Source organism: Motacilla alba, chromosome 5 (genome assembly GCF_015832195.1).
Source record: "Motacilla alba alba isolate MOTALB_02 chromosome 5, Motacilla_alba_V1.0_pri, whole genome shotgun sequence".
Lineage (NCBI taxonomy): Eukaryota > Metazoa > Chordata > Aves > Passeriformes > Motacillidae > Motacilla > Motacilla alba.
The window spans coordinates 18,017,415-18,089,353 of record NC_052020.1 but is presented as its reverse complement, the minus strand read 5'-3'; the positions used below and the strand labels follow the sequence as shown (position 1 = coordinate 18,089,353).

At 42.0% G+C, this 71,939-nt stretch overlaps 1 protein-coding gene across 10 annotated transcripts; it reads left to right on the top strand.

Moving 5' to 3' along the window:
* Positions 1-42,036: 42,036 nt before the first annotated feature.
* On the top strand, positions 42,037-69,396 carry KMT5B (lysine methyltransferase 5B). Of its 10 annotated transcripts, none has more exons than XM_038138346.1 (10): positions 42,037-42,174; positions 48,928-49,164; positions 49,800-49,947; positions 59,115-59,280; positions 60,489-60,598; positions 62,335-62,501; positions 63,154-63,173; positions 63,332-63,468; positions 65,210-65,397; positions 66,713-69,396. In XM_038138346.1, exons 2-10 carry the CDS (start codon positions 49,011-49,013, stop codon positions 68,176-68,178), a joined length of 2,556 nt encoding a protein of 851 aa, XP_037994274.1. In that variant the 5' UTR covers positions 42,037-42,174; positions 48,928-49,010; the 3' UTR covers positions 68,179-69,396. The 10 variants fall into 10 exon arrangements, with proteins under 10 accessions (XP_037994274.1, XP_037994267.1, XP_037994268.1 ...); XM_038138339.1 differs by having other exon boundaries at positions 65,210-65,406; XM_038138340.1 differs by having other exon boundaries at positions 42,038-42,174; positions 48,925-49,164; positions 65,210-65,406.
* Positions 69,397-71,939: the final 2,543 nt, after the last annotated feature.

The following is a 71,939-nucleotide window of genomic DNA, read 5'->3' as shown; positions in this document are numbered from 1 at the left end:
TCTGTGACTGAGATACCTTGCTCCTCACTGCAAGGCAGAAGCTGTCCCCTCAGAGATGGGCAGAGCAGTTTTTCAGAAGAGGCTTCATAAAGGGCCTCACCTCCCCCAAAAGAGGCAGTGCTATCAAGACAGGACCCTCATGGATTAGGAATGAGAGGAGAGGCACATCTTCCACATTCACCTTACATGTGGAAGCTCAGCTCCTCCATGTGCCCTGTTTCCCTGTGCATCACCTCAGCAGGGTCTGAGAGGGTTCCTGCCACCTCAGGAAGAACAAACTGAATGGCAAAGAGCAAAACTTACTTTGTTTTCCACAGCTCAGGCAAGACACAGAAGCATGACTACACTTGTATAGCCAGACACCTTGTGTTAGTGAGCCCACGAGGGGAAATGTGGACACAGGATCCACGGGTCAGACACACCCTGCATGGAGTCTGGCTTGGTTTCCCTCCAGGTGCAGGGTATGCAGAGGGACATGTGCTTGTCACATTGCTGCTCTGGAACAACTGACTGCAGCACTGAGCATTTCCAAGGGAAAGGATAGAAAAGCGGTGTCTGGGTGCTGTGCAGACATTCAGGCACAAGCTGAGAAAAGGGGTGATACCACTAACACCAAGTGGCACATACTTGAAGATGTTGGAGTCATTTGATCTCCAACAACTCCCTCCTCCTCTCAGTCAGCTCTCTATAACAAGTGTAGCAGCCATAGATACCTCCTTTGTAATAGCCTCCAGGGCACCACGAGCTCTCTTCTTTTACCTACACCACCTTTGCAACTTGCCTTGCTTCTGCCAGTAGAAGTAATCACAGCCTTCCTTTTGACATGGAGAAGGTCTCAGAGGTAGGATGATTTTTCAAATGTATGTTTTCCCTCTTTTTCTCTCCAGGTTTCCAAACATTCAGGACCCAAACTTGGAGCCTTTACCTAGTACAGCCATCAAATCCTGACGGTAATCAGTTTTGCTAACCAAACAAGTGAATGCAATTCTGCTAAGCAAATTGATTAAATTCCAGTATCTCTACAAATATACAGGGTCAGGATTACTTCTGGCCTATCACAAAACCACCAGCTACTCATTGGCCAGATGCTACAATCCCATATTATACTCATACCATGATAAAAACAGGAGGTTGTTCACTAGGTAGCATTGGTTAGATTCAGCTGATTCTTGTAGAGGAAGAATTATAAAGTTTAGGCATTTTTAGTTGCAAGATTCTTTTATCTTGGTTTAACCAATGAGCAGATTACTTTTTCCCCTTTTTTTTTGGCATATGAACCAAAACATGAGTTAATGTTAGGGTCTAGATCTGGGCCAGTTTTAACACTGCTGCTAAGAAAACTCCATGCAGAAAATGATATGCACAGCAGTTGCAAAAATCACAATGCAATTCAAAAAGCAGGAGTAGGTGATTTTGCTTAGGTCTGGGTTATTTCTTTAGCTTTTAATTCTTCCTCATTGATAAAAACTGTCAATATTTAATTCAAAGTTTTTAACTGAAAGAACAAAATATGGAGGGGCTTCTAAAGACCAGGTTCTGCACAAAGTTCATAAACCTGAGAGTACTGGTGAGTACATGATAGAAAGAACCCCCAATTTCCTAATGATATTCTTGCTAGCATTAAAATGCCAAACTTAGAGACAGAAAGAAATAAAGGTCTCTTAGGCATTGATTTGCCTTATCTTCTTGGAAGTGTCATAGGTGAAGAAGAGCAGCACAGTGGATGGGATCTGGCTGGAGTTTAATAAAGACTGCTTCAGTGCCAACAGGTGTTTCCTTTTCTAAATCCCATTGAGGGGCTACCTGGCTCTCTTCCCTGAGGAGACACTGGTTATCTGAGCTGATTGACCTTTGCAATTCAGATTCTTCGAAACTCTGCAGACAAGAAGAAAAAAAAAAAAAAAAGAAAAGCAAAAGACATGTACTCTGATGAATGCATTTGGGTGTTATTTTGAAAATGCTTATTCAGCATAAATGCTTATTCAGCTCTGTTGGCATGGAAGTGGATGGGCAGCAGGGTCTCAAGACAAAACCCCATCAGCACAGCTTTTAAAGCCACAATGTATTATCTATATTCTGCCAGGATTTTTTGTCATAAAACTTATATCAGTATGTATTTGTTGCTTTGATTTGCTTGATTTTCTCTAAAATAATTATTGTTGTCATCATACTGGTTGAAAAACTTTGCCACAGATAGAAGTTTTGAGAAATGGTGACAAAACTGAAGTAAATTGCAGTATGTCTGTAATGAGCAACTGTGGCTGTAGCATTTGCAAACAGCGATGGCTATATTATGGGAGGAACTATCATGATACTGAGTTGATATGAATTTATTTTTAAATTATTAATTGAATACCTGCCAGGTTTGTGGCCATCATTAGGTTTCGGGATGGGTGGCTGCACCAAGGTGATGGAGTGGAGGTTGGGGTGTGAGGTGGAATGCAGATCCCCTGGCTGTGTGCAGCAGTGTCTTGCCTGCTGCTGGAGCCAGCAGCGGGCTCAGCACAGCAAACAGCTCAGCTGCACAGCAGACAGGGACGAGATGGGAGCTGCAGATGGTCTTGTCACCCTGTGATGGGTACAGAAGGTAGGAGACACTTCTGCCCTAGGGACACTGAGTGATGAGATGTCCCTTTTCTGTGCAGAGCTGCACTGTGCCTCACCTGGGCCGAGGAGCCCCAGGTCCAGCGCTCCCATGGTCACAACATGATCCCAGAGGATGCAGTGCCAACAGTGCCTGTGAGACGGGGGAGAAGTAAGTCTGCAAGGCAATTTATAGATGTGTAAGAGCCCTGCCTGAGTCTTCCCATGGAGTAAAGGCAGAGGAGGTTTTGTGTGAGCTTGTCTCCTCTGCAGGGCCAGGAAGTCAGTAGTTCATTTTTCTCTCTCAGCTCTTTTTTTTTTTTAATATATATGTATTTGTTTAATAATGCTTGAGAATTAAAGGCAGGAGAAACCACAGTGCATTTTCTGCTGCCAATGAGCCAGTGACTTACCTGTAATTAAAGAGGAGGTAAACTCATTTATTTGTTGATTCAGGTTGGGCAGGGAGGAGTACATTGACTCTTCCTTGCCCAAAGTAGAATTGGGTAAACCTCATTCACTCCTGTGGATAGAAAAATCACTCTTTTATCTTCACTTAAATTGTAAAAACACAACCAGTCCCACAAAACAGATGACATTTAGGAAAGCTCTGAGTAAATAAATTCTACTCTTTGCAGCATTAAGTCACAATGTGTTGTTTCTCCCACCCTCAGCAGGGGGGGAAGTCTGCCCTACAAATCAAAATTCTTACAGGCTTAATCCTTAATACCACAAGGCAGTCTCCATCACGTGAATCTGTGGTCCAAGGAATATGCACTACTGCAGATAAAGACAGAGAGATCCTATTAAAAGTTAAATCCCCTACTGTTCCCTGCTGTGCTCTGGGTAGAGGACATGCAAAGTGGCAGTAGTGTAAGTGGACAAGGCTGAAGCAGAATATGTGGTCTTGAGAGTTCATTTAAGACAGGGTTAGCAAACAGCCTTTGGGACTCAGAAGCTCATTTGTTCCCTTTTTTCCCTTATAAGCTGTCAGAATCAATCCATGATTCTTCCTTCCAGAGAACTTGACTATAAGAGGTCTTGGAAAGTATAGTCAGAAGGCTCAGGTCACATCACTGCAACCTACCCATTTCACTGGAAATATGTCCACCACTGAAAAAGGTTGGAGAAGGCTGGTGTTGACCAGTTATGTTAGTTTTGGTTTAGAGAAGAAAAAAAAAATAAAGGCTTGTGTATAAATGCTACTGCATTGTATACCTCTCCCATTCCTGATAATGCTTCTCCCAGCTTTGAATGGAGCACACCTTTCTCCTCAACAGTACCCACACATTCCTGTGAGGAAGGGCACACTGCAGGACCGAACCAAAGAACATGCAGCAGGTGGGTGTGACAGATGGGGGACAGCAAGGTAACAGCGAGATAATTAGGATTAGAACCATAAACAGCAGTGGTGGCAGACACGATGAGAGACGCTTGAAAATTAAAATTGGATGTTTGCTTATGAAGAGTTCATTGCTTCCTGCCTGTTTTCACCAAAAAAAACCAAGTTGCTTTGACATCACAGTTAGTTGCTATGGAAATGCTGATGCTACCAAAGATAGGACTGCACTGGAGGGCTATAAAAAGTCCTGGAGACCCAGCTGAGTCTGTACATATTTAGGAAAAGCCAGCACAGCATTTATTTTTGGCAGGGGCACAACAGCCCATTCATGTGACACAATGTGACACCAGAAGTGGATAAGGGGAACATCACAATACAACAGAGTGCCATGATGCTGAGGTGGGGAGGGAGGGGTCAGAGTTAGGACTACGGTGAAAGTAGAGTACTTAAACCAGTACCACCCTGGCAGCAAAGAATAAAGGTCCCAAAAAAATACAAAGTAAATTTTAGCAAGAGGAACTGCTAGAAATGGAACTTCTCTGTTCCCACAAACGGCTGTCATAGGCTTTAACAACCTTGTGAGAGACATCTCCTAGTTAATTTTAAACCTCAGTAAACACAGAATCATAGATTCATGTAGGTTTGAAAAGACTCTTAACATTGAGTTCAAAGCTATGCTGCCAAATCCACCACTAAACCATGTCCCTAAGTGCCACAAGTACATGTCTTTTAAATACTACCAGGAATGGTGATTCCACAACTTCCCTTGGCAGCCTGTTCCAATGCTTGATAACCCTTCCAGTGAAGTATTTTTTCCTGATATCCAATCTAAACCACCCTTGGTGCAGCTTGAGGCTGGATTTACATTGTGTTATCACTTGTTACCAGGGGGAAGAGACACGCCCCTACCCAGATACACCCTCCTTTCAGGCAGCTGTAGAGAGTGATGAGCTCCCCTCCAGCCTCCTTTTCTTCAGGCTAAAGAACTTCAGCTCCCTCAGCTGCTCCTCTTAAGATTTGACTTTGCTAACAAATACTATAGCTGTTTACAGCTGGAATGTCAGCAGGTCATCATCATCATCATCATCATCATCATCATCATCATCATCGAGTACTTTTAGACCTGGTTAAAAAAAATTCCCTTTCAACCCTCCTTTTTCTAACTCACCTTTTTTTAAAAAACAATAGCTGAGCTTTTCTGCCTCTCAGCTGTTGAAAAAGAAGGAATGATAGCCTGAGCAAAATTTATCTGACATCATTGTCATCTCTCTGAAGGAGATGAATACAGAAGCTTTGTCCCTATGAGAGAAGGACTTCACCACAAACCAGCTGCTCACCAAGTTTGTTAGGACACTGAGTCACATCACAGGCAGAATGGACAGGTCCACCAGAGACATTTCTGTGCCCAGGAGTCTGCTCCCTGTCTGCCACACTGCTGAGGTCTGTCTGTGGATGACAGCTGGAAGCATGCAGGAAGTCTCTGGGGCACTGCTCTGGCAGGGCAGGTGGGCTGTACAGTAGGTCAGCTCAGGCTTCAATTAATGTTTTTTGAAATCTATGTCATGATTGTGGCTTTCAGGGTAAAACATTTTTCAGAGGAGCTTTGACTCCTGGGCAAATGCGCCTTTACCCATGTGAGGCTTCATTTGGGCTCCTATTCCTGTTCCAGAGACCAAATGGAAGATTTGCCTCCACAAAGCCTAATGCCAGCAGCATTTTCAACCTCCATTAAAATACCCCTAGGCTATGGATAGCAGCCAGTAGTAATGACTGCTCCTTCCCCTCCCAGCACAGCTCCAACACTTCAGCAGCCACAGAGTCTTTACTCATGTTCTGCTGTTCAAAAAGCAGGACAGCACTTTCTTCAGACACCACTTTGTCCAGCACTGAATGAAAAGGGGCATAAGAACAGATAACACTACTTGGGCTTGCAAGCACTGTCCCCAGTTTCACAGGCAAATCCATCACATCCATCCATACTCCTTGTAGGCTTCCTTTAAACTAGGCAAAATCAGGGAGAAATGCTACACTCACAAAGGATGTTTCTGTCATCCATAAAACCACATTGTCTGTGATATGACTGAGCAGTTATGATAGGGATGCTGCAGAAAGGCTCCTCTGGTCTTCCCTCTGCTTTGTTTGATGCCACAGCAATTTAGCAAGGGCAGAAATTACTCTCCACCCCTGCAAGCTCAAGAGAGACCTGTAGCACTTGTATAGAAATGGAGAGTCTGGGGAGAAAAAGGCAAGAACAAAACAAACCAGATTAAAACCAAGTTTCTTCATTTAAGAAATTGTTGCATCAGTCTAAGATGAAACCTTGTAGAAACAGAAGTCAGAGAACACAAATTGCTCCAGTACATGTCTTTGCTGGAAATGTTTTAGGACATGTGCTCTCACTTCTAAGGGAAAGACAAATACTGCCTTTGTTGTAGACTCTGGAAAGAAAAGCAAAGGCTTTTATTCCAAAGCTGCTCAGCAGCTGAGACATCCTGAAACAGCTAAAAGCCTTCTAACTTCTTGCTTAAATTTAGACATACTCCTATATATCCCAAATAAATGTGTTAGATTTTGTGCCAACACGTGCCATTATTTTCTGTCTTCTCAGTTAACGCATACAAAGATGCAGGATTTACAGACAGGAATCATCTCTCCTCCTCCATTCCTGATTACCTGGCTGAACAGCCACAGCCTTTCTGATTTATTCATGCAAGATAGGATCTTCACTCCTTGATCATCTCAGTAACCTTTTTGTGTGCATACTCATTACAGCCTGAATTAATCCTTCTTGGAAGGGAGAGGGGAGTGGGGGGGCCGTGCCTTCACAGAACTGTGTCTATTTCTTTGCTTCCTGCACCCTTAGAAATAACTGCCCAGGGATCAAGAATCACTCTCCTCACCTTATGCTAAGGACTGGAATGTTTCCAAGAGAGTCACGCCACTTCCTACAGAGGCAGGTAAAGATTCTTGGTTGGGCAAAAGGCAAATGCTGCTGGCAATCATTAGCCACTGATGTGCTGTCATAATGATTTGGATGGCATAGACCAACCTTACTTTATTGTTTCTGTTTCAGAATTGCAGTAAATCATTCAGAATGAAAAATGGGAGGGTCCTGATTTAAGCAGGAACCTGTATCACTGAAGCAGAGAGAGAAATGGATCTGAAATGAAGCTGTGAGTTGCTGTGGTTTTTTTCTCCTCCACTTTCTCTCCTTTCCCTGAACTGTTGACCTACGAATTACAGAATCATAGGATATGATATGCAGAGTTGGAAGAAACCCACAAGGATCACCAAGTCCAGCTCCTCCCGTCCCTGTACAGCACCATCCCCAGGAGTCACAACCTGTGCCTGAGAGCATTGTCCAAAAGCTTCTTGAGCTCTGTCAGGCTGGGTGCTGTGACCGCTTCCCTGGGGAGCCTGTTCCAGTGCCCAAACACCCACTGGGTAAGGAACCTTTTTCTAATATCCAAACCAAACCTCCCCTGACACTTCAGGCCATTCCCTTTGGTCCTGTCACTGGTCTCCATGAAGCCACACAGTACAAGTGTGGCAGTCCATTTATTGCTTGGTCCCATTTGCTGTCAAGCCTGCTTGCCTTTGAGGTGATGCACAAGCCAGGTAACAGCATTGCAATTTCTAAAGTCTGCTTGTTTTAACAGCAGCAGTAGGAACTGTCAGTTCAAGAGCAGCTCAGCCAAGTGTGTAGCACCTTGTCTACCCTTGATCTGGCTGGCCATAGTCTCCTCACCACCAGGCCAGGCCCAGAGGCTCCAGGGAAAGCTGCAGGACCCCCTGCCAGCTGTTAGCAGACAATTCATCTCCCTAACACAGTCCTGAGCAACTCTGCTCATCCTGGCAGAACCAAACCATACACTCATTTTTGCTAAGTCCACACAAAGAAATCCCTAAAACACCCAGCAAAGACAACATGGGCTCCTCTTTGAGGTAAAACTCCCTGCAGAAGCACCACACAGAGGACTGCTCTCTCCTGCAGTGGCAGCCCTCTCGTGTCCCCACGCTGCTGGGTACCGAGGGCAGGAGGAAGGGTGTGTTGGAGATACAACCAGATGCTGTTCCCAGCAGAGGAAGGGCTTGCAACTCCACCCATGCATCTCTCATGCCAGAGTTTTTTCTGTAACAAAGCACTAAACAAGATGCTTCTCGTGTCCAGTGTGGATTCCTACCCTCCAAATCTCTCTCAACTCCCCCTTGTAGCTCCTTCTGCCTTTAGACAGAGAAGTGACCCATGTCTGGTGCTGCTAATTGAAAGGAGCCCCAAGCTTTGGCCAGACCTTTTTGTCTCAGAGGCATACAGGGAGGCACAGAGCAGCAGAGGAAGACACTGTTCAGCAGACTTATGGCTCACTGATCTGAGATAGGCCTAAAGGATCCTAGTTTAGGGATGTACAACAATTTTCTTCCAGCAATTTTCACAGAAATCCAAACACAGACACACACATACCCCATTTACATGATCAAGTCTTTATCTTTTAATATTTACAACTGGTACCTCATAATTAGGTTCTCTCATTTCATACAGAAGCCCCCTGTTTCTTTTTTCTGAACAATGCAAATGTTTCTTCTGTGTGTAATGGTCATGTTGCTATTGCTTCTGCAATTCTTTTTATGAAAAAATCTGTGCAAGTTTTACCAGCATTAGTGAAGTGTGCCTTACACCCTGGCTCCCCTGAGAACCAGAAAGCTTGTTAACTTCATCCTGTTAACTTCCACTCTGCTGTTCACAAGGTATAAAGATATAACCAAAAATAATTCAGCTTCACAAGTTCAAGGACCTTTAATTCAGCTCCTTGAATGTGAAGCATTCTTTTTCTGCAGCTTGGTGTGTCACACCATAACAACATAAAGCTTTAGAAAAGTAAAGTCCTAGACAGGAAATCTGACATCATGCAACTGCTCAGCGGGCCAGTGTGCCAAGCAGAGCACATAAAAATGCAGAGAATTTCACCAGAGAGAGCCAAGTGAGTCCTGACAGGCTCTTTTAAAGTCATTATCACTGTATTTCATGGTGCACAAACCCCCATACTCTGATGTTGAAATGTCACAAGTGATGTTTGATTAACAGACAAGACTGATCTTAGGTGAACCTTTAACTAAAAAGTAGAAATTACATACAAAATAAACTAACAAAACCTTCCACCAATTTTGTACTTAAAACTTGAAATGTGTTCTGTACCTCCCCAATCTTCCCTTGCCAGCAACCAGGTTTTACCAGATTTTCAATCCCACGCTGTCCTGTCAGCATGCAAAACTTCCCCCCTCAAATCAGATTCCCCACCCACCCCTTAAGTGTATAACAAAATACTTGAGGTTCTTGGGACAAGCACTTGCCATTGTGCTCATGTGTCATTGGTTTTTGTCACTGTGCCAGGTCATATGAAAACAAAGCAATTTTAAATACAGTGGGTGCAATTGTTACAAAAATAGTTGAATGGGCTATTATAGGCACAGTGCTTTCTTTTAAAATACATGCATTCTTGAGATATACTGTAGGATGTTTCTAAATTCGAGGTGATTTTCCCGGTCTGAATACGTGGGAATATGTTGCGTGGGTTTTAAAGAAAATAAACTGATAATGCTTTGCAGCCTACCACCTGATGTCTCATAGACAACAGATGAAAAACTACTGTTCTATATCAAACCATACCACTTTTTAGAACCCATTTGAAATTTCCTTTCTTGCTTCAAAACCTGTAAAGATAGCAACCTGTAAAAGACAAAATACCATAAGCCTTCAGGTTTCTCAAAAATCATGGTAAGTATGGCACTTTCTGGAATTTCAGTCAATCTTACTAATCTGCTGTTATGTAACTTTTTTTTAGATAAATCCATACTAGAAACAGATTGTTCAGCTTTGGAACTAACAAGGAAATAATTCAGTGAATAATTTCCAACCTCTGAATCTGATTGCAATTTCCTTGTCCTGGGCATGCACTCACATTGTGTAGAGTTCATTTTTTCACCTTTTTTTATGACTCTGAGCAAGATGCAAGGGGCCACATGAGCAAGCTGACATCCATATGTCTGTTGGCAGTATCTGTCATTTCCAATATTGGATGTGACTGCCAGGGATAGGCTGGGCACGTTTGTTGTCTCAGGAAGACAGGCTCTTACACACCCACTCCTGGCTGACCTGCTGATATCTGTCTCAACATCTCCTACATCTCCCCCATCAGTCAAGTGTCATCCACCCCAGTCCCATCCCATGGTCTCTCACAAGATACAGCCACAGGCTGGTCACATCCTCACAAAATTCTTTCTCCCTGAAATTGAAAATTGTTCACTGAGCAATCTCAGTCCTTTCTCCTAACAATCTCCACTCTTCTGGGCTGGTCCATGCTTGACGCCTTTCTTACATTTGTGTTGTGCCTTCATTGACCCATGTACAAAACAGAATTTCTCTGCCTCTTTCTTTTGGATATAGTAATTGCTCTTCTGCTGCTCAGTCCAGTAATTTCTCATCACATGACCAGAGCAATCAGGGCTATCACAGGATATTTTGGCTGCCAGTTTAGGGTTGTGCTCTTTCCCAACAATTAGGCACAGGAACTATCTCTAAACATAAATGGGGAAAGAAGGGTCAATGCCCCCTTGGCCTCCCTTCAGGGTTTGTGGACCTGCCTCTCAGTGAGACCTCATTTTTACAGTAGAAAAATGAAAGGTTAAGGGGTGAAGCTTTGTCTCCTTCCTTAACCTGTAGCAAGCCTGGAGCCTTTTTTTTCTACCTGATTCACACTGGAGACCCAATGACCAGAGGAACAGAGATACAGTGGCCTCATCATGGGTGTGAAATGTCTGATGCAGACACTGTGATTGTATATTGACAGATGGAGCGTGAACTGTCACGCAGAGTTAGGTGACTTACATCACCACACTAGATGACTTACATCTTAATTTTCTAACCTTTTCCCTTTCTCAGGGCATGCTCTGCCAGCTCAGACACAGTTCTTCCCAACAGCAGTTCATTGCAGCTTTCTTTGTAACCTTTCCATTTTGGCATACACCTCACACTGACCGTGATATTGCCAGTAATGGCATGTTTGTGACTCCTAACTGAAAAATCCTTTTCAGTTTGATGCACTGCATTACAATCCAAAGAACATCTCTCATGATGTAGGAATCTCTTTCCTTGCTCTCTATGCACAGTTTTCCTGTGTTTTGTAAATGTTTTAACAGTGACCTGGGTCTGTTATAAGTTCTACATATTTCTTGCATCATTTGCACTGATTACCAGTGATATTGTTTTCTGCTTCTCATATTTCTGCCCTCCATCAACTTTCATTCTGTTAACTTTTTCCTAATACAGACAGATATGAGCACCAAGTGATCTTTTCATCACCTTTATCTTTAGGGAAGACAGAGCATCCAGCATCTCTTCGGTCAGTAAACTTTTTAATATCCCTTAATGATAGAAATAACCTCTTAGTCCTAAACAACTCACTGTATTGTTTTCCCTTTGCTGTCACCTTGAGTCCTTCCAAGGTAAATTATTTTTTTTTTCTTTTGGCAAGAATACTTTAGCACTTCCAGACTTTTCACAAAATGTCCCGCCTTGCTCCCACACTCCATCACACTGTGTGACAGTCTCATGTCACACATCTGGGTCTGCACTGTTGAGCAGTCTTTCCTGCTCCTCCAGATCATTGTTCCAGAAACATTTAATTTCCATTTTCCACAAGCACACATCATTTGTGTGTCCCGTGATTCTCAAGGCTGCTCAGGCTCAAGAGAACCTTTTAATATTACCTCTTTCCAGGACTCTCACATTTTATACTGCTGTTTTCTTGATGAGCAAGACAGGTTTCTGATAAATCCTTCATGACAAATGAAAACAATGAATAGAATAAGATTTTTTTAAATATCTGCTCTTTCCTCAATGTAGACTGTCACCATACCCTGTCCCTGTGCTCTTTTGTTTGACATTTAGCAGCCTGGTGTGCTGAGAGATGCACTTGAAGCCTACCCATATGCCACAGCTGGATCTCTGCAGAACTTGTCATCAAATATGTGCATCTCATTAAGTTTCAGGTTTCAGTGCAAACACACTGTTTCACTGGATTATCTGAAACCTGCTCACTTTCAGAAGCTTTTGGCTTGATTGGAGTGGTAACTTCAGGTGGAAGTAATGAGAAATTTGAAAGTTTTGCTTGGATTCACCCCAATTTGACCCCAAAAGCTCAATTCTAAGCTGAATCTTAAAGCATTTAAGATAAAGCACAGTCATCTGGACTCATGTGACATTAGAGATTTCCAGTAATGGAACAGCACTTGAAGCTTCATCATGTATATGTCACTGTAATTCTGCTCTCCTCGTGTAGCTGCAGATTGCTTTATAACCAAATATAAGCATATACATTTTCCAGCAGTACTTGATAATGAAATTCTGAACTGATAGTTCACACTTGAAGAAACTGTTATCATCAAATAACTGCAATTCTACCTTTTCAGATTGACTATGGGGACTGGCCCTTGCAATATTGTGCTCAGCCAGTTCATCTTGTTGATATAAATCTGATTTCACTCAGTGACACATCCATTGACTATGCACCCCTTATACACAAGGGAGAAGAAAAAAAATCTTCCAGCTTTGAGACTTTTCCCTACCTTTGTTGTATCAAATAGGTCTGTGTGTCAGAGTGTTCCATGAATAAAACCTTCACCCAGCCCCACCCTGTCTCTGTTTAAAGTCAATACCTACATGCTCATAGCTAAGGGCTCCGGGAAGAGGTGCTGCCATTCTGAACACAGTTTGCAACATCAGAAGATTTCTGCATGGTTGAAAATTTTCTCTGCTCCAGGAATTTCATTGTAACACAAGTGTGGATCTGTCAAACCAGCTCTGCCTCTCCTTTAGCATATCAGTGTCCAAACACCAATCTTGGTAAAATACAAGCCAGTGTCAACAAAGCTCCGAGCTGAAGAGCTAGCCTTCCTCCCCTCTCTCCTGGGCTGCAGCCATGCTACTGCTGGCTGTGCTCTGGTCACACAGAATTCTGTGTCCTCAAGGAGAGGCAGCAGGGATGCTAACTTACACAAAACTCAGCTGCTGGGGGGCCACAGGGGTTTTGTGGAAACAGGGGTTTTTTTTAGGCTCAGCCTATGTTTCCATTCCCTGTGAATTTCAGTCTCCATGTAATTTCCATGTCACTCTTCAATTGGAATGACAGCAAGTTAAACAACAATGAGGGCAATCTTTTAGTCATACTGAACTGGATGAACTGTGGGGTTACTAGAGATCTCATGCCACCCTTACCAACGGAGAGAATCGTCCCTGGGCTGTGATCAGTTTCCCCCTAGATGCTGGCTTCTGTTTCCTACTGTCTCTCCTGCTCTGGTATCTTCTTTTCCACATTTACAAATCCGTGTGTAACACTGAGGGTCCAAAGAACACCAGTGCCAGGGCATTATAAATCTGTGCAGGAGGAAGGAGGGTGGAGCACTTCCAATTTCCAGAGTGATTCCAGATCAGTCTGTGGCAAGTAAGATCTACATTTAATGCTGCTTATATATGCACAGATCTGCTTATATATGCACAGATATGAATGTGGGCAATCCTGGACGATGCACAGACAGGCTGGGGAATGAGAGGCTGCAAAGCAGCACTGTGGAAAGGGCCCCGGGGGCCCTGTTATGGGAAGCTGGATCTGAGCCAGCAGGGCCCTGGCAGCCAGGAGGGCCAGCCCTGTCTTGGGGGACATCAGGGACAGCATCACCAGCCAGGCAAGGGAGGGGATTGTGCCCTCTGCTCTGCACTGGGGCGGCCTCACCTCAAGTGCTGGGGGCAGTTTTGGGTGCCACAGTATAAAAATGACATGAAGATATTAGAGAGTGTCCAAAGGAGGGCGATTAGGATGGTGAAGGGCCTTGAGGGGAAGCCGTGTGAGGAGCAGCTGAGGTCACTTGGTCTGTTCAGCCTGGAGAAGACTGAGGGGAGACCTCACTGCAGTTACAACTTCCTCCTGAGGGGAAGAGGAGGGGCAGACACTGATCTATCCTCTCTGGTAACAGTGACAGGATGTCACATCAGAGGAGGTTTAGGTTGGATATTAGAAAAAGATTTTTCACCCAGAGGGTGGCTGGGCAGTGGAACAGGCTCCCTAGGGAAATGGTCACAGCACCAAACCTGACAGAGCTCAAGAAGTGTCTGGACAATGCTCTCAAGGCCCATGATGGGATTCTTTGGGTGTCCCATGCAGGGCCAGGAGCTGGACTTGACGATCCTTGGGGTCCCTTCCAACTTGATATATTCTGTGATTCTGTGATGTATATGCACATACATGAATGCAAGGTCCTTACCCTCTCATTTATGTAGCTACTCTCATCTTCAGACTATCTCACAGTAATAAAAACATCCTTCTGAGTTAGGATAAAGGGGCATCTTCCCTTTCTAATATGCTACAGAACACAGAGGTATGAACTTTATCTACAAGAATAAGCCTCCCCAGCCTAATTTGTAAGTATTGAATGAAACTGAACGATTAAAACCACTGTAGCAATTTTATAGAGGCAAATTTATGGACTCAGGTGAGCAAAATTCATTAATTCTTCCTGGGGCAGCCTAATATACCACCATCCTTAGGTTTCTGCTAGCCCTGCTGCAGCAGGAGCACACCTTGCAGCACAGTTGGCAGCATGGGAGAAGCTGCCAGGTACTGCAGTTCATGGACTCATGTCTGAGTTCAAAGTCCCCTTTAGCCATAGCTGAAGCTGAAATGTTTGTCTGTGAACAAGGGGCAGATACACACTCCCTCGCCTGCATTTTGGGCAACGGACAGACCCATCCAGCAGCCACACATTCAGAGTTAGTGCTCTCTGAATCCTGTGTGGGCAAACATGGGTCAGGACCTCATGTGGGATTTCCATGATGATTAGACTCTGGAGCTATGCTAGAAGCAGGGTGTTCCTGGATACCAGATTGTACTGCGATCCATGAGGACCCCCCATGGCTGTCCTTCAGGGCAGGGCATTTTCACCAGGCAGCATTATGAACCTCTCTAGCTTCAGAAAACTAGACAGCTGGACTTCTGCACTGACCAGCTCTGTAGCTTAAGTTATTTTGCACTCCATGCCATGGTTTCCTTACCTCTGAAGGTAAGTGCCTGTCATGGTAGGTGCTGCCAGGCAGACAAATACATAAATACCCTCCTCATTCACAGCTCAATGCAAAAAGTCAGCAGCATTCTGGTGGCTGCGTCCAGATGAAGACATTAACAAAAGCAACAGAGGAGCAGCCCCACCTTCCTTCTCTCCCTTCCTCCCATCTAACTGTGCTCAGTAATAAAATTTACAGCCTTAGTGTTTGGAAATGCCCCAAATGCCTTTCCCTTGGATACCACGTGCAAAATGAATTAGGTCTTAGTTTAAGAATGTTGTTAAGAAATTTAACAGCTCTGCAGAAACAAGTGCAAATCACCCAGTCCTCTACCTTCTTTCCCCAGTCATTGGGACAGTCATAAAAGTGCAATGAAGAACCAAATCTGCTGGAGTTCCTCTGGATGGAATTCAAAGTTTCGAGACAACATTTCAGAAATTTAAAGTTCATTAACCAAGGAAGACTCAACAGGCAGGGATGAGCAACAACAAGATCCCCATAGTTAATGATAAGGTTTGTGTTACTGGTGGAGATCATTGGTGTAAAATGGAACCCAAAGCACACATCAATTTTTGCATAGCCTGCACAAGAGAGCAATAAGGGATCAAACTGTGTCAATCTGGTTTTTTACCTTGGCTTCTCACTTGTGTGCTAGAAATTCTCTGTGGCCAACAAGAGCTATGATTCAGGTTGTCCCCTGTTCCCTGAGAACTTTCTTTGGAAGCCTTTTGGGCTAGGGAAAATGAGTCCTTGATTCTTCTGTCTTCCTGTTAATAATGAGAAGTGACAGAGCCAATCCCTGGATTCAAATTCTAAGATTTTCAAGGCAAGATTTTAAGGCTTGAGTGGAAATCTGAGCATGCCTTAAACTGCCATGGAAACCTAACAACTTGTCAGCTCAGGAAGGATCACTGCTACTGTGTGGAGGCTGAGCTCGTGCCTGATGACATTTATGCTGCCTGTCCATGGGTAGCTCACTTTCCAGAGACCCAGTCCCCTACGAATCCTTGAAGGTACAGGGATGGGCTGAGTTTCAATGAGTGCTGAAGTAAGCACACACTTCCCAGCTCACCCCAAGGGTCATTGAACTGAGATTTGGCACAAACCATTCATTCCCACAGGTAAGAGGAATTTACATTATCAACTTCACCTTATCAACTTCTTAATGAGGAACACCTCTTTGCAAAGGGCGTTACAATATAAGATTAATATTTTGTGTCTGAGGGCCCTGAAAAAGGGAGTGAGTCACACATCCTTTTTTCTATCATGCTTTGCAAGATGATGCAATATGACTTCAAGCATCACAAAAAAAATACTCTTCTTTCTCTTCTTAAAGCAAAATGTTTATTTTTCTTTCATAAAGAAGACTGAAGCTCTGGGTCATGGCAAGTTGAGCTCCTTGTGAAAAGCAAGAGGCCAGCATGGCTGATTTTCAAAGGATAAAACTAAACCCAGTATTAATAAAGTTTATTGCTAGTCCTAAAATTAAAATCATGTTAGTCAATGCTTTGATTTTGTCAATGAATAGACTATTTTCCTAGAATGGTTTTCCAGATTAGATTGATTCTGTAATTGAAAATAAAATGATGCAGAGAAAAGTCAATAGCTCCTCTACAGTGTTCTGGTACTATCACCACCCTGTGATAGTCAGTCAGTCAACACCTCTTTGGTTTTACAGCTCAGTTAAAACTGGGATCCTATTGGCAGAGCTTGTGCTGTCTAGGAGTGTTCTAGGAACAGGGCTATGTGATTATATTTCTGATTCTGTGCAAGGGAAGAAGAAGGCTGGTATACGCCCCTGGGCCAAATTCAGTTCAGTAATTCTCCCCGCAGGCACAGCAGATATCCCTCATGCCAAGTGAGACCGCACATGCTGGTACTTGGGAAGATTTTGAACTTGTGTACACCTCTGAAATGAACTCCAAAAGACTACATTGCAATCAAGATATGTCATAAAATCCTAAGTAGAGTGTAGAATTGCTGACATTCAGAGATTCTTGAAAGAATAACGCTTTTCCAGTTAAAATATTAAAATAAAAACTCAGACCTTGTCACCAACACAGGGCCAAGTGGTGAGGAGGTGACTTTATTACATGAAAAGCACGGTGCAGGCTGCTGTGTGCACCCACAGTCATACTGCAAAACCGGGAGTTCCAGGTGCAGCACGTGCTAGATGTGAAAATGGACAAAAACATCCTACCTGCACCTTTAAAGGGAGTGAGGGGTTATTGCTTAGGTCAGATGTTGTGGGTAAGCCTGCACAAAGTAAGGATAGATCATAATGTGTACACTGGCATGATGGACTTCAGCAACTTCCAAAATTTTATACTGAGATCTTTATGGAGTACCATTCCTGTTTCTTGTCAGGAAATAGCTCATGTCAAAATTCAAAAGTATTACGATAAACACCCTATCTACAATTTTGCAAGTAAAATGTTATATCATTTGCCTTTGAAGTGTTAATTACTTTAGCACCTAAGAAAATATGATTCTAGGGAAAACACACTGCTAATCTGATCCAGAATTTGCTCTGCTATCCTCTCTTGGTGGAGACAGGTATCTCGGCAATTCTATTCTTCAGCCAAAAGTTAAAAGATCCAACTCAAGGCTTCCAGCAAGAAGCATTGTGCCCTCTGTTAGATGGGCAGGGTGGAGCTGGCAATAACAGTGATCCTTTCTGATTTAAGTTTGTAACTGTGCGTTTCTGCAGTAGCCCCATGGGAACAATCACACAGATCTCTGAAAGCAGCAGAGCTTATAAAAGAAGTAGTGGGAAGGCAGGATGATCCTAATGGCAGAGCTGACAGTGGTGGTGGCTGTTGCTTAGGAATGCACAGAAGCAGCAGAATTACAGAGTGGCTGAGAATGCTTTCGAGAAAGCAATGGCTGAGGCTTTGCCACAGAGGCTTAAAAAGCTGAATCCTTAGGGAAGAGGAAAGCAAACTGCTAGCATACACTAAATAAACTCTTTTATAAGTGGTTTTGGTTTAGAGGGGTTTTTATTTGTTTTGGGGTTTTTTGTTGGGTGTGAGTTTTTGTTGTTGTTGTTTCGGTGGGGTTTTTTGGTTTTGTTTGTTTGTTTGTTTTTGTTTGGTGGGGTTTTTTGGGGGGTGGTTTGGTTTGGTTTTTTTGTTTGTTTTTGTTTTTGTTTTTGTTTTTGTTTTTGTAATTTAAAAAGTAAATCGCCCGAGTTTTGGAGCAGGTGGTGTTCGTGCCTGGGCAGTGCAATCAGGGAGCTGCTCCATCGGCAGCTCAGCCCGAGCACTACAGTGCGGCAACAACAGAGGAGTGGAGGAGAAAATAGCGGGGAGGAGGCACAGTCTGACTGCACAGAGATTAACTCCTTCCCTCCGCTTCCAATCTCTCCGCAAAATTCTGCCGGAGGGGGAAGAGAAAACTCCATTTATGTCGCCTCCCCTCCTGTAACTGGCCAGAAGCACGCTATGCTGCGACTGATAGGGGACCTTCTGCGGAGGGACCTGTTGGTCCCCTCACCTCCTGGCATCCTGCGATGAAACCGGTCACTAGCAGCGGAGGTGACCATACAGTGCTCGGAAACACCAGCCGGGTTTTCCTTTCAGCTCTCATCAGATGCTGCTCGGTCCCCTTAATTCTTTGGGTTAGTTCCCGTTTTCATTATCTCTGCCTTTGTCTTGCTGACAGTGGCTGCATCTCGGTCCGGCTGAACCCGGGCTGTGCAGAGCATGATGCCATCCCAGCCACAAAGGTTTTGAAGTTGCTTTTTTCAAAAGCGGACAGGAAAGTATTTCTCATTCTAAGGAACAACCTCGGGAGGTGAAAAGCGGATCAGGTGACTGTGCCGTTTAACTCTTTTCTAGACGGACGAAGAAATATCAGTGTAAATTAAACACCAGTGTTCACACACACATCCCCACCCCAAGCCCACACTTCTTGTTTGCCCTTCCTAAGCACTTTGTTCCAAAGGTTTTTATTTAGCCGGGATGCTCAGGGAATGGCAGCATTTCATACCAATAGCTGCATACTGATACAATCAGAGCAGAAACAAAGGAACTGCCTCTTACTCGTTTACTTCAGTCTTCACGGATTAAAACAAAACCCCAAACCAACAGCCATCCAAGACACCAAGAACAAGAACAAACCCTCAGCTAACCGGTAATTTCCACAGCTCTGAATTCTCGGTCTCACTTTCTCCCGTCATTCTCAGTGCTGTGTTTTGTAAGAGCAAGTTTGCAAGAACAAAGCACTGCAGAGAAGCAGATAATATGCACATACAGTGCCTTCTACTTGGCACCCAAACCAGAAGTTTTTTCTCCAAGCTGTACTGGAATAATAGTAATGTACAGAGATTAGTCAACCCATGATACCAAAAGCAACTTGAACATGCTAAAACAACTTCCTAGAGAACAAAGTAAAAAGAAAGTAAAAATTACACGTTTTGCTTAACAGCTGCAGCAGTAACATCAAACCCATCAGCAAGTATGAGATTTAATAGCCAGGGCATTGTCTCTTTCAATAAGCACTATGAATATGTATCAATTGGCAGCTCAGGATAGAATTCCTAGAGCTGGGGCAGCAGGGGTCTAAAACAGAGGACAGCACTTGAGCCTTCCCCAGTTGCTTCAGTTTATCTCAAGTGTAGCCATCCTCTATGCTGTACAGATCAGATTTAGATTCCTGTGGGACCCAGGGTTTATGCAGGGCTGTAGATTATGCATTCCTGCCAATGATTTGATGGGATTGCCACTGCTGTGTTCCCCACAGAATGCTTCTGCATCATACCATTGAGTATACTCTGACTGCACAAGGCACAAATAAAGGATGGTATGAACCTTGACTATGGCGCATTCAGCTTCAGCTTTCAATGTGTGCATGTGTGCAGGTGTGGGCTGATTCCTGAAATAAATGGAAAGTGAGAAAGTGCAAATATTTAATCACCATTTCTTGCCAATCCTGCCTCTCTGTAGGAAAACTGATGCAGAACTAGGACTGCACATTTTCACTTTTTCCGTATGAAAATCACAGGTCTCAGTGTAACATAAGAGAAGGCTGAGAAGGCTAGAGGAAAACAGTAGAATTAGCAGGTAGATCCTGTAAGAAAGTGAAACCTTTTCTATCCTGTCTCTGTAATCTAGCTGGAACATCTGCTATCCAAGTTGACATCAGCAGTCTGGCTAAAGAGAAATGCCTCCTGTCCCTTTACATCTCCTGATGTGTTGCATCAAATGCTGTCAGTTCAAATTAAGCACTGCTGTTTTCTCCCCGTGTCCTGCCTGCTGCCTGACTTGTTGCACTTCTGCATGCAGCTGCAGTGTACGCACCCTGGCAGAGGCTGGAAACTGCCCTGCTCCCTCCATTGTTTGAGGAAGCAGCATAGCCAGGTTGGCAAATCACCACAAGTAAGGATCAGATTTGCCCAGCTCTGCACATCTCTGAAACTGGTCCTTTTCCTCTCTGTTTAACTTCAACTTTTTGTTTAGACAGAAAGATTGCAGTCTAGCAGCCATTCAGAAGAGGAGCCTTGTGCTTGTGTAGTCCCCAGAAAACAGACTTCCAGACTCAGCTAAGTACATGGTCTCAAATGAAATAGAGCAGCACTGAAAATAAGTGCAGTGCACCCAGCTTCTGCTGTACTGTATATTTAATAGTGTTCCACATCCAGATGCTTCTACTTTCTCTAAAGACCAGTTTTCTGCTGATGTGAAACATCAACAGGGGCCATTCAAAAAGTACAAATAGATACAATACTGAAGCAAGGATTTTTGGAGGAGATAAAAAAATCTCCAACTGTGAAGATGTAAAATTATATTCTTCTGAAAACTGGAATACACAAAACCCATACATAATTTTTTTGCACCTGGTGGCTTGTCCTCCCAATTTTTAGATTAAATATCTTTTTGGATCTGAGACTGTCATGGTTCAACACCAGCTGGCAACTCAGCCAGACAGAGCCACTCACTCCATCCTCCACAGTGGGATGGGGCAGAGAATCAGAAGGGCAAAAGTGAGAAAACTTTGGGTTGGGATAAAGACAGTTTAACAGGGAAAGCAAAAGCCATGTGCATACAAGCAAGATAAAACAAGTAATTAAATCACTTCCCATGGGCAGATGTTCAGCCTTTCCCAGGAAAAGAGGGCTCCATCATGTGTAATGGTGACTTGGAAAGGCAAATGTCATCCAACCCTTCCTTCTTCTTCCCCCAGCTTCTGTGCTGAGCACAATGCCATATGGTCTGGAATATGCCTTTGGTCAGCTGAGGTCAGCTGTCCTGGCTGTGTGCCTTCCCAAATCCTTGTGCACCCTCAGCCTCCTTGCTGGTGGAGTGCTGTGAGAAGCAGGAAAGGCCTTGACTCTGTGTAAGAACAGCTCAATGATAACTGCAACATTCCTGAATTTTCAGAGCTGTTTCCAGAACAAATCCAAAACACAGGCCCCCACTACCTATTGAGAAGAACATTAGCTCTACCCCAACAAAATCAGAACAAAGACAAAACACTCTTCATTTCCTCTCATCTCTTAAATGACATCCCTGGACTGTTGAGCAAAAGAGATTAGATCACAGCAAACACAAATTTTCCCTCATAACACACCAAAGATCAGCTTTGACACCATGCCAGACTCTTAAAGGCTACTGAATTAATGTTCTGTTTGACCTCCACAAACCAGCCCTGGGATTCCAGGGCTTTTAGAAGCCATGTGCACAAGGTTTCACACCGATTACTTCAGGAAGCTAAGCATGGGTCAGAAAAAAACTTTTGCTTTGCTGTGGGTTGGAAAAACACTTTTATCTCTCCTGATTTTAGAGACTATCTTCCTTTTTCAGATGCTCCAATAACATTTTAGGGCTTCATCTGTTGGACAAAATGATTTGCACAGTCCAAGCTTTCTTCCTATGTTCATCCTGGAGATGTTGCTTTTTCAGACATCCTGCCTAATTTAGCCATTGACTCCAGCTGCCATTATGCCCCTAGGCCCATGGAGGGTAGGAATGTCTTCCCTACACCCATCTCAATGGAGCAATTCCTTGCCAGGGCATATTTTTGATTTGTCAAGACACACACTTCACTGAGAGCTGTCCTTTGTTGAGCAATAATGGAGGCTACCTTCTCTTGCTAGTACAAAACAAGTGGCTCAGAAGGAAATATCTCACAATTTATTCACAAAGCCTGCCCAAAAGAAAAATAACAGACATTAAAAGTACAGGTTTAGGTCCCTTAAAGTGTCCTGAGAATTATATACACTCTCTATTTGATTAGACTGTAGTGTGATACAGTGGGAAACATCACTGGAGCCATAATGAACCCACAGGACATCCTGACAAGTTTCCAGACTAAACATGAAACCACAGTCTCTTGACTGTTTTAATTTGTTTTTCTTTTCCCCTTGCATTTCTTCTCTGGTTCCCAGTGCATTAATATATCTTGTCCACAGACCTGAAAATATTCTAAATACTGTGAATACTGTGTTCTCTGCCTGCTCCCTCTCAGGTAGAGCATTGCCTGAAGACTTCAAGAAGGTTTCTAGCCAGGTAAAGAAGTGCAACTGGCACTTGCTGGGACTTGCACATACAACCACACCCTTTCAAACCCTTTGGAAGGAGTGTCTCAGAGCAGGTTTTCCCACTGAGAGATGTGATCTTCCACCTGCTGACCTCTGGAATGGAAATTAAGAAGGGATGCTTCTCAGTAGACCATGCAATTGTTGGGAGAAATCCTGATACTGCTGAGAAAATCCTCGACTCCTCTTTTCTTTCAGCCCTTTTTTTTCAAATTGAAGAAATACTTCTCATTTGACATGTCTGTTAAATTCAGAGACACCCTGCTGCATAAGAAAGGCTGATACAATGAAGGATTCTGCAGTCTCTTTCCATCTCCTCATGGTGCTAAAACAAATACCAGACACTCACCATGGAACATCACACAGGTGAGCACAACCCAGCTCAAACTGGTCATGCCATAGGGAAAACCTCACTTACAACAACATGGAGATTGAAACCTGATGGGCTTCCAATGTCATCATGGCATGGAGTCTTAAAAGAGCTAGCCCAGATCCTGAAAACCCTAAAGCATATGCAGCAGAAAGATTCATACAGGCTAATTTACACCTGCTACTCTGCAGTTAGTTTGAATATCTCCATGGAGTTTTCCTGAAGGCAACACAGAGACAAAGAATGTCAAAAATTTAACATACATTGCAGTGTTTACTATAAGGACAACTAACAATGATCCCTCTGTGATCATGTAGCAGAATAAATTGACTGGAAAGAGCAGTCAAGAAGTGTTTGTTAAAGCAAAGAATCTACTGTACTTCATTCTTCCCTATGATTTTTGCACAGTTTTGGCACTTTTATGCAGCAAGTGTTGTAGTGCCTCTCACTGAACAAGAATTAGGTGTTAGAATAAGCCTCTGCCAATAATGCTGATGAAACACTTGTGGTGCTGAGCAAAGGGAGAAATGCAGCTGAGTGGCATCACATGCATTTTCATAATTTCTCCTTTCTTCTTCTATCCTGTTCCTAACCCTAGTCTCCACTATTGAAATAAAATTGCTGAAGCTACCGAGTCCTCCCCTATATAGGGGTCAATATCCAATTGCTTCTGTAACATGGTCTTTATAATACTGCTTTATCAGTCCAGTCTTACATGTGTCATAACAATGCTTTCATGATTTTCTTTGTGAGATAATTCATCAGTCTCCTAGACAACATGACAGTAGTACACAGGTCCAAAAATTAGGCAAGAGAAGCTGTATTCTAATTCCTCTGTAAGACATTTGGTAAACAAACCTGGTTCTACAACTTCTCTGTTCATGTATTTCAACTACCACCAGATAGTTATCAAACCTCTGTAGCATAGCCAAGTTCTTCTTTCTTGAGTCTCTTTTTTTCCTCATTGTCTTCTTTGAATGTAGATGCAATGCCTGGTTAGAACAAGTAGCTGAGTATTGTCACTAAGTAATTTTTAGTCTTGTTCCACACACACTGAAGTGACCAAGCATTTCATTAAAATCCAGATGTTCCCAGTTCTTTATTAAAAGTTACTAAGGAAGGTTTGACACATTTTTCTAACCACTTCAAGTTGCTTTGTTTTCTCTTAGTTTCCTGTGGAGATCTTTTTCATTCAATAAACCCTTTCCTCTGGCAGAATGTTGGATCAGACATTAATTTTTTTAATGTCTGGCACTTGTCCTTGTTAGAACAGAAATCAAATAAACCTGGAGTTTTAAACCCCTAAATAGAGGGGACTCCTAATTGTGTAATAAATGGTCCTTGATTAACTCAAGGCTGTATGTATGAGCAGAGGCTTCTACAGAGCTGAAGTTGCAACATGTTTTAGTTTGCCAGTAACCACACATTTGCTGGAAGTCTTCAGTGACATCTATGTGAAGGCCCAAATCCTAAGAGGTTGCTTAAGCAACCAAATGGAAATTAGAAATCCTGTTACTCATGGGTTTGCAATGAAATAACTCATTCAAAGTCATGACTAGGACATGCATTCAGCAGCTCTGAAACACAGCCATGCTCAGGAACTTCAGGCCAAACTCTGTTATAAAACAGGGTGAATCCTGATGAATACAACTGCCTTGAAGGTCTCCTAGAGACCACTGGGAGCTTGCCACACCTGTGCAGCAAGAACCAAAAGCAGATCCATCCTTGTCAAGATTGAAACTAGAACTCTGTCATATATGAAACTCAAAGTCAGTTGATAATTATTTCTGTAGGCAAGCAGTAGCGTGTTAAAATTTTATAATATGGGGACTGGAATCAACATAATAGGAAGAAGGGAGGAACTAAGAAGAAAATTCAGCGGAGAATTTTGAGGGGATATCTTTCTCATATCTAACTTATTACTGAAAGAAATTAACCAGGGCAGGCTGGGGGGAACCTCCTGGAAAGCAGCTCTGTGGAGAAGGACCTGGGGATCCTGGTGGACAACAAGCTGTCCATGGTCATCAGTGCCCTCGTGGCCAAGAAGGCCAATGAGATCCTGGGGTGCATTAGAACAGCACTGCCAGCAGGTCAAGGGAAATGATCCTGCCCCTCTACTCAGCCCTGGTGAGGCACATCTGGAGTGCTGTGTCCAGTTCTGGGCTCCTCAGGACTGGAGAGAAATGCAGCTCCTGGAATAAGTCCAATGGAGGGCAACAAAGGGGGTTAAGGGACCAGAGCATCTCACAAGGAAATGCTGAGGGACCTGGGCCTTCAGCCTCATGAAAAGACTGAAAGGAGACCTCATCAATGTAAATAAGTACCTGAAGTGAGGGTGCCAAGAGGAAGGAGCCAAGCAATAGGACAACAGGCAGTGGGCAGAAAGCGATGCACAGGAAGTTTAATCTGAACACAAGAAAGAACTTCTTTACTGTGTGGGTGATCACACACTGGATTGGCCAGAGAGAGTGTGGAGTGTTCCTCACTGGAGATATTCAGGATCTATCTGGACACAGTCCTGTGCCATGTGTTCTGGGATAGCCCTGCTTAAGTGGGCAAGTTGGATCAGATCACTATGGTCTCTTCCAACCTGACCCATTCTGTGATTCTGTAAAATGGTCCCAAGCAGACAAATATGGTTATAAACTTATGACATTCTGGATTTAAAGAAATTGAGATTCAGTGCTAAAGCACGCATCTGTAGCACAAAATGGTTTTTAGGTAATTTTCAGAATTAAGGACAATATTTTGCTAAATCAGGAAGTTAACTGCTTGACTGTTGACTTTGAAATATTTCCATCACCTTTTTAAGACAGAAAATCTAGTATCTTAGTGATTGCCCCTACTCCTGAAATACTTTTCTTCTTCTTTAAATGGGCCATCACTGGTAAATGCTCAGAGATGTACAAGAAATGCACAAAGCAAGAAATAGTGTAATGCAAGCACACGTTTTGTTCTCCCTTTAAAATATACTACTATTAAAGATAGAAAACACATATCTTAGTTTAGCTCCAGAACATTCAGGATGGGTGAAATATTCATTCAGAAATCAGGAATAAGTTCATGTACAAGAGGGGAGAACAAAATGTGGTTGCTGAAGGGAATAAAAAAAAGGGAGGGGGACCTTAGATATGAAACATAATATTCCTCGGGCTATTATGTTAGCCACTTGTGTTAACATCCAATATTTCTTCTTTTAAATTGCAAATTGTATGCCCTGTATTTTTAAGGCATCAAATTATACTGCCATATTGAGGATTATTTAAACAATCCCAGTAAGTAGGTCAGTCAGTAATTTACTCTTGGTTTATTAGAGGGTGCTAAAAGAAAAGAGCAACACCGTTATTTGTTAAATGAACAGCTGGACCCAAATTGTTGGGGGAGAAAAAGTCATTAGTTGAGGAAGTGTTTTGTTAAGATTTCTAGCATAATGAAAAGTATTGCAAAACCTTTGTTTACCACAAAAATTTGTGTAGGGAGCAAACACAATTAGAGCAACCTCCTTTGCACAGCAGGTTGGATTAAGCATCAGGAGGAACAAAGCAAAGAAGAGCTCTGATGACCCAGGGGACCAAGATGGGGGATGCATTTGGTCTTGTGCAGCCTCATTAGACCAGGTTTTTCCACAACCAGAGTGGAAAGACTCCAGAAGCTGTTACTGAGTGAAAAAAAGGAGAAAAGGATCTCAGTCAAACTTCTTTAGAATCACAAGCAAGAATTATTCAGTCATAATTTTGACATACACAAAGGCAAAAAATTTTTAAATTGTGCTTATTAAACCAGAACAGCCTTCTGGCACCAAACCCCAGATATTTACTTGGTAACTAATCTCCAATTTCCCAGTGTTCCCACTGGAAATTCTCTCCAGTACTGTAATGCATCAAATGAATTCTAAAGAGAAGGTATTGATTTTGATGCGTGGCTGTAGGTAAATATATAAGGCTAGAATAAAGCTATTAAAAGGCACTAGCTGAATGGCATAGAAGGGGTGAAAAGGGCAAAGATCTGGTCTTAAAGCTGATAGAACAAGGCCCTGACACTCATTCTTCCTTCTGAAAGCAGCATCAGCAAGTCCTCCATGCGAGTACTATGTAGTGAGGGATTTTCATGGCTTTAGATAGAGATGGTGGTAATGTCCTGCCTGTGCATCATCATCCTCACCACCACCCAGAACGGGCAATTGTGGGCACTAATACTAAGCATTCATAACTGAGGTCAATGGTAATATTTTTTGGCTCAGTTATTTTACATCAGTATAACTGTGCCTGGGCTGTGGTAATAAACCAAAAGTTTTGCTGATGTTGGCCTCAAGAGCTTCCTTGAATGCTAGCTCTCAGTTATAGTTTGTCTTTTCCTTTGCTTAGAAACCTTGCTAAATAAAAACAAGTTTTATTCATGAACCTACTTCTAGCTGGCTTTCCTCACTGCAAGAGACTGATTCCAAAAGTTCAGCTCCCTTTCCCTCCCTCACAAAGAATTTTTTTTTCATAACCTCTGAAGCAAAAACATAATTAAATTACCAAATCACTGCTATATGATTTTATGGGAGGCTTAACTTTCCAGAAGAGTCTGCAATAAATCAGAAAGGCTTTATTAAGAACTAATTTAAAATATCCTGGTAATTTTTTTGCCCTTACAGAAACACAGAGATCAAGTAAGATCATTACATTGTTCTGCTATAGAAAAGAAGTCATTTGGGGCAGTGAGCAAGAAATGGGTAGTCAGAAGGTCAGTACTGGGACAATCCCTGGTCTCTATTTAGTTCTCAGTTTTCTAAGTTCATAGCCTGTGGAGGGTAACAGGATCTTCCTATTAAATACTGGAGAATGTTAAGCAGTTACAGAATACAATTTTTGAACTTATTACAAGAACCAGCTTTCCACAGAGGGCAGTATGTCCAAGTCCCCACTGTTCAGAGCATTAGGAAACTTTGGACAAATGCATACACCCAGGCATCCGCATTTTTAAGGGCTCAGGACAACAAGTATAGACACAAAATATGAACTGAAAGTCAAGAAATTAGGGTACCAGTCTGATGGGGGAAAAACATTTCATCAGAAAATCATTATGAAGGAAAGCCCCAGATACTTCTCTGGCAGCTGTCTTGTGACTGAAGAGTTTATTAGCCCAGATACCTCAGACAGTCTTGTAAGCAACAGTATCAGTTCCTCTTCTCCAGGTAACCAGGAATCAATCCTTTTAGGACATCATGCATCACATTTCATCTGGCAATCCAGGAGCCAGCAAAAATTGCATAGCACAAAAAGTTGTTTCCTGAAGAAAACACTCTGTCTGCCCATTGACTCTTGAAGCTCATGGCTAATCCTGAGGCACAAGCAGTATGAAGAGCACAGAGTTCATGTGGAATCCTTCAGGTGGCACGAGCATGGACTGCTATTCTCTCCAAATTTTGAACCTAAATTCATTCCTGACAGCTGTGGTGACCTCAAGTGTGTCCAGCCCCATGTCCTGCTAGTAGGATAATGCATAGCTGACTAAACAAGCCCAAGCAAGAAATTCAACACCGTGCAGATGTCATGGCCTGCATGGTCTCACTGTTACCTTGAAATGGCTCTAGCATTGAGGAGAGCTGACAGAAAAACTGACAATTCTCAGTTCACTTTGAGATGAGGAGGATGACAGAGTCAAAACAGGTAAGCCAAGCTTACTAGTGTCTTTTGCCAAGGCCATTAGAGAACATGTGTGTCCCTGCCACAATGTCTAAGCATGTCAGTATTTCCACAGTCAAGGGAAACAGAGAGAGATGACCCAAAAGGGTCAAATGTTGACCACCAGAAGCCACAAAATTAATGCAGTCACCCAAGTTTGTATAGGGTACACAAACTATCCAGGCTCCAGAGAGTCAGAGGGTGTCAGGCATCATGAGAGATGAATCACCTTTTTCACAATTCTCTCCTAAAATAGGAGGACTAAGAGTAGTCTCATAAATAAGACTGCAAACAGCAGGAGAGCAAACAAGCTTCCAGTAATCCCTTGTTTGAAAGCAAGCTCTACTCTGTGCTGCCCTGGCCCCAAAAATGGCCTTGTCAGTCTGTCCTGTCTATATCTACCATCTCACCACAAGAGGTTACAGAGGCACAGTGCATTAACAGATTTCCTCAGCAAAATTCCACTTCAGAAAATATTTTACTCAAAAAGAAACTGAAAATTCACATAAAAATTAGATCATCTGGCCCATGAGAGATGAGAAAACTTTCCACAACAAGAAACAGACAGATGAACAGCTAGACTAAGGCTGCAGGATTTTGCAAAATGCCTGCTCTATAGTGTCTGGCTGATATAATGAATCAATAGATTACTGGCTTATGACCTGTGGAGTTTCCATTCCCTTGCAGAGCAGAGAGGAATATGGGCTAGGACATGCTCTAGCAGAACAACTCAGTAGTACAGCACTTAGGCATTAGCTACAAAATGATGATGAAAAATACACCAAAAGTAGAGCTCCTCCTGGAAATTCCACTTACTAGTATTTTAACCAAACACGTTTTTCTGCCTTGAGTAAACAAACATATGAGGAAAAAATGAACAGCTAAGAGATGTTTGGAATTTTTTTTTTCATTTTTAAAGTAACAAATAGCTGGATTCTACACTGATGACTTCTCACTTAGGAGGGGCCATTTGGTTTTTAAAAGCTTAACAGAGACTGTAACTAGACCACTGCTGCTTGTCAGATTTGTAATCTAAAATTCCATGCCCAACACAAAGCAATTTGGAAGAAGAATGCAAAAGAAGTGTTTGCATTTCTGTGTGAATGCAGAAGGTATGGCCTCAAATGCTCACCCAGAGATGCAGCAGCCTCACGAGGGGTGGCCACTGCCCAACATGAGCATGGCCAGATGGCCAGAGCAGCTCTGACACAGAGCCTGGGGGAAGGGGCTTTGTAGGGAAGTGGCCTCTTTGGGACAAGGATGATGAGACTGGCCAACCCTGTCCTACAGGCTCTGCCTGCTTCACCTAATGGATGGATACCAGATGAAAAGGATAAAAGCCTAGAGAACAGGCTAATGGTTATTATAGGGTGTAATAGACTGGCAGACTGGCGATCATACACAGACTGTAGCCTCACAAAAAAGCTGAGGCAGGGTGGGATCTTGTAAGCTAGAATCCTGAAGTTTATTTTAATATTAAAAAAAAAAATCAAAACAAAACATGTAACTGAAAGCATTGATCTGTTCTGTGTATCTATACTTTCAGGACAAAAGAGGATAGCAGAAACCAAAAGCATACCTATATCAGATGTTAGGTGTACTATGAAAAAGTTAAAGTGAATTTATATTATTTAACCATACTGACAAGAACCAAGACCTGTGAGGGAGCTATAATAAAGACTAAGTTCTGATTTCAGTTGTGGAAAGATGACATAGTTTAAAAACATTGCTCTTACATACCAAGTCGAAGGCTTTCTTGAGGAGAAGAATACACTACCAAAAGCAAAGCTGCCGAGGGAAAAGGAAGGTTATTCTTCTGTACTTCTCCATTTCAGCACAGAAGCTGTTTCAAAGCAAAGAATAAAGTCGCTGTATTTCTTGAGGCAGCTGAGGAAAACCTTCAGGGTTTGCTGTGAAGGTGCAGTAATCTCTGCATTCAGCACAACACTGCCCATGCAGCAGCATCTTGGGCAGCTGGGCCTTACACACAGTGCCCTTTATGCACAGGAACACAAGGCAGTCCTTAATGCTTGATCTCAAGCCTGGAATTCTGTCCATAAGACAGAGTCTATCAGACTACTTAGACATTTAATAAGATACTGCTCTTAGCCTTAAGGTTCCTCAGTGAAACCAGGGCCTTCCCACTGACTTCAGCGCTCCCTGAAAAATCACTGCGTCCTGCAGCCACCTAGACAGCTGTTCCCTGCTGTTCCCCTGCATGTCACCCACAGATTTGAACATAGCAGCCTTTTCTTAGGACTAATCATTTATTAGCTGCCAGCAAGTAGCTATTTCTCCAGAGTAGTTGGGATGTGAAGAAGCTGTATTGACAAACTGGGCTCTGACCCCTGGGAGAGCAGCCTCTCTCAGCTCGTGGCAGGTCAGGCAGATATGACCTCTCATGTTGGCAGACATCTGTTGGGGAAGAGGCTTTCTGACATGATGGCACATCATGTTCCTCTTTGTGTGAAAAAAAAAAAACAAACCACTGACTAGAAAAGCCAGAGCTCCTTAAAAGAAAAAGGGGGTTCCCATCAATATTCAGAAGAATCAAGAAAAATTTCCCCTCTCATCAGAGGTTCTCTTGCATTCAGGTAACGGGAATAAGAAAGGACAGCAAAGCAGGAAAAGCAAAACTGATTTGCTCTATGTAGATGTGTGCAAGCATGTACTCTGATCACTCTATCCACGTTCTCACTAACTCTGAACAGCAATACTCCTTGTTACTCCTGGTGTGTCACTGACCAAGCTTCCCTGTTTGTCTCCACCTCTCCTCAGAGGCATCTTGGAATTCTTCAAAGAGGTAAAAGGGTTTGGCATTTAAGTGACTGGCCTTCAGCTACAGACTCAGCACCCTGAATCACATGAGCCATACCTCCTTCAGCTCCTCCTGGAGCTCAGGCTGCTTCTTTGTCAACACTTCATTAAAGCAATATTTGCACACTGGGCCCTCCTTGCTCCTGCAGGTGAAAGTATACCCTCCTAGAAAGTTGATTCAGGTCTTGAAAACCCACAGAAATTTCAAGAAAGCCAAAATTGCCAATCAGCCCTCATCTTGCAAGACCTAGCACTGCACTGCCATGATCATGGTTAGTTCTGTCAGAAGGCTGAGAAGGAATGTCAGAAAGTTACAGCAAATCAAAAAGAACTGTTTTATTTCTGGCTCATCTAGAAAGCTGGATACAAGTTCATTCTTCTTCTAAATAAAGGGAAAGGAGGAGAATGTGAAATGCTGAATTTCAGGAGGATCTTTTACTTCACTGCAATGCAATTTTTAAACACTCTTAAGTCACATAGCAAACCTTTGAGGTAGACTTCATTAACTTACTGATAGGGTATAAAAAAAGATTAGAAGGACAATGAAATAACAGAGGGAGATTGGTGAAATGTTTCACATGCAAAACTAGAACTGCACTGAGGAATCCATCATTCCAGCCATTCCTTATCCTCTAATGGCACCAATTCCAGTGAAGGATTTTGTGTTTTCATTATGCTCCCTCTGTAAACTGCTAGTGAAGTGTTACAACTAAGAAGAAAAGCAGACAGACAGCTTCTGAGCCTGACCAAGAGGAAGGTACTGTCTGCAGAAAAACAAAGTCAGAAGAATAGGCAGGCATGTCTAGAACACATTACATCCCCTCTTCTGATTCTATCCTTCTGTCATTTAAAAGTATCAGCCCACTCACCAACTTCAGAGCTTGCAATCCTGCCTCTTGCATCTACCACTTTGTGGTTTCACACAAATGCCAAAGTCATCAGGATGGAGTCTGTAAAGGAGAAAAAAAACCAACAACCAAAACCAAAAAACAACCAAACCAAACTCTGTCAAGCCAAAAAAACCCCTTGTTGCCAAGGCAAAGCCCAGTCCAGATGGGATTGTAATTTCTCACTTGCCTGTATGAAAAAATGAGTACAGATTAAATTTTCATCTCTTGCCTTCCATTCTGCCTCCAGGAATAACACAGTCTTTCCATACCATAGAATAGAGGCATCAAGCCTCTTCCATGAACATCCATGGCAGTAACCAAATTTTTATTTTCCATGCTTCAGTCCCAGACAGAGCTGAGAGGAGACTGAAAAGGCTTTTTACAGTAATATATTTCAACGTGCTTTACAGCCACAAGGAAGCAGGTCAATTATGACAGTTCCTGAAGTGATAATAACTGAGGCAGATTTACTGCATTGCTCTTTGGAGTCCAGCAAGACTTTCTATCATATTTAGGTAAGACATCTTATCAAAGCTGTAATTCCATTGCACTGAGATACACATACTTGTCACAAGCATACTGAGGGAAAGCCTCAAAAGTAAGCACAGACAAATGATTTATTTTTCTTTCATTCTGAGTACACAAATTATTTATCACAGAGACTTTAGTAGAACTCACCATTACATGAACAAAGTAGGCAACAAGGGATTATGACCAAAATTTTGAAAAGCAGACAGACACAGAGTGCCCGTTTTGTGACATTTTACAGTGATCTCTGATTGCCAAAAGAGCAGAGCAATCTCTCTCAATCAGCCTCAGCTTAGCCCTTTAAATGGATAATGATTTTGAAAAACCAAAGGGAAAGTCACTGCAAATTCCTCCTCGCCTCTACAGAGTGAAATTTGCCTTGGACCTTCACGAACCTCTCCTGAGGCTGATCAAGTAGTTTTGGGGCCAATGTCATGTAAAATGGTGTGACACTCCCATCTGCAGAACTGTAAGGGTGATACAGCAAAGCAGATATGTTGCACTCTAGAGTTGAATCCCAGAGGAACACCAAGACTCCTGTATCTCTTTCAACATAAAATAAAACCAAAGTGGTTTTTCCCACATAACTGATAGCTGGTACTGTATCCAAATGTCTCACAAAAATTGGCTGGCTTTGAAAGAGATTTTTTTCTGGCTTCTTCCAAACTGCTCTCAAAACTACCTCCATAAGATGCAAGCCTCCAGTGTAACAGACATGCAAGAAAAAAAGATGCTCAGTAGTTGCATATCCTGAGACATTTTCCACTGTTGCAGGTGTTGGTAGATATCTGGTCCAAACTTACCTCAGATTTTTTATTCTTCCCCAAAATACATAAATGAAGTAAAAAAGGACAGATTTTTTTTTAAACTCCTCATCCTTCCCTCCTCTAAATTAACCTCTTGCCTTCTTCCAAAATGTGTAATCAAGTGGTAGAAGACATTATTCCCCTTTCTGAGCAAGTAGTGAACAAGTAAACTCCATATTGCTTGATGGAAATGCTGCAGAGATGCACTCAACTTATTTTTTGCCACTTGTCAGAAATTCTCTATTTTATTTTCCTTTTTTTTTTTCTTTTTTTTTTTTTCTCCAAGGAGAGGAAAAATTCTTGTGCCAGCCCTGGGACATGAAGCCAAAATTACAAGCACACAAATTATCCATGCTACTGCACCATTGCTGGGTAAGGCAGCCTCTCTGGAAACAATAGCTGGGGCTTGAGGTATCCACAGGGAAAAGAGAACGTTGTGCTTGATTTACTGCCCTTCTCATGGGATTTACTCTTGGCAAAGTGCCTGTGTGGTTTATGTCAGAAGAGATACATGATTTGCATGTGCATCCAGTGCTCACTGTGAGGTAACTCTTTCGTGCTGATGGAGCATAAAGGACTGAGCATCCCATGAATTAAAAAAAAAAAACAAAAAACAAAACAAAAAACAAAACAAAACAAAACAAAAAAAAAAAAAAAAAAAAAAAAAAAAAAAAAAAAAACAAAACAAAAAACCAAAACCCAACCAAAACCACACCTGAGAACCACCATCCATCAGGAAAAGCCAAAGGCCAGACAGGTTCTGGTAAGAGAGGGAGAAAGATGAAAAGATGAATACCCACTTATCTCTCCAACAAATCCAAAAGCAGTGATGAGAAGAAATTACTGTTAGATTTTGTAATTAGATAGTGGCAGAACGGTGTGAGTGCATGAAAATCTGCAACAAGAACATGAAACAGGTATATTACTGGCCCTTTTTTTGCCCTTTTTCTGCTGTTTGGATCATTTTAGAAACAGACACTCCTTTTTCCAGGTGTGTATTAGTCCAAGTAATGTAGATAAATAGAGATGGACAAATAACACTTTGATCAGCATACTCAGGTGAAATCAGATCAGTATCCATCAGAAATATTCCATGATCCTGTACTTTAAAAATAAACCAACCAACCAAAAAAAAAAACCACTTCAAAACCAAAACAACTCCGTCCAAGAAAAGAAAAGTACCCACCCAAACTTTTTACAAGAACAAAGCTTGCAAGGTGAAATTCGTGGTTTTGCTCTATCACTTGACACAAGGCTCCCACTGCTGTTCACATGGCTGGAGACTGCTCAGTAACAGAACTGCAAACACCATCTCTTTGGATTCAGCAGTCTGCAATGGATGAATGAAATTCCTTCCTCCCTCTAACAGCTGTGGCCCAGGCAGCCCAAAGAGTCTGCATAGCAGAACCTGGTTCACTATTTACCATGAGAGACAGTAAGCACTCCATTGTTTCTTCGAGTGGCCACTCAGGATTAGGTCAGCTGTAACAACTACCTCTGCTCTGTCTCTGTTTAGAGAGCTAGGGGGACTGAGAGCACCAGGCATCTTGCTGTTGTTAGTGGAACAAATTTTCTCAGAACTTGCACAATAATCAGGAATGGGGAGAAACACTCTGTATCATAACTCCTTGGGACTCTATTCTTGCACTGATTTGCCTGTCTGTGCAGGGAGGACAAGGCTGATTATAAAAAAAAAAACAAAACTACAGAATTAACAGCCTTTCTTGTTGGTTTGACAAAAGAAAATGAGGAACTCAAGCCAATATAATGAATTTCTGAGTAACAATGGAGCTTTGGGAAGACAGTAACAATTCCTCCCTCCAAAGCATGAAAATCACAGAGATCAATACAGTTTAAGGGAGGCACTTGCCAAGCTCTCAAAGTTTTTGCATAGCAGCCTTCATTCAAACTGTATCCAAAGTGAACCAGCAAAGCAAAGACACACAGAGACAAAGAAAAGCAACCCCAACCAACGTAAGTTAAGTTTGAAAAGGAAAGGGATATGGATTCAGGTACAATTCAAGAGGAAATGGAGAACACTTTTGCAACTGCCCTGAAAGGTGCAAATCATGGGCTGGCCATGGTCCAGCTGTCACCTGCTGTATGTACAGCTCCTATGAAGTTAAAGGTGAGCCAGGAGAGTAAAGCTTCCAGAGATGTGCTAATATAAAACCATAAGCAATTTTAAAAGCATCCAGAAGCAAGCATTTCATTCCAGGAAAAAAACAAAAACCAAACCAAACAAAAAAACCCAAAAAAAACAAAAACAAAAAACAACAACAAAACAACCACAAAAAACCCCCACAAACAAACCCAAAACAAAAATAAAACAAAAGAAAAAAACAAAAACAACAACAAAACAACCACCAAAAAAAACCCCCACAAACAAACCCAAAACAAAAATAAAAGAAAAAAACCTAAACAAAAAACCAACAACAAAATGAAAACCAAACCAAACAAAACTACATCTTTATTTGAATTACCTTTTTGATACCTTTCTGTACATTTGTATAATATCTAACATTGTGGGTCCCTGACGTGATTGGGCTTTGTCCATGGCACTGTAAGAGCAGTAAGAGCCTTACTGAAATTAGTAAATTCAAAATTAATTGGAAGGGCTTTGCCTTAAGGCTGTGAACAATACCTGGAGCCTGTTTTCCTTCAGGTTCCAACCTTTGTTTTCTGTACAAATACCACCTTCCTTCTATTGGTACCTCTTACACAGAGACAGGTCAGACAGACAGAAACTGGTGAAGGAAAGCAGGAACAAAGCAGTATTTGCTCAACAGCAAATCAGCATTCCTTGCTGAGAACAATAACTGCAGCATTCTTCCAAGGACTGGTGAAATCCAACTATCAACAAACAAAACTAATCCCAGAGAAGAGAGAAAAGAGAGAAAACTGGAAGGGTTTTCACTGGGTTCTAACTGTCATCCAAACATTTGCTGTGAGTTCTCTCAAGAAATTCTGCATCTTTAGCAAGTGTAATGTGCATAGTTATTTGCAAATGAATTCTGACTGTTCCTTCCTGCCATGCAATTCTTCATAATTTATTCTCATCTCCCTTTTCCTCTTCCTCTTCAACTCGAAGTACATTTTGGAAATGCATCCCTTGTTTGAGAAACAGGATTTAATATCACCCTAATCAGCTCAAATTTTTTGGGGAGAAGGAAAAAGGAACTGAAATTACTATTGTTTCATTTGCTTGCGTATGTTCATATGTTAGAAGGGTGTGATAAATCTAGGCTGCATATTCAGAAAAATTTTATTTTCACAATTTTTATGGAAGAAAGGAAGATTTTCTCCCTGAACATGCAGAATCTCCTCCCTGTACACAGACTTTCGGTTTCCAGGCACCTTTTCTAGCCTTTTGTGTCCACTGCCTTCTTTCTAAACAGCAAAATCCAGTTGTTATTATTAGAGATAGTAGTTACAGCTAAACTCCTCAACCCTCTCCCAGCTTTTTGTGCTAGACAGAGCCCAACGTGCACAGAGGCTGTGACTACAACACTGAGTGACAGAGTTTCCTGTACCTGAATATAATGACATTGTTTATATTTCATGGTGGGGGCAAACAAAACCCAAAACAGGACTTATGTAAACCTCTACAGATACTGATTAGCTGATTTCAAAAAAATAAAGAAAAGGGATGATGTTGATATGCAGCAGCGGAGAAAATCTGCCTTTAATCATGGGCAGGCATCTGAGCTTTTATAGTCAGCATTTCTTCACCGTGCCCCTGTATTGGAGTCACAGAAGAGATCCCTATAAGCATCAAGAAATTCAAACCTACACATTTGTAGAAATAGAAATCTGTAGATCCTAAGTGAATACAAGGGTGTAATTCAGCCTAGGATTTCTGCAGCTGTTAATAAATCACTCAAGCTGCACTCTGGCAGCTTATGACATCAGCAGATCCCCTCAAGTGAATTACAGCCATTAATTTACACAGAGGAGGCCATCTATCATCTATTATTGACCATCTGCTACTAAGAATATGTACATTTTTGATTAATTAGTAAGAATTTGGAGGGAAACCTCTTTTATTTTCTTCCTAAGTATAGGCACTTGTTATATCTAGCTTTGGGTTTGTGACTGTCAGCCCAAACCAACTTGTGACATTAGCCAGAAGTGGTCACACCCTGATGGCCTGGGACCACCTGCCAGCACCTCAGGTAAGGCACAGTGGCTGGTGCTAAATATCCTGTTCCTGCACAGAGGGAAGGGACCAGTCCTCTCACAGCTACCACAGGAAGCTATTTACTCACCCAGCACACAAAGGAAACAAATTCTCAGTGTGACCACGCCAACAGAAGAGTGTTGTTTGCAATGTGAAACCTGTTACCTCTTTGCACATCATTTCTTCCCAGTAGTGAAAGTGATGGCTACAGAGCAACTCCTTGCCCTGCACAGAATATAAAAAAACAGCATAAATGAAAGATCAGGCTCATTAAACCTGAAGATTTCCTTTGGCTCCTTCCTTGTAACACACTCTGCTTCTGCACACTTCACCTCCACTTGGTAGTACTGCTGGGCTCCTAAGATTGTCAGAACTGATGGTAAGGATTTGGGCACAGTATTTCCAGTTCAGAATTCCAGCACAAGTTTTACATAAGACATAGCACAAGTCATGGCGTGCTTTAAAACTTTTATGGCATGAGGGTGCCTTAGAGCCTGGCAGGTGTGCTAAAGAGCCGGAACATACATGACAACTCAGCTTTGACACTGGCCCAGGAACACTCCCAGATGTCTGTGTCACAGCTGCTGATGCTGGGTCTCTGTAAAAGCACTGCAGAATAAAAGTCAGAAATAAAACCCCAACGCCTGCATGGCAGAGTAGAACTGTCAAGCAGGTGATGGACTTTTCAATCGTGGCTGTATGTTTGCAGTTCTCCAAATTACCCACTGCCACAGCCTGTAAATCTGATTTGCAAATAAAGCCAGAGTGGGCACACAGGCACAGAACGCCATTTGCTCAGCTAGAGCTGTATCTTTTTCAGCTTAAGCTGGATTTGGCCTCATATCAATGGCGAGGTTTTGTAGCAGGGGTGGTCTGGAAGAGGGAGGCTCAGGGCTGCATTCTGACCCTGCAGCCATGGGCAGAGGTCTGGGCCCACACAAAGCCCCAGGGATCACAGTTCAGCAGCAGCTTCTACACACAACTCAAGTCTAAAGTTCACCTTTTGCTTCTTAAAAGAGATGCCTTGTACAAAACCACTCGTCACAATAATATTTTAGTAAGTACAAACTTCCTGTAAAAACTAGATGACCAAAAATGTTTATGATATTAGAGCTGTGCTGTCATAGCGTATATGGGATGCTGAAAATGTAAAAACTCTTCCCAAAGTGGGAACATCTAAAAAATCTGCAAAAAGCAAAATTTTTTGTAACTAACAATTTAGGAAGACTACATTGGGAATTTAAAAATACTGATTCTTGCTAATGCACACTGAAAGTTACGTAGGTCTTGGTACACGCTGAAAATCGTTTGGTCTAATAATACAGAAAAAAAATCTCCTGAAGTCACAAAATCAACACAGATATCTTGAATAACATGTGACTGAAATTTTTACACCTTTAATGAATTATTCCATCATTCCTATCCTTTGATAACTAAGCAGAAACAACAGAGGTTTATTAACTGAGATTTTTTTCATGTTCTGGTGAGGGTCTAGGCAGATGTGGTAACATTAACTTAGAAAGTAAAACTAATGTTGAAACTAACCTGAACAGCTTCTAAACTGAAGTCTGAACATACTGTACAAAATGTAATAAATTACCCAAATTACATTTAGTGGGAGATAGTTGCATGTATCTGCTGGTTGCCAAAAAAAAAAAAACCAAAACAAAACACCCACACAAACACAAAATATAACAGAAAACCCCCCCCAAAAAAAACCAAAATCCAACAACAAGAAAAAAAAAACCCACAAAAGACACATTGAACATAGTAAACTTATTCTTGAAGCATCCTATCATAATTTGACCATGGTTTGATCACCCAGCTTTCTTATTTTCAAAGACAGTATTTTGTTCTATTGAAACAAAGGCCTACATTGCAAAAACACTACAATGCAGGAGAAATAACAAACTGGTATTGAATTGGGAATAGTGATTAATTTTTCATTAAACTTTTGTAATTGTTACCAGAAGAAACAGGTCTCAGATAAATTAATTCTGGGGGGAGGAGGAAAATTGTCCTTTCAGATGTAGCCAGAGCTTTGTCACCAGATCACCTGCTGGAAAGGATGTTAAGAGGGGTTTTTCTGTCTGCTGTTTTCAAGCACACTAAAGATTCACCAGCCATTGCCAGAGCTATGGAAAACTCTTGTTGCCATAAAGTCTGAAGGCAGCATCTTCCAATCTAGCAATATTCAACCTTCCAAGAGGACTGCAGCCATTCCCATAAACCTACAGAGCAACATGCCGCACTACAAAGCAATATACACACGTTGTTACTAATATTATCACAGTGCCACTGCTTGCAATGCTGCTGACAGTCCATTCTGGTTTTAATTAAATATTTTAGACGTTTATAATTCACCTGTAAAAGTCTATGTTAACCTGGTTTAGCAACTGGGCAGGCAAAATCTCAGCTTCAGTGGCAATTTCTCGTTATCAAATTAGAGTAAAATCAATTTGCCTAGCAATTTGGCTTGTTGAGACACAGGGCGTTTCCAAAAATCGTCTCACTGGTGCTATTAAAGCAAAATTAAACAAAGTCACATGCAAAATTACGTTCAATTGAAAACCTTTAGCATCCTACTATGCACAAAGCTGAGAATTTGGTATTCTGGGTGAGTAGCTGTTGACAGGATAGGTGTTTCACGGAGCTTTCCCTCTTCCACAGACATTTCTGGTTGCCTTAGAACGAGTGCAAACAATCTAAAAGCTTTGGGAAACTTAGAAAAATAAAGCTCCTATTCGAGAATACTTTGTACTGCCACAAGCTTATTGTGCAACAAAATACAGAATACGGAGCACGAAACATCACGCACATCACAGAATTCCTGAACTTCCAGCAGGAAAACGCCGGCCTCCCAGCTTTCCAAGCCCCGCCAATGCAGTACCGCTCAACAGCAACTGCACTAACAAGCTTTCTTCGCGTGGAATTCAGCCCGTTCCTGCCCAGGGCGCTATCGCAGCGGTGCCTCCCCGCGGCGCTATCGCGACAGGGCGCGACACTGCCGCCGCCGCCTTTGTTCGGCCGCGGGGGGCACGGCCGCGCCCCGCCACCGGGGGGCGCTCCCGCCGCCGCTCCGCGCGGGCCGCGGCCACCGCCCGCTGCCGGCCCCGCCGCCGCTGCCTTCGGCGCTGCCCCGGGGAGGAGAAGGAAGGAAGGAAGGGAGGGAGGGAGGGAGGGAGGGAGGTGCCGTCCCAGCCCCTCCAGCCCGCGGGGGCCATTTTTAAATGCCTCTGTCAGGCAGCGGCGCGGGGGGAAGCAGGTGCCGGAAGAACTGAGTTTGCGGTCCCACTCCCCTTTCAGGCGGGGCAGGGCGAACTGTCGCCTCCCGGACCCCCGAGACCAGCAGGGCAGGGGACCCGTGAGGTGCCACAAGGCGACGCATCCCGGCTCCATCCCGGTGCGCGCCCCGCGGCGGGGAGTCCCCCGCGTTTAAAGGGCAGCACCGCGCGGAGGGATCCCGGAGCGGGACTTCTTCCCGCACACACGGCCGTGCGGGGCGGCCCGGGCCTCGTTGCCCTCCCTCGGCAGGATCCCTCCGCCGCGCCGGGCGGTCATGGGCCCCGCGGCCGCCGCCGTCCCCGCTCCGCGGCCGGACGCGCTGCCCCGACTGCCCCCGCGCCGCCCGCGGTGAAGCGGAGGCGGGAGGAGGCGGCGGCGGGGAGCGGCGCGGCTAGGGGCGGGCTGTATTTCCCTGCGAGAAGTGTATCCTTCCGCGGCGGCGGGAGTGCGCGGCGGCGGGTGTCCGCGGTGTCCCTCCGCCGCCGGGAGCGCAGGGGCACTCGGCGTCTCCCCGGACGGGGCGAGGAGGTCGCGGGCTCCGCCGGGAGGAACAAGAAGAAACTTCGGGGCGCGGCGGCCAGCGCGGCGCTCGCCTGGCTCGGCAGGGCGGCGGAACGAGGGCTCCCCGCAGGGAAAGAGGAGAAGGACGAGGAAGCGGCGGCCGGTCCGCGCCGCCACCCCGCGGGGTCTCTGCGGGGGAGCCCGGGGGACTCTTTCTCGCGGGGCGCGGCGGAGGGATCTCCAGGCGGCTCTCCCCGCCGCCTCCCCCCTGCGCCGCTCGCCCCTCGGCGCCGCCATCTTGGATTTTAATCCGCCATTTTTTTTCCTCCCCCCACTTGGAATTATTTTTTATCACTATCGCCGCTTTTTTTTTTTCTCCCCTCTTCCTTAGTTTTCCTCCCCACTCCGCCCCTCCCTGGCTCGGTCTTCACTTTCCCCCCTTCAGCTTCCTCCCTTCCCCCTCCCCCCCCCCTCCCGCACCCTTGCCTTTGATGATTCATTTTCCCCCAGTGGCAGCGGGGGCAGCGCCGGCGGCGGGGGACCCCAGCGCGGGGCGGTGAGTTTGGGTCTCTGGGGAGGGTCTGTGTGTGCTCTGTGGGGCAGGGGAGGCGCCGGGGCCGTGAGGGGGCTGCGCCCCTGAGCGCGGGGGGCCGTGAGGAGCCGCACCCGGGGTCCGGCAGCGTGCGGGGCCGCCGCGAGCGGAGCGGGGGCGGTCGGCGGGGCGCTGACAGCGGCGGGCGCAGCGGGGACCCGCGGGCGGAGGGGCGGCCGCGGGCGGGGCCGGGCCCCGGGGCCGGGGGCGGTGGGGGCCGCGCGGGGCCGGGGCGTGCGGCGGCGGCGGCGCGCAGAGAACGCCAGGGGGCAGCAGCGGGCGCGGGGGCGGCGCCGCCCGGGCCGGACCCGGTCCCGCTCCCCTTTCCGCCGGGCCGGCCCTGCGCGCTGGGCCCCGAGTTACAGCCAGTTCCACTAGTTCTGCGTCTGGGTTGATGGCTTTTGTGACCCTCTCAATCTTGCCTCGGTGTGATGGAATGGCCGGACTAGTTGCCTTGGGGGTTTCTTGGTACGTTTTTTGGCTGGAGTTGTTTTTTGTGGTTTTTTTTAATCGGAGGATACATGCCATTAGGGAAGGAGTAAAAGGCACGTATTTTTCCAATATCTGTATCTGAAACTTCAGAGTGAAGTTACCTTTAAGACGTTACTCTCGGAAACGCGAAAACCGGTGAGTGAGAGGGAGAGTGCGTGGTGTTTTGTCAGGGTGTGTCACAGGCAGTGTGAGAACCTGAAGTGTAGAACTTTGTGGAGTTTTCTGGTGCGTTAAATTCAATGTCGAGCAACATGTCTCAGAGCAAGACGACAGTCTTAAGTTGTGCCGGGGGAGGTTTAGGTTGGACATCAAGAAGAATTTCTTCACAGAAGGGGTGATTAGGCGTTGGACGGGGCTGCTCAGCGAGGTGGTGGAGTCACCGTCCCTGGAGGTGTTTAAGGAAAGACTGGACGTGGCAATTAGTGCCATGGTCTAGTTGAAAGGGTGGTGTTCAGTCACAGATTGGACTCGGTGATCTCAGAGGTCTTTCCCAACCTCATTGATTCTGTGATAGGAGACGGCAATATTATCAGTGTTTAATAGTGTAACTATAAATACATACTGGTAGGTTTTTATCAATGAGATTAAAATGTATTGTAGGATAAGTTCTCATGGAGCCATGCCTTGTTTCCATAATCTGACCACTATAACTACAGATGCAGCTGCTTCAATTTTCATTAATACTGAACTTTTCAGTTCTTTGCTTTCTTCCTTGCAAGTAACAATAATATGGGAGGAAAACAGGACTTACTTGGTTGAAAAGTTGGATGCTGTTGTTTCTTTATCAGGCTGTTTTCTTATTAGGACCAGATAGACGCAGACATCTCTGCTTTATACCCACTGGAGCTCACAAACTGGAAATTCAGACTTATTTAAAGCAATTGCTTAATGTATTGCATTTAAATGAATGAGTGGGATGATGTATCCTTGTATACTCAGTAACAGGACTGATTAGGGCTCTTGCATGCTTTTTTTGCTCTGTTAGCACTATCCTGTTCCAGGACTACACTTCCCAGTATGCTCTTCCCTGCAAACAGCACGTGCTTTAAGGCAACAGACAGTTGCCCAAGTCAGCATGATAAGCGTAAGGTGTGATACTCCTGTGCCAAACCAGAGCTGTGGTTTGAGGATGCAAAGAAGTCCCAGCTTAAGTATTCCTGACCACTTCCCTCATCTTGTGTATTGCCCCTGCCCCATAACATCCACTCTTGGTTCAAGCCAGCCAGGTTCGGATTTGTCTGGTGACTCCCCTGATTCGGTTACCGAATCATTCAGGTCCCTTGGCTCTGCATTTGTTTTGCTGGCACGGAGGGAGGATGGCATGGAAGGGGGCACAAGCAGGTGGGGGGGCAGCAGTGCTGCTTTTGGAGTTACACTGCTTTGGAGTCTTCATTGAACTGTTTGACCCAGCCATGGTGGGGCCGCCCCAAACTGAACCTGAACCTGTGTAAGTCACATAGCTGCACACACACAGAGCTAATTTGGATTATGGAGAAGTCCACGGAGCGTTGGAATTGGTGGAAATGTTTGTGTGAATTGGCAAGTGGGAGGAAGGAGATTCTCCCTCTCCTGGAAGCAGCCAAGCTTTTATATTGTCTCTGTGACTGCTGAACGCTGGAGTTGTTGCAGTGACTTGAGGGGATCACACAGGCTTCGGGGTGCTGTGCTCAGCCCCACCCTGAGAGGGCACCCACTGGAGGACATGGCAGGGCAGAGGAGGAGGGGCAGGAGCTGCTCAAGTGTAATTTGCTCTTTGGCACTCATTTTGTGCTGGTACTGGATTGCTTCTGTGCCTGTGCTATGCTTGGATTAGTATCCATATTGACACACAAAAATCGTGTGGCTGCACAAGAAAAAAGGGGAGTGTACAGGCTGAGCGATTGGTGGGAGACTGGAGCCTGGGTTTGGGTCAGTTTCGGATCCAAATGTGCTCTCCCAAACCTGCATCCTGAGGCTGCAGTGCTGCAACAGTCTGGACTGACCCGAGTCAGTTTTGACACAGTCTTACAGCCTTCCCATGCCACAATCAATCCGTGTCCAGTTCTGCACTGAGCCTATTCTCAGCACTAACTGACTGAAAAGAAACACTCAAAAACATCTTCTGGAGGTCCCGTTTACTGAACCTTCAGATTCAGTAGTCTCAAGTCTTCTCAACTGGACTTGGGACTGTTCTGAATAGCTCCTTAAAGCTGTGCAAGTTTTCCTTCAGTTTTGATTTTGATCAGTCGTTTTTATTCTGGTGATCCCGTAGGAAAACTAGTTGCACAGTTTTGCTCTGCTTCCCAAATTCCAAGGTCTGTTTACTTTTTGTAGGGCTATCAATAATGAAACCTTTGTCTTTTCTTTTGATACCGCTGGTTTGTCCAGAAGAGCTGAGGCTGGGGTTTTTGTTTTGGTTTTTTGGTGGGCTTTTTTGTCTTATATTTGCTTTAGGGCACTGTCTTGTTGAGGAAAACTTTCTTGCAGCTATTGTTAATTAAAAAAAAAAAAAAAAAGGCAAGCAAGCCAAACTGTAGGTGTTTGAATTTTTAAAAAAAATCCATAAACAATATTTTAAAAGTCTGTTGCCTGTCTGTACTAATTGTGTTTGTGCTTCAGTTGTTGAATGGTGCTTCTGAATGTTACTGACATGTAAATAATGCTCAGAAAGTGTTAATAGGTTTAATAAGTTTAGAACCAAGTAAATGAAACTTGAGTTTTCATTTTTAAGAGTACTGTTGTAATGAAATGCCAGATACCTCAGTGAGAGGTACCAAATGCAACTGAGCTATATTTTGGCATTTGAGGAAATGGACCTGTCAAACTAGCATAATACAATTGCTAAAGGCAGTGTGATTTAAAGAGTAGTGGTGTTATTAATAAAGGGTTAAAGCAGCATTGCAGTCATTTATAGTGAAATACAAAAGGTTCCTTGGAAGCTCTAATTTGCTGCTAAACTTCACAGTTAGAGTAAAGCTGAAGTACTGAGTGGTCCAGGTGTGGTGTTAGATTTTGATGGCAGAGCTCTCTAGCAAGAGTTTCAAAGTATGTGGTGGTGTAAGTTTGAATGTTTTCTTGAATGGGAAGATAGTGTTCATCTCTGCCTTTTCTCCCTCAGTTCCTAAAGGACTTGTCAGTATGAATCTGATGTAGAAAGCAGCGAGAACAAATCACATCAGGAGATCTATTAAATACCACATGGTGGTGGTTGGTGGTGCATCTCTTTGTTTCCTTTCAGGTTTTCTGTTGGCATTAGCAGCTGAGATATTCATGGGGAAAGGAATCCTCGCTGCTGTTTCTGGCTTTTGGTATCATGGCTGGAAAGCTGGTTTTGGGTACTGGGAGAAAGAATCACAGAATGGGTCAGGTTGGAAGGGACCTCAGCGGGTCCTCTGGCCCAGCCTTCCTGCTCAGGCAGGGCCATCCCAGAGCTCATGGCTCAGAACTGTGTCCAGATAGATCCTGAGTATCTCCAGTGAAGGAGACTCCACACCCTCTGTGGGCAGCTTGTTCCAGTGGTCACCTGCACAGTAAAGATGTTCTTCCTCATGTTCAGGGGGAACTTCTGTGCATCTGTTTCTGCCCACTGCCTCTTGTCCTATTGAATAGTGGCTGAAGAAGCACACTTGCAGTCTTCAAGTTTGTCATTTGGCTGATGCTAGAAAATAGAGGCAGCAGTAGATTGAGACAAAGGTTTTCTTGCTCATTAGGCTGAGGAGCCCAAACAAATACAGAATTTTTTTTACCAGAATTTTGCTATGCATCACTAAATGGCCTGATTTTGCTTGAGGAGGACTTATGTTGCTGTCTATATCAATCTCTTTTGGAGCAGAACGAAGTGTTACTCCTAATGTTTAGTTCAGTTTGAGTATCATTCTGTGGCCACGTTGCTTCTTACCTTTGCAGTGGTACCTTGCGTGTCATTGCTGTTGTTGGTTAAGCAGAACCGTGTTAGCACAGACAGTACTTAGCCACCCAAAGGGCCCTTGTGGAAGATGGGTTTCCTTCTCTGTGCAGAGAACACCTTTCCTTCAGCCCACTGTGGCCACTGTACCTGGTGATTGTCAGAAAGTACCACAGTAAGCATTTCCCCCAGGCTGCTGGGTACAGTACAGGATTCACCTACAGGCAGACTTCATGGTAGTTTCATTCACCTGTCCTGCTTCTGAGCTGTAGCACAGCACAGTGTGGAGTTCAGTCCTGGTGTACAAAGACACCAAGACTGCATTTCGTGCAAGTCTTTAATGTAGTTTCTGTTCTAACGCTTTTCATTACCAGTGTTACAAAAACATGGCAGAATGGGGGTTAATTAGAGTATATAGACCTGTAAAATTAATAGATTGAGAAATAAGAAAAGCAAAGTTTGAGAGTGGGTTTGTCATTAAGTGTTTGCAGCAGAGTCAGTCAGTGGCAGATCTTCACAGAGTTGCTCTTCTGACAGAAGTTCAGGTGGGATGCTTAACAAGAAAGTTTAAAGGGGTTGTTTGGTTGTTTTTGAAGTTTTGGTTGGGTTGGGGTTATTTTCAGATGTATGTTATCATAAACTTACATGTGTATGTTATCAGGCAAGCTCTGTGAAATAAAAAAAAGCCTGTCCAAGGGTGTTTTGGTGGTACTTTGTAAGAGGGCTGGGTCTATTCAACCTATAGTTGAATGCATAGAATTAATCTTGAGGTTAAAGAAAATCCTTTCTATTACTGGCAGCAAGAAAATTCTTTGTCCGCTGAAATTATCTCAGTTCTTTTTCTTGATATTGACGCAGTAACTGAGCCAGCTTTTGCTCAGTGTGATTCTGTTACACTTTGTTGATAGCCTTTACTGCCCTTCTGTAACAATTTGTAAAAGGTTCTAAAACCTGTCAGTTTCTGGGTGATATGTTCTAGTAAGATGCTTGAGCCAGTGTGTCTGTGAATATACAACACACTTGTCCTTACTGTGTTTCCCTCATTGCCTCAATCTTCTGCATCTTTGTAAATAACTTAATTACAAATCATCTGGCCATAAACATCCATTTAGGTAGCTGGGTCATACAGGTGTCTAACAGAAATGTGGTCATTTACTACTCTTGCCTGATAAAAAGCAGAATTTCTGCAAAAGGCAGTATTTCTAACATCTGTTAGTTGTGACTTTCTTCCGTCAGATTGAAATGTGCATTGCAATGGCCTGTTACCAGCTGTGAGCAGAGCATTGCTTTTTTATATAATTGCAGTAAAGTGAAAAGGCACAATTTATTTCTTTGTGAGGAAGCAGTAGGGAGGAGGGTGAACTAAAATCAAGAGAATGAATTACTAATGTGTAAATGCAATTGTAAAATAATTGCGTAAATCAGATCTTTTCCTGCAAGTTATACAGAGTGAGACACAACTGTGTACAAAAACATTATTAGCTTTCTTATAATTATTTATGCAAAAGACATTGAGACTACAGGCAAAAACTAGCATGTGCTTTGCTAGACATCTATGTATTGTAAAATTGCAGCTCTACTTGTGGCCCCACTTAGTACTGGCATGTTGAACCAGGTGTGTTGTGACGGATTTGTTTTGTAAAATGGAATAATAAGAATAGTAGCCTGGGTCCTCTAGGTCATCATTGAGGGTTTCTTGACCTCTGATTTTTGAATAAAGATGTAACATCTTTCCCCTAAACCCATTCCAAAAATGTCCATTTTCTGATTGGGTTTTTTGCTTTGTTCTTCTAAACTCTGCTCATCTTTAGTTCTTGGAGGATGCATGTAAAATGGTCTTTGCTGTAGAGTTCCCAATAAGTTATGAGTTTCATGCATTAGGAGATATGTATTTGAAAGTACTCTGGGTCTGGAGTCACGTAGCTCTGGGCATGTTAACCCACGTGTATGTGTGCTTGTACAGGTATATCTGTGGGTATAGTGCAGCTCTTAAAAATGAGCTGCCACTAGCAATTTAGCAGTTCCAGAATTCCATCCTTGCTGCCAGATGCCATTGTAAGTTGTAGGACAATACTTCACCTGTTCGCAGTTCTGTGTACTGGTGCTAATGAACGGCTTTTCTTTCTTCCTGATGCAAATGCAGATTGCCATCTTTCCTCCCACCTTTCCCCACTTTTTCTTTGGGGGGATGGGGGGATAGGGTTGAGGGTGCGTTTCAGTTTTCTTTTACTACTACTATTATTATTATTATTGTTGGGGTATGATTACTAATTTTTTTAAACTCTGTGTCTTGAAAACAGTTTCCCAGTAAGTTCTAATCGTGTTTGTTTTACTTCCAGTAGGAATTGGAACTGAATTTATTCATCCACTTCTCCAAGCCTTTTGAAAAGTGACTAAATGCAACTGAGTCAGATTGTCTGTGGGTATGAAGTGGCTGGGAGAATCCAAGAACATGGTAGTGAATGGCCGGAGAAGTGGAAGCAAGTCGTCTAATGACCACGCACAGACCAAATTGCAGCATGCAGGAAAGGAGAATCCAAAGACGGGCAAAAATGGAGTTGAGAGAAGATCAAGCAGATGTATGTACATGTTTCTGCCTCTTAGTGCTATGATTCACTTCCTAATTTGCCAGCCAGGCTTCTGTCTTAATTCATGAGGGAGATCTGCAGTCAGCATGGAGCTAACATAGAAATATTAGTTATGTATGTATTTTCTGGATGTGTTAACTCCCTTCAGGAATATAGATTTCTTCAGATCACTTTACAAGTCAAGCAAGAATAACTGGGTGTAAATAAACTTTGAACTGTTATAATCATAAAATGCATGGTTGGCGCTAAGTGACATCTAGTATGATTTGAAGTGGATAACATAATTTGAAGTACTTGCCCAACTTTGTGAATACACTTGTAGAAGTAAACCCCATTTTTTAATCAAGTCACTTACATCAATAGCCATTCTGCAGCCATTGTCCTTAAAACCTTAAAAAAGGGTTTAAGGAATATGGATTCTTATTTTTGCTCTTGGTCTGGAGTGAAGGATTAAATGCAAATTAGTCCTTTATTTAGATGTCCTTTATTCTGCTTCTCCAGGTACTTCATCATCTTCCTCAAGTGTTCTGTATTTTTTGCCTCCAGCCTGTGTGTCTGTCCCCAAATGTATTTGGGCTCTATAATGTCCCTTAAATGGTATCTAATTTGTGCTCTCTTATTTGCAGATAGCGGTGCTTCAGGATTTGAGGGACAAAGTCGTTATGTGCCTTCCTCTGGAATGTCTGCCAAGGAACTCTGTGAAAATGATGACCTAGCAACTAGTTTGGTTCTTGATCCCTATTTAGGTTTTCAGACACACAAAATGAATACTAGGTAACTTGTCTTTATTTTTCTAGAAAAGAATTCATCTTCTTAGTTGATGTAAATCAGCAAAACCATGGAATTTTGTGCATGTTTTAAGAAAGTGAAAGAATGCAAATTTGTGAGTAGCTTCTGCCTTTAAAATGGTGTTGCATGTGGGTCTGGAACTCAGCGCTACAAATGCAGCCTCTCACAGTGCTCCATCACAGGGCTTTCCATTAGTCTTGTGTATTTTTGCTGTGGAACAGGTTGGTAAGAGGCACCGTTTTCTAGCTTAAACAGTTAACTCATTGTAAGTTTGAAACCAGCAGTCATTTGAAATTATTCAAAGGCAGAAGCCAGTGTTTGGTAACTTCCATTTATTCCATGTGCCTGGATGCTTTATTTTTCCTTCCTTACTCTTAAACGTCGAAAGAAAGATGTAGCTCCTGAGCAGATCAGTGTTGGTGCTACTTGATCTGAAGTTCTGGCAGACCCCTCCTGAAGGAATTGCTACTCAGACCTATCTGTATGGATAAGATTAGTGAGTGTGCCAGCTGGAAACTTGGTTACCAGAGTTGCACCTACTTTTGCACTGTTACAGATCCGTCTGAATGCTTTGATTGTGAATTCTGTGTGGTCTCAGGGTTTAGCTGTTTGTGCTTCTCCCTCTGTTACAGATGTATCACTGATGATTACTGTGTTCTATAGATCTCTCTTAAGCTTGTCTGCAGGCAAGATCTGTATTGGTAACTCAGTGGGGAAACTGTGTATAAACTATAAGTTTCTAAGGATAGGAATTGTGTGCTTACTACTGTGCAATAATAAGAGCTGGAGTTCCCTGGCAGCACATCATGGGAAACAGACTCTCAGCCCTTCAAGACTCACATAGCCTTGCTGTGACTATTTTTAAAGGACAGTTCACCTGTGCAGCACAGTCACATGCACACAGTAGCAGTTAAGCAAATTGTATGTATGCAACAAACTGATTGATTCAAAAATGACTGCTAGATGAATTGGTGCTCTCATGTTACATAAATAGTTGCTGGTATAGCCTGACAACATCAGCTGCACATGAAATTGCAGCAGTGTGGTCATAATAACTATAAAAACTTACTCCAAAGAGATCTTTCCTTTTTGCTGGAGAGTGCAACATCCTCCTTTAAGAAGGATGTTGAAGTTTTTCCTCTTCCCTCCCTGTTGTTGGTTACAGAAGCACATTTTCCAGGTAGATATTCTTACAGTTCAGTTTGAAGTGTCTTTGTATTTTCATCAGGTAATCAAGCCAAGAATATATGCTGAAAGGAATTTCTGTTCTTTTGTATGAATGATAGTCTGCAGGTTATGCACAGGTTGTTAGTTCTTTTTGCTGTGGAAATGGTGTAGTCATTTTTTAATAGCTGGAGAAGCTACTTTCATGAATGTTGTTTTGTGTTGATAGGTTGTCAACTAAAATAGTTATTTAATTACTATTTTGAATCAAAAGGCTACACAAAGGCCATCATTATGTATTTCTTCCCTTCTCAGACTTGGAGAATAGTTACAGGCAGTCTTCAAGGAGAGTAGTTAATAATCTTGGAGCAGTATGGGAAATACTTAGGTGAGGCTTACAACTCCTACCAGATGCGCACCTTCTGCCTCTATCGTATTGTCCTATTGAGAAAGTTTCTGATGTTGTAATAATTAAAGTCCAGGCATCAGCATAGTTCTTGTTTATCTTTTTGGTGCAGTGGTGACACCTGCTTGTTACTGTGGCTGTGATGCTGAGATTATCTTTTTCCATCTAGTAAACTGTAACCTTTCTAGAGCTCCTTACTGTTGTTCTAATGGCTTTGAGGGAAGGTGAGGGGAAAGCAGGTGTGAAAAAACTATACTGCTTCCAAAATGCCTGGTGCCAGTACCCAAATATTATGCTGTAGAAGAATTGAAGATTTGCAACTTCTGTTTGGGCATCTTCTGCCTCAGTGCCATGGAATCATATTAGTTACATAGGTCGTGTGTGGAGGTACGCTTCAAATAGAACAGTTATGGTGGCAAGCAAAGATTTGCTGTTCCTTTTTTCTGATTTGTTTGAAGATGCCGTGTGAAAGTGTCTGTGCCACTGTCCTGCTGTGCTGTGTTGGAAACCTGTAAGAGGTTTGTATTTTTGCCGCCCGTTGTAAGTTGATGATCACTTACTGAAGTTCTTCCCCTTACTTGGAAGCCAGGTCTGTGCTTTCGTGTGCATGAGTGTCTTCTCTGTAAGCACTTTTTCTACTTAATTCTTCCAGTTGAAGAGTTTGTAAATTTGATTTCTCCAGAGTATATTGATTGAAGGAAAAAACCTTTAAAAAAAAAAAAAGTAAAGTATCTAGGTTGCTGTTGAAATGTCCTTGTTTTCCATCTGCTTTATATTGAGTTAATGATCTTAAGGTACGGTGGTGACAAGAACATGACTGTTACTTTACTTGCTGGGTTTTTGTGTTTTGGCTTGGAGGATTTTTCTGAGTATATAAAAATAAAGTCCTGCAGTTTGTGAAAGCCCACCATCTTGGGAATAGGGTTGTTGGCTCTGTAAACTGTCAAGTCAGGAATGTCTGAAAGAACTGAAGGCTGTTTCTTGAAAGCTTACAATTGAATTCCCTCATGTGATTGTCCAGTGTTCCTCTGAAATGTCTTGTCACTAGGGATTTGAAGGACAGTATAACATGGAGCTCTGGAAATGTCCTCAGTGGCTTTACCCAAAAGTTTTTTTTTTCATTCTCTTGGATTTCCTGGAGAAAGCAGGATGTTTTCAGAGCTTCCAACCCTTTTTACAGGCTCAGTTGTCATTCTTTCATCAATTTTGTAGCTCTTAACTCAACAGAATAGCAGCTTAGCAGTTAATAAAAGAAACCCCATGTCTTAGAAAATACATTCTTGTCAAGTATCACTGTTCTAAGAGGTTTTGTTGCTTCTTGTACAAATCCTGTTATATCGGCCTTTGTTTGTTTGTTGTAAAAAACAAAACTCATTCTGCAAGCTACACTTCCTGGGTTGAAAGTCTACAGACACTAGAGATTAAAAACTGACACTTGTAAAATGCCAAGTGAATTCTTGCCTGTCTTACCATCTCTTATTTCTGGGTGCTTTTCCCTAGGCTGAGCACTGAATCTTGAAGTCACATGCCTTAGTGGCTAATCTGCTCTTTATGCTATCTCACTTACCAAGGTGTTACTGTTTAAACCTTAAGCCAGACTCCTGATCATGTTGCTGCTGTTACCAGTCAGCGTTGTTTCCTGGTTCCCTAAAGTACCCGCATCATGCTGGGGATACTGAGAGCACTTCCAATGTGTCTCCAAATCTGCAAGTGGTTTAGGAAGTCAGATACGTTGTGGTCTGTTTGCTGCCCTTAGTTACAAACAGGTTACAAACAGGTGTGTGATGGGGCTGGTTTTGTCTGATTACATGGGACTGAAGGACCAAGCCTTAAGAATTTCTATGCTTTCCACTGCAAATGTTAAGTGCTTGTGGATGATGTACAGGAAGCTGCTTCTCTTGACACTGCCTCAACAGCAGTCACTGACTTAGGTGACCAAACTTGACAGGCTACATCACTCTTCATCCCTTAGAGTCACCACTAGGCAGTAGAAACAAAAAGCACGAAGCAGTTCCATTGCATTTGTGAGCCTGTGCTGAATCTCCTCTGCATTCTTTAGCTCATTTCAATACAGTAATTGAAGGGTTCAGTATTCATCTTGAGTGAAGTCTGGAGGCTGAAAAAGTAATGTGGGTTCTGCTAAATAAGGTTTTGTGGCCATACAGTTCAGCTTCAGTGTTGTAGTGCTATGGAGATACTGGATTAGAGGTACACAACTCATATGTAGTGATAACCTGTTTCAAACTGAAGCTTTTACATTCTTCAGACCTCAGTGTCTGTGTACTGTACAAAATTGGTTTTGACTTTTGCATAAAATCTGATTTTTCCATTTTTTTCTAGATTATTTTTACTGATAGCTAATTTCAGTAAAGTCCTTTACGTTGCTTCTGCTTGTCTCACTTCATTGTATATAAATCACACAGTGATTTAGTTGTAACCGTTTTGCTGTTCCCAAATGTTTTGCATTTTAAAAAAATCACATCCAAAAAATCACCCTAAACAACCATGCCCTGTCCCTCAAACCAACACCTACCTCCTTACTTTTACAGTTTTCTTATTTTTACTTTTAGCTTCAACAAAAAGTGTTACATCTTCAAAACATGGAATGACTTGCATCCAGTGGACATGTTAACTGCTAAATTGAATTTACCATGTGGAGTGTCAGAATAGGATTAGAGGACAGTGCTAGGCTGTTGGTTTGGGGGGTTTCTTGTCTTCCCCATATTTATTTTTTAAAAGTACTTCTTTGCTAAATTGTGAGAATTTTCTTTATTTCTGTTCTCAGCTGCTTTGGAGTTTTGACCACGCTGGTGTGTATTTAGTGTCAGTTCAAGAAATTTAAGTAATGTGGATTACTTTCTTCATTAAAAGTGCTGTTTTGAAATTTGGCCTTTGACGAACGTTAGTTTTTTTCTGTATGAAAACAGTGGCAATAAATGCTGAACGAGTTGATCATAACTTGTATAACTAGCTTTGAGGAAAAATACTCACACTACAGGGTTGGGCAGGGAGGAAACCAAAATGTATGTTAATTAGTGAGTTGTTTATGCTTATTTTAAATAGATGATTTTCAACTCTTGTTCTGCTGTCTTGAATGCTTAACAGGCTTGCAGTTTCAGCTTTTGTGCTCAATCTGTGGTACTAGGTGAACATAAACTTGCTCTTTTCCAGAGCTGCTTAAATAGAAATACCATCCAGACAAGGTGCCTGTTGTTAGGCTAATGGCTTGATATGGTTTTGATAAATTCACTCTTCTTGATGTTCCCTAGTCAGAAGTTAAGAAACAAGGTTTGGAAATAAAACTCTTTATCATGCACTGGTATGCTGTGTGGAGTTCCATACTGGATCTCTTGCAGGATCAATTTATCCTTTTTGTTCAAACTCACTGCTCTCAGTGACTGAGACTGGGCAAGGTACTGTGCTTCTGAACTTACCAGAAACTCTCCTTTAACTTCCTTTATAGGCAAGCATCTCACTGACCTTTGGCTTTATACCTTGGAGTTCCAAGAGTCTTTAAGTACTCCTGAGGTAAGAGAAACTTGAGAGAGAAAGAGCTTTGCTTTCCCAAGCCATTTTCCTACGTCTTCCTTGTTGAGACCATGTCAGTTTGCCCTTCATTGGGATGAGATCATCTTCTATCTGATTTTGAAACTGCAGTAGCCACAGCTTTATCAGATCTTGTTGACTGGAGAAAAAAAAGTATTTTCTCGGGAAGTGTGAAAAGTTTCTGTTCTGCAGGTTGTCAGGAAGAAGGGCTGATACTGAGGTTTTCATTCTTTGCTCACTTCTAACACCTGACTGTCTTGCAGCAGGCTTCATGTCCCATGAGACCTGACCTGTGAAGCTGCTCGTAGGGTGGCTCAAGGAGTCTCTGTCTGTGAACAGATTCAAACACCTATGTGTCTTGTTCAGTTTCCATGATGGAATTTAATAAGGGTACTTCAGAGGAGGAAACCAAAAGTCTGGATAAACAATTCTGATTTTAATTGCCTTTTTTTTTTCAGAGACTGGGTTGGCTGGTTTGTTCTGTTGGTTTTCTTGTGCTCTTTCTATCTCTCTTCTTTGAACTAGTCACTTGTTTTACTGATGCTTAAAAGTCAGTTTCTTTGGCTCATTTTATATGTATACATTTAGCTGTGGGGCCTTTTCAGGCTCTCTGCATGGTGGAGCTCAGAAGCAGTGTATAGATTCTTCCAGCAGATGTATAGGTTTTTGGGTTTTTTAATGCCATGCATAAATGTGGAAGCCCTGTAACACCCAAATGGTAGTTTGCAAGGTTACTTCTCAAAATCAATTGGCATTTTGGTTGCAGAAAACTAATGAATAAATTAATTAATTATACTCCTGGGAGAAATAAAGTATCTATCAGCAGACCCAAATTCTTAAGGAACCTTGGACTTCCAGGGTTCCTTAGCTTCTTCAGTGTCTCAAATGAGGAGGTACCTTTTAAAGTATATATGGATACACCTGTGAAAGACTAAAGCTTTCATGAGGAGTCTGGACTGTAGCATTCTGAATTTGCTTACAAACTTCTTATGCTCTCAGTGCAATTTACATGAGCTGTTGAACTGTGAACAGCCCTCTAACTCAGGCTCGGGGTGCGCAGTGTCGTTCTGTTTCATCTGTTTGGGAACCCTTGGAGTGAAATGTTGAACATAATGTTGGTTTCCAGCATCTTTCCATGCACTTGTGGATACTTCTTGCTTGTTTGGATTCCTGTTTATCTTTTCTCATTATCTCTGTCTTGTCACTGAGTAAAAGCAACTTTTTGACAGAGGTGCTGCAGAGACTCCTTGGTATTAATTTTTGAACCCCTGGGTGCAGAGAGTCATATTCTTTGAAAAACCCAGTTCCTGTCTGAAGTGCCTGCCATGCAGTCCAGCATTCATCTGACCTTGTAATGTCTTGGGGGTTCTACAATCTCTTCATCCCTTTCTTGTTTCCAACCATCTTTTTGGCCTTTGAAAGGCTTGGGCATACACTATTTTACCTCGTAGGAATGGTGTTATAAAAGTTTCTGCTAATTGCTTAAATGAATTCCATCAGCAGTGTGGTGCATGAGACAAGAATCCATAGAGACACCTACTGAATGTGATCCATGGAGGTGTGCCAGTGACTTTCAGGGGCTGGGGCCAGGTTCCAAGCTACCTAAGGTAGCTGGTCAGGTAGACATTGAGTCAGCCTCTGAGAATAATGTGTTGTGAAACACCTAAAATATGAGCACTTGGGGCTGTAAAATATGCTTTGAATTGCTAGAAAATAGTGGGTGTTGATTCTTTCTATGCTCTCCATTTTTATCGGTATTTCTTTTCCACACTGGTGGTTCAGTTGGGATACTGCTTTCTTAGCTAGACCAACTTCTTGGTGATAAATAAGTATGATGATGTCTGTCAGCACATACATTGCCTGTCTCAGGTGCTAATGCAGTTTTGAATGTGATGGCTTTTCCACCCATCTTTGCTCCTGCAGGTCACTTAGCTAAAAAATGGTGTATTTCAACATGTGAAATACAGTGTAATGGAGAGGGCAGTCATTCATGTAGCCCAGCAAGAACAGACATAGCTGAAGACCAATTCTAACTGGAAATCCTGTGGGGTTTTCCCTTGTGTAATGTTTGCAGATAGAGGTGTAAGCAACGTGTTACTGTTACACGTTTGTGCAAATTGGTGAGCTCTCTACTTCTCCTGGTGTAAGTGCACTTGGCTCCTTGCTGGGAATGTTGTTTCTGGTTGAAAGTGAGTGCAAGGCCTGTTCTGAAGCTAGTCAGGTTCAGTTCAGACTACGTGATTTTAAATTCCCTTCATGCATGAGGAAGCTCTGTGAGTTATGACTATCAAATCTGGGCAAAGCCTTTCTGGTTTTGGGAGAGCGGAAGTATTTGTATGTGTGACTGGCAAGTTGAGGAAGACTTTAGTGTGCTGCAGAACGAAAATAATGATTGTGTCATCTCTAGTCTTAGGGGAGTTTTCTTGCATGATAAGGTCTCATCAGCTTGTTAGGTAGTTAGCTTTTTGGGATGACAGTACAAGTACATTCTTTAATAAAGAACTTGATTTGAACCTTGTGGCATGGTGTGTGCTACAGTTGTAAGCAGGCATCTGGTTCTTGACTGGTTCCTGCTGTCTTGTTCAATGTCATATCCCAGCCAGAAGAGAACTGAACCTGATGTCTGCTCAGAACTCCTCACTTGCCATGTCCTCTGAAAGCCCACAGGTTTATGCTGATAAATTTTGCTGGATTCAAAAAGGTCTAAAAGGGTGCATAGTATTATATCACAAGGAAGTTTTTCAGATGGAGATTTGATTTATAAAAGCAGTAGCATGGAATGCTGATAACCTGCTGAAAGTGATTCTGCTCTTAGGAGATCTTTGTCATTGTATCAGGTGCATAAATACAGCATCTTCCTTCTAAGGAAGGAATTTGAATCCTCGTGGTTGTTATTTATTCCTGATTAGACTCTTATTATTTTACAAAGTGAAACAAAATCAAGAGGTTAACACTTTTTTGTTTCCTTTATACAAGTTGTATGGAAAAGGCAAGCCTTATGTGGTCATATTAAAATAAGTTACTTGTAACATTCAGCGTTCTAAGGTGACAATAAGCCAGTTTATATGGCAATTTAAAAAACAGGGTATCAGTGAGGAAGTTGATTGAGGTTTCCTTCCATCAACTTCAAGAATTTTTCCCTCCTTGTTTACGTTTGTAATGAAATATGGATTTCATTTGGCAAGTAAGAGGAAATAAAATCAGCATAGTAATGCACTGCCAGCAACAAGTAACAGGACTTACTCTTACACGTTTGCTCAAAACCTGTAGTTTGTTTAGCACTTCTGTCATATGCTCTGTAAGCAGAACATTTGAGTCGTACAAAGAGCTGCAGAAAACTGTTTCTCATGAGCCTGGGAAATTTTTATCCTTGTGAAGAGTCCCCTGGGGTGTGGCATGCATTTAAGAATAGCCACACCCCACCTCAGCCCCAAAGTAGAGCATATATGGGTATGTGCTCAATCAAAGGCAATTTATAGGGATTTGGCAAAATATCTTATGTGCTGCTTTCTCTTGGTGGTTTTGTAGCTCAAAAATGGAGCTTCCACTTCTGGCAGTTGTGCAGGTTTTTTTTCTGTTACTTTTTCCCACTGAAGATATGAAGGGTAGCTTTTCTTAATCCTCAAGCTTTTGGAAGAAGACAGAATTCTCTGCTAATGTGCAGGTGTTTGTTTTCATATTTACATGCCCAAGATTTCCTGTCCGGGGGGGAAAATTCTTACAATTGCACTAACATTTGGAACATTAATCTTCCACAGATGTAGCATCTGCCGTGTGTTAGTATTTGTAGATACTTCTTGTGTTGTCATTAAGAGCTGGATTTTGTATGAATGCACATGTTAAATTTGCAATCCACTTAAACCTGTGTAGTGAATTTATCAGTATAAAAAGGCTTTGTCTTTGGCAAAACTTGGTCAGTGTCTTTATGGAGGGAGTTAAATATTAATATGGGGAGCAAAAGAACTGTGTGCTGTAACTGAAGAAGAATTGAGAATGACTGATGGTGGACTGGAATAGCTTTATTTTTTTATTTCAGATTTCGACCTATTAAAGGAAGGCAAGAAGAACTCAAAGAGGTGATTGAACGTTTTAAGAAAGATGAGCACTTAGAAAAAGCCTTCAAGTCCTTGACGTCAGGTGACTGGGCCCGGCACTATTTTCTTAACAAGAACAAAATGCAGGAAAGGTTGTTCAAGGAACATGTAGGTGTATTTGTAATTAATGTGCTTTTTCAGATGGTTGAAAGGCAAAGAAAAAGTAAAAATTTTTTAAGACTGTAGCAATAGTAAAGCAATCAAGTGCTCTGTTATGTGTTGCTTTACTGTTTTTAAGAGAAACTTCCTTTGTTTTTTAAAGCCTAACTAGACATACCCTCCCTTTTTTTCTTGTTAACTTGCATTGCCTCTTATTAATAGAGTGGAGAAAGGAAGGGGTTTTTCCCCCTTCATCATTTGTTTGTATTGTGGTTTGTTTGGGGTGTTTGTTTTTTGGGGGGGGGGGGGGTGGGGTTTGTTTTAGGGTTTTTTTACTTACAACTGGGTGACAATCAAATTGGGTGACAAAGGAAGATAAAGGAAAAGGGAGTAGCCTTGTTACCTCAAAATACCCCATTTATTATGGATATAGGGGCTATACCCATAAGGGTTGTTCCTCCTCCACTTCCCATGCCCCAAATCCATTTTGTATGCAGCATAATGGTTTTTAATTCTCAAAGTTCAAAGGAAAAAAAATCATAGTACTGTTTACTTTAAAAAAAAGATGTTTTTTCAAGAATGAGTCCATTGTTTCCAGGTATAACCTGGAATGTGGCCTACTTTAAAATGCACCAAATCTAGTAATGCAAGAAAGATTTAGCAGACAAAGTTTTGCTTTGTTAGAGTGGTTTTTAGAGTATCACAGTCACACCTCAACTTGAAAAAAAAAAAAATTCAGCAGTCCCTGAATTCAGCATCTAGGTTTGTTGTGGAAGTAATGTAATTTTTCAGAACATCAAACAATAAAATGGATTCCTAGAGATTATTAGGTCTCAGTGGTTCTTAAAGAGATGAGAAGATTTCATGAATGCAACTATTCAGTAATTTTAAGGAAAAAAATATAAATTTTCATTAGTTGGACCAATTTTGTACCACTCCAGATATCCTTAATTTTCTTAAACTCTTTGGATAATCTCAATACTTGTGTGAGGATTCCTACAAGTCACTGTGAAGAAATAAGATCAACATAATATGTATCACTTAAATGTATAGAAACATTGTAAAACATATAGAAATGCATTTCAGCAGACAGCATCCCGCTCCAGTCTCCATTTTGTGTGTGTTTTTGTACAGTTCACTTTCATTGTTTATATAAGAAGTTCCTTGCTGCCTTCATTTTGCATGTAACAGACAAGTACTGGGTTTTTTCATTGCAGGTATTTATTTATTTACGAATGTTTGCAACTGACAGTGGGTTTGAGATACTGCCTTGTAATCGGTATTCTTCTGAGCAAAATGGAGCCAAAATCGTTGCAACAAAAGAATGGTAAGAAATACAGTTTACTGTTGTGTTCTGTTTCTGCCAATTATTTGAAAGAATCTATCAAAATATATTTTAAAGTGTGATTTAGAATTTAAACTGCAAATTGAATTTTCTCTGTTTTTGCTAAGTACTTAATACAGGATCCATACCTCTGGAAGGTAGTCCTTTGTATGTTTGGGTTTATGCATATAATGTTAATTATACTTTTTTTTTTAAATCTTCTTTTCAGTCATATAATTGTTTTTCTTTATTCAGGAGTTGTGAAACTTCATCAGAAACATGACATTATGGTAGAGTTGTTACACAGCACATAATTGTGAGGAAAATGAGTTTTTTGCCTTTTTTAAACAGGTGTTGTTTGCATATTTTGATTGTGCAAGATAAAGCTCTCCTGGAAGCACAAGGCTGGAACCCAAGTGTGCCCCATCTCATTTTGGCACATCTGAGTTTCATTATAAGCATGTGTGTGGCAGCACCAGCAGATCCTGGCTTAATTCAGATTTAAAAATCACTTCAAATGTGGACACCAATTGTATGAGCTTTGCTTTGTGGCAGTACCATTCATACCAGCACAGCTGAGGGGAGGAAGTGAGGTTATGTTCACACTGGGATTGAGTGGCCGGACACCCTGCTGGTGGCAGCACAACCTCCCCGTGTTGTAGAGGAAGCTTTAAATACGCTGAGGACAATTTCCAGCTCTTCATGACCGGAGCTGAGAGTTCCACAGTCATGATACAACCTAAAAAATACTGATTGGGTTTTGGGGTTTGTGTTTTTTTGGTTTTTTTTGGGTTTTTGCTGTTGTTGCTGTTGTTTGAATTCACCCCTTGGCTAATTCTTTGGGGTAGAAGCTTTGCATGTAGGTGTGTTGAAAATAGATCAACTTTTCATGCTGAAAATCTAGAGTAGCCTGAGAAGTGAGCAGGACAGGAGGGCTGCATCTGAACCCTGCTGGTATCTGGAAACCTGTCAAGACTCAAAACTAGAGATTAGAGTTCTCAGCACTCTCTGCCAAAGGAGAAATTTGCACTTCAAAGGCTTTGCTTTTGGTTTGTGTCCTTCATATACCTTTAGTATCTCCATGGTCATGTCTGTCAGAGTAATATGGAACAGCTGCTCTGAAGAGCAGGGGAAACAACGCCCATGCAAGAAAATGGGAACTCTGTGCTCCTCCTGGGCTGAGCATTCAGTGCCTCTGCACTGCCCTAGTCATGATGGCCCATGGGCTGTCTGCGCACAAAGGCTTCATGGTTTTGTTGATTTTTGTAGATGTCATTCCCCCTCCTCACTCTATTTCAAGGACCAGCTTAATGCTAAAGAACTACTCATGAGTGAGGAAAACACCTTGCTTGAATTCCTGCCTTTGTTAGAGTCACTACTGGGCCTCATTTAAAAAGCCATGGAACTCTAAGCATTTTCATTATGCTGGGTTTTCCTGGTCCCAGGAAGAAGTTTAGGAAACACAAGCAAGAGCATCTGGAGGAAGTCAAAATTTCTCAAGTGGTGATGGGGAGGGAGTGTACACAAATGAAAAGATCTTGCTTTTGGTTTTAACAATTGCAGAAGCTGAAGTAATCAACTCTTGCAAGCAGCCTCAGGAAATTGTAGAAACAATGGTCGTAATTGTTTCTGACGTCAGATTTGATGTAATTGATTCTCGAACAACTTTTCTTTCTGTGAAATTATTTTGTAATTTTGGCACATGTAGTCTTATTTCTGCTACTCTTTTTACATTAAAGGAAACGAAATGATAAAATAGAATTACTTGTGGGCTGTATTGCTGAACTATCTGAAATGGAAGAAAATATGCTGCTGAGACATGGGGAAAATGACTTCAGTGTCATGTATTCCACACGAAAAAACTGTGCACAGCTATGGCTTGGTCCTGCTGCATTTATCAATCATGGTGAGTAGTAAGTATAGGATGCCTGTTGAAGAGCATAAGAAATTCAGAAGTGTTGTATTATGAGCCAAACAGCACAAGAACTTGGAGAAAAATATCTGAATCTGACATAGTATATATTAATGCAGGACAAAATCGTTCTGGGATTTTCCCAGCCAGAGCTGATCAGCTGTGAAAGTCAGAGAAGGCTCTAGGAAGCAATGCTGTCTTCATTGAAAGAGACTTTGGAACTAGCAGCTGAATTAGTGAAGCATATTGTGGGTTACCTTGAATTCTTTGCAAACTCAGTCAACAGTAACATCTCCATTAGGTGAACTTCTTATGGCTCTTTAACCTTTTGCAGAAGCTTAGCTGATTGTGTTGCATTTGTGTACCAAGGGAAGAGCAGGTAGGATTTACGATGAAACTGTTTACCCTAAAGAGGAGGGAAACTGGACATTTGTGATAGCATAGAGAAGAGCTCAGAAACACAGCTATACCAAAGCAGGAATCTTTTGATGTATGGCTTTGTGCAGTACTAACTTAACTCCCAGTATTTAGTTGAGATTCTGCAGTCTTTGAAGTCAAAGTGAATCCTTACTTTAGATATCTACAACTATTCATGTTTCAGGTCTTATCCACAGTTAATTGACTTTATCTTTTGGACCTTTTTCAGATTGCAGACCTAACTGTAAGGTAAGCAAGAAATTATAAATAAATAAAGTACCCTACTTTTTATTTCTTTGTCCTTCCACCTTTTCTTCCCCAACTGTTTCAGCTTTATTTCTTACTCAGATACTGTGCAGCCTTAATGATTAACCTTTTTATTTCATTCCTGTCATCTGCTTCTCTAGTTCGTATCAACAGGCAGAGATACAGCATGTGTGAAAGCTCTAAGAGATATTGAACCTGGAGAAGAAATCTCTTGTTACTACGGAGATGGGTTTTTTGGAGAAAACAATGAATACTGCGAATGTTACACCTGTGAAAGGTATGCGTTAATGTAAATGGCTTTCAGATGGAATTGGGCGTGTTCAGGATCTATTTTGTGAAACTGAGCGTCCTTTATTATGACTACTCAGATTTTTGGACACAAAATAATTGCTTCCCACCTGTTTGCTATAATGATTTTTCTGTGTTGTTACAGAATGGTGATGATCCCTGAGAACTCTCTGTTCTCTTAATCTGTTGATTTTCCATTCTGGAGATTAGCCCAAAATGAGGCAGAACAAAACAGGGGTGTAGATTCTTAAAAATGTTTGTACTGAATAAAGTAGAATTGGAAGGAAAAGCAGTTACAGCTTCTGCAAGACCATTGTGAACTGGTCCCCAACTTGTGCTCTTCTTTTCACTTGATAAAGCAAATTCCATTAATATTTTATTTGCAGACCTGAAGTTCTCTTTTTCTGGAAATGGGCAAAGTAGTTTTTCACCCAGTGTTGTTACAACTTGGGGTTTGTGTATTTGTAAATATCTACTGGTTTGGGCAGTATTTGCTTCTCTCTGTTCATCATTCAGTATTTGTTTTTCACATGTGCAGTCCCAACCTGGTTTCTTCACATCAGTCGAAAGAATTCCATAGCTGGTTTTTGCCCTGTTGAAACTTTTGCTCACTGTGAGTAGGGAGGCTCAGCATCATCTGAGAGAGCGTCACTCAGTTCCAAGAGGAGCTGCACAGAACTCACTGTTCTGTTTGATCCAACTGTAGGAAGAAAAATCCTATAAAGGACAAAATATTGCTCATCTTGAAAATAGCTTAGTGCACCTGCATGCAAATAGTTTAATAGTCCTACTTTCATTTTTATTGGCTACTTTGGTCACTAACAAATATTGAAATTAAAGGGAAAACACTCTGGCATGGGCCTCCAAGCTCATGTGATGTTATGTCATTCAAAGTGAAGGGTACAATTGATAGCTGCTAGTGAAAAAGTACTTCAGTCCTGGAGACTGTAAAGTGTTGAATAAATAGGCACCAGAATTGTTCTTCCCTTGTGACATGGAGCGATGAGGGGTTTTTCTCAAGTTCTTTTCATCATTGATTTCAGTGTAATATGGGCATACTTTCTTTTTCAGGACAAACTATTTTTATGTGTCTGAGCATTTTCATTAACTTGTTGGTTTTGTATTTTAAGTACATGAAAATGTTACTTTTTAAAGCTAATGTTTGGGTAATTCTAACTTTAGGAATCTGCTTTTCAGTTACAAAGCTGTGGCAGAGGCAGTGAAATATATAAGATTTTATTTTGGGGGGGAGTTAGTAAGGACTCATTTTTTGCTTGTCTCAAGACTGATGAGGCAAGAGTCACTTTGTATACCCCAAAAAAATTAATATTAAAGTTTCTCAATTTTAACTATGCTGTAAAGAGTGTTAATTTGCAATGTTAAAATGGTGGGGTCTAAGGATCTGTGGGTATGTTTGGAGCAGTGGGAGATTTGGCACAGTACAATTTCTTTCAAGCCTCCACAAGTCATCACCAGGAAGATTTGTGTCTCTCTGTGTATGTCCATGTACTCTTCCTAGGTGATCCTGCTGTTCTTGCTGGCCAGCTGAGACATTTAGGCACCCAAGATGACAGGTAGATGACAAAACAGCCCACAAAATGCTAACCAGTTCTGTGGCTATTGGTGTCATTGATCCAGATCCACCTGGGATCCAAACTACTGTATATGAAACAAAGCTCTAAGTTTACATTAAGATTTATTAATACCTTGTATCCTCTTTTTGTTTGTAGACGTGGAACTGGTGCTTTTAAATCAAGAGTGGGATTGCCAGCACCTACTCCTGTGATTAACAGTAAATATGGACTGAGAGAAACAGACAAACGATTGAACAGACTTAAAAAGTTGGGTGACAGCAGCAAGAATTCAGACAGCCAGTCTGTCAGCTCTAACACTGATGCAGATACCACTCAGGAAAAAGGTAATGCAAGTAAGTAAGGGGAAGAGCTTGGAGTCATTAAAGGCTTCACAAAAACATGGTAAACTTCCACAGTGGTGGAATTCCTCTGTTAGTGTTGAGATGCTTCTCACATACTGGTCACTAAAACTAATTTATTCAAGAATCTGAAGGCAATTTAAACAGCAAATTCATGAATTTCCACAAGTGTTTGAAGAACAAGAGGTGGTATGTTCTTTTGTTTTCTTTTTTTTTAATATCAAAAGCAAATATTTATAAACATGTCAGTTAAAGTCCTGCCAATAATTTCTGTATTTCAAAATACAGTAAACTACCACAGGCAGTAGAATGGTTTAGGAAAGACAACTTACATAGTTGGAATTCTTAGGGAAAGAGTTTTTTAATAAATACTCTTAGTAGATATTGCTAAACAAATAGTTGTTTCCTTTAGAGGTCTTTTAAATTGGGCAGCTCTTCTCTTTCCACATCCAGCATTGATAGTTCAGTCACCTCTTGTGCAGTGAAAGTGCACAGTTAGTAATTTCATAAGAAATTGGAAAGGATTTTTGTTTGTAATCTTCCTACAAGACTTCTCTCCGTGGCGTAGGGAGAATTATTTATCTGCTTTCCCCACCTCCACCAGCCTCAGTATAGGCAAAATACAAATAATTTAAACTTTGATTTAACTGGTAAACTGGTTTGGAGCTGTGTAAAATACTGCAGTTCCATCTGTCTCCTGTTTGCTGCTGTGATACTAAAAAAATGAAACACAAAAACAATACATAAAACCCAACCAACCAATGTCCCCAAATCTTTTTATAATGTCTAATTACCAGTATTTAGAGTTGCACCTCTGAGCAGACAAAACTCCTTTGCTTGCCATAGCAGGCAGTAGTTTCACTTGAAATTGAAACCATTACATTAGATTAAAGTATTTAGGGTTTTTTCCTCCTCCTGCATGAAAAAAATCCTGGAGATAATATTAGATCATGCTGACCATAAGATTTTATTGAATAATACTCAGCAAAAGCTGTGGATCATGTCAAATACATTTTTTTTAATTGGTAGAAGAAGAAGTTCAGTAAAAACACAGCTTGGTATACTGGGGGTAGTGAGGGGGAAGTGTATCTGGAAATGTTCATGTACTTGTCGCCTGTTTGGCAATTCCTTTAGTGTGCTGAATTGCAAGTTAAGCAGTCTCATTCCTTACTACATACTGTCTGTCCTGTCCCATGGATTATTTTGAGGTTCCCCAAATAAATGAAATAACTGCAGTATTTGGGAGTGGGAAATTCAGGATATAGTAGTGTCATAACAGAACTGCTTTTTTCTTTTTCAGCTAACAGAAAATCTTCGATTGGCGTAAAAAAGAACAGCAAAAATAGAACATTAACCAGACAGTCTATATCAAGAATTCCAGCATCATCAAACTCTACCTCATCTAAACTAACTCATATAAATAATTCCAGGGTACCAAAGAGACTGAAAAAGCCTGCAAAGCCTTTACTTTCAAAGATAAAGTTGAGAAATCAGTGCAAAAGGCCAGAGCAAAAGAATGCTTCTCGAAAGCTTGAAATGGGAAATTTAGTTCTCAAAGAGCCTAAAGTAGTTTTGTATAAAAACTTGCCCATTAAAAAGGATAAAGAATTGGAGGGACCAGTCAAAGTTGCAGTCTCTAGCGGATGCTTAACGAGGCATGCAGCAAGAGAACATAAACTGAATTCTGTGAAAGGTGCTTATGAGCATGGTGATATTGCACCCTGCACATACATCACGAGGAGGTCGATGAGAACAAGGATGAGTTTGAAGGAGACCTCTGACACAAAGCTTGAACCAAATACTTTGGATAGCTATAAGAGTAACTTGACTGGAACACAATCGGACATTGCAGAGCAGCAGTCTCGTGCGTTAAACGACAGCGATGCGGCTCACGGACCATCACATAAAGGAGAGGGTCAGTGCCAGAAAAGTGATGCAGGCACATCAAAAAAGAAATCTCGACAAGGAAAGCTTGTGAAACCGTCTTCAAAAACAGAGGAAACTGATACTATGCACAACACACTTATGAAGGATCAAGTACCAGATTTGATTAGTTCTCATTCAGAAGTTGAAGAGAGGAATAACGTGGTGGACACACCTGTTGGGTTTAAAGACTGTATCCCTGGATCTGGTGGCTGCTCTGTAACAACTGACAATTTTAAAGCAAAAGACAGCTTTAGAACTGCAAAAAGTAAAAAGAAAAGACGAATCACGAGGTATGATGCACAACTTATCCTTGAAAATAGCTCTGGGATCCCTAAACTGACTCTTCGTAGGCGCCACGACAGCAGTAGCAAGGCAAATGATCAAGAGAGTGATGGAATGAATTCTTCAAAAATAAGCATAAAATTAAGTAAAGACCATGAAAAAGATAATAATTTATATGTAGCAAAGCTAAATAATGGGTTTAACTCAGGATCAGGCAATAGTTCAACAAAATTAAAAATACAGCTAAAACGAGAGGACGAAAACAGAGGGACATACCCAGAGGACCTTCATGAAAATGGTGTGTGTTGTAGTGAAACTCTCTCCCTTTTGGAGTCGAGAATGGAAGTAGATGATTATGGTCACTATGAAGAGGAAACAGAAGATGAATCTTCATCAGAAGAGGACGATGAAGAGGAAGATGACTATGATGATGAATTTGATGACTTTATTCCTCTTCCTCCAGCGAAGAGATTAAGGCTTATTGTTGGCAAGGATTCAATAGATATTGATATTTCTTCCAGGAGGAGAGAAGATCAGTCTTTAAGGCTCAATGCATAAGCTTATAGGTCTTAAACTGACCTGGATGTCATTTCTAAAAAAAATTTAAAATAATAAAAAAAAATAATAATAGAAAACCCAACAAAAATTCCATTTGATTATTCCTCAACTAAAGAACTTTCTGAAAAACTTAGTGGCAGCACTTCTTTATTCACCTATCAACGTAATATTGTAGAAAGTGTACAGCATACTGACTCTTCTTAAGTCTGATTTGTGCAGATTTTTATTGTACTTTTTAATAGCCTTCTTATGTGCAATTCCAAGTTAGAGGTAATGCTCTGTTGTAAAATAAAGGCTCAAGCAAAGTTACGAAATTGCATCAGATCTTTCCATGCAGGACAATGAGAATACAGTGTGGCTACAGAATTATTTTTGATCAGTAGGAGCGTTAGTTTGCTCTTACAGTATTTGACTAAACAATTTACAAAATCATAGTAGCAGCATATTAAGGTTTTCTAGTATATGTTAACATCACCAGCAATGATCTACAGCTTTCCGATTTATTTGCTAGATGGTTTTTCCCCCTTGGAGTTTGTCAGTTTTAACACTGTATGCTGTCCCAGACGTACTGTTTGTGGCCTTTGTTATAGTAGCAAACCGTTGGTTGGAAGTCAAATTGATTTCTTTAAAAAAAGAGAAAAAAAATATGAAAAGGTGTTGACAATTTGCTGACTTTTTAGTACATTATATGTACAAGGGTAGCAGTATGCAGAATAAAGTTTGGATATGGTGTATTTATTGCTTGTTACGTAAATTAAACACCTTGTATTTAACACTTTTCAATACTTTTAGATAAAATTGTTCTTTGCAAGAATGATTGGTGCTTATTTTTTCAAGAATTTGCTGTGAAATAATGTGATTACGACGGGCAACATTTATCCAATGAACTGCAGCTATCCTAAATTGGTTCTTCATATTTTTCTGTTGCACTTGTAAAATGCTACAAGGAATTTAAAGAAAAATCTATTCACTTTAACTTATGATAGTTTTATCAAATTAAAAACAACTAAGTCACAGCTTTTGTTCTGTGGTAACCTAAGAATTGTTTGTCTTTTAAGAACCAGTTGTAAAAGAATGAAAAAATATGTATATGTTGTAAATATTTGTGTGTTGTGAGAAATTTTGTCATAAGAAATTGAGATAACTTGCCAGAAAGGTTTTTAAGTTTAGAAATACATCCATGCCAATAAAATAGGAAACTGTAAACCTAGTTTTAAACTCTGCATCAGTTGGAGTTCTTTGCTCATACATAATTCACTTAATACTTCAGAGTCTGCTTTATAACAATGAAGAGCATCAGGGCGATCTTTGGCTCTTTGGTTTTTAATAAAAGAATGTTAGGAAACTTCTGGGCACAATGGATTGTTTGTATGTATGCATCAGTTTTTTGAGCGATTTTTTTTTTTCCAAACAGGTCTGAAATATCAGAGTTGACTTAACTGTGTATTGCTTTGGTCTGTAGTATTTGTGTTTCTTCTCAGCTGTGGATTAAGATTTTGAGGTTTTGTATCTAGGTGTGTAGAAACACAGGGTTCATACTAAATCAGGTGCTGTTGAGTCAGCTGAATCCACTGTTGGCTGCTCAGGATGTCAAGTCCAGCTCTCTCTGCCGTAAAGATCAAGAGCTTGATTTACATGGCCACTGTGTTACCCCGTGGTGAAAGCATTAGTGGAGAGAATTAAGTGTAGAATTGAAACTAATACTTGTAACTTTGTCAGCCTTTGGGAAAAGCCTCGTGTCACGCCAGGGTGTGTATGTTTTTAGAACGTGGGTGGATCTCTCTGTGCAGTCCACGGCTGATACTGTCACACCTTGGCCTTCAGGGAAGACTACGCAGACGCTTTGGAGAGTGTGCTCACAGCTGTGGTGACTCGTCTTGGGGGGGTCTTTAATTGTACTGTGTCACAAAATGGGTTAAAGGAGAGAGAGATGGGTTATTAAGGGCTCACCGTAAAGTCGGAAGTGTCCAGGAGACAGCTGCTGACAAATGCCACTACTGCAGCTCTTCTGGAATGCACGGGCATTGTGCGTGGATGCTGTGCTCTACAGGCATTTCTGCTGTACGAGCGAAAGCTGCACATAGTCTCTGCATGCTTTTACCTGCAGCCCTTCTGTGCCCTGCTTCCTGCTTGCAGGTTCATACTCAGTGCTCCTCTGGCAGCCTCCGTGGGTGTAGCGGTGGGGGGTTGGTTTGCAGGAATGTCATTCACATGGACATGTGAGGGAAAGGGGGTCAATGCAGCAACTAAACAGTGCCACCATTGTAGGCATTTATGATCAGTGTGCTCGAGAGTGAGGTTAGTCTTGCTAAACCTAGCATCAAGCAACGAGAGCACATGATGAAGCAGAAAAAATTTTAAGTGAATCCTGCCCTTAGAGGAAGAAGCTGTTTTCCTGGAGTGGATGATCCTCATCAGTCATAGTCCAGCCAGACAATGAGAGCTGCTTTCCTTTTCCTTTAGTGTGAAGGTAAGTACAAGTAACTCTGAGCATCAAGATCTCTGGATTGCTCTTGTTCACTGAACAGCCTTCCTGTCTTGGAGAATCTGGTACAAAAGCTACTAGCCATTTCCATGGCCATGTCCTGCTGTACAGATGTTTGTGTTACAGATACCTTGAAAATAATTAAATGTGTTCCCCCAAGTAGGGCAGGCAGGCAGGGCTTCCACAACCCCAGTTGTGCTTCCTTCCCCTGATGCAGGAAGTGGGCATTTTTTCTTTATTCATCTATATGTGAATTGGTGGATCTCAATGTTTCCATAACCTTAGTAGCAGGGGAAGGTGTATGTTTGTCAACTATGAGAACCTGACAGCCTGGCTGTGTTTCTTGTCCAGATTGCAAAGCACTGTGGAGCGTATAGCGGTTTGACTGTCAGCGATCCTGTTTAGCCTTGACATCTTGTTGCTGAGGATACTGGTGAGAAAAGATGCCACAGCTGCATAGGTTTGGGGTGACCACAGCACCTTTTAGCAGGTTGAAGAACTGGAGGAAGTGTATTACAGATGGGCTTTGCCAGCTCGTTGTGTGTTATGTGTAATGGGTTGTTCAGCTATAAAAGAAACATCCCTCTGAAGCCGCTCTGGATACGGCAGGCCGGCTGGCTGCAGATTTGGGAGCATCCTGTCACATGCAGTTATGCTACCAACCCTTTACATAGCCAAAGTATGTTCATGTCTCCTTTTGGCTGGGGTTGCTTTCTGGTTTCTTGTGCATTTGTGCCTAGTACTGCCAGTTTACCTTCTTTAAAATCAGCTCAGAAGCAGAATTTGTTTGCTTCCCATGTTTGTATGGTTGGTTGCCCTTTTTAGAATGAGAGGTTGAAGGCTTGGGAGCTGCACAGAATGAGACCTACTGAAAGCCAGCTACATTTGCATTCTATCTTCTAGTATCATGCCTATTCCTAAATCCCACTGTCCTGTGAGTATTCTCTTGTTTGGGCTGACTCTTAAGTTAACCTATGGCCTTGCATAATCTCTGTTGGCCCTTCCTAAACTCTTGATTTCACAAAGTAGGAAGGTTATTTTTTAACCATTTTTATTATTGCAATGTATACAGGTTATTTCAATGTTCCTCCTCCCCATGAAGCAAATCCATCACTTCTTCCCAAGCATCTACATTTGATTTAACTGTAATTTTACTTGGATATATCCTTGCAAGGAATTTGATCAGAACAGTTCCTGCCACACACACAGAAGCTTGGGTGGTCCAGTGGTGGTGTTGTAGGACTCCTTGTTGCATGTGCAGGTATCTCAATGCTGC

Bases quoted from the DNA above. Each gene is read 5' to 3' on its own strand.
- KMT5B (XM_038138339.1), top strand. From the start codon at position 49,011: ATGAAGTGGCTGGGAGAATCCAAGAACATGGTAGTGAATGGCCGGAGA. The intron at 49,165-49,799 runs GTATGTACATGT...TCTTATTTGCAG, and splicing joins TGAGAGAAGATCAAGCAGAT to ATAGCGGTGCTTCAGGATTT. The intron at 65,407-66,712 runs GTAAGTAAGGGG...TTTCTTTTTCAG, and splicing joins TCAGGAAAAAGGTAATGCAA to CTAACAGAAAATCTTCGATT.